The 72,089-nt window shown below is 34.4% G+C and overlaps 3 protein-coding genes, 3 long non-coding RNA genes and 1 pseudogene across 7 annotated transcripts in view; 5 read left to right on the forward strand and 2 right to left on the reverse strand.

Annotated features, from left to right (window-relative positions):
- LOC146936532 (uncharacterized) overlaps positions 1 to 2,851 on the forward strand; it is a 3,380-nt pseudogene extending 529 nt beyond the window's left edge. Inside the window, exons 1-2 of the transcript XR_015029974.1 lie at positions 1 to 1,217; positions 1,633 to 2,851. The exon at positions 1 to 1,217 is cut by the window's left edge and continues 529 nt beyond it. The product of XR_015029974.1 is annotated as an uncharacterized LOC146936532 (transcript). The remainder of the gene's footprint in view (positions 1,218 to 1,632) is intronic.
- A 4,775-nt stretch (positions 2,852 to 7,626) lies between these two features.
- LOC146936533 (uncharacterized) lies at positions 7,627 to 10,222 on the forward strand. Its single transcript, XR_015033194.1, has 3 exons — positions 7,627 to 8,670; positions 9,402 to 9,502; positions 9,898 to 10,222. It is a non-coding gene; the product is annotated as an uncharacterized LOC146936533 (long non-coding RNA).
- A 7,266-nt stretch (positions 10,223 to 17,488) lies between these two features.
- On the forward strand, positions 17,489 to 32,098 carry LOC146936534 (uncharacterized). The gene is made up of 2 exons (XR_015030647.1): positions 17,489 to 24,667; positions 31,860 to 32,098. It is a non-coding gene; the product is annotated as an uncharacterized LOC146936534 (long non-coding RNA).
- Positions 31,757 to 32,333, reverse strand: LOC146936535 (uncharacterized). Its single transcript, XR_015030645.1, has 2 exons — positions 32,183 to 32,333; positions 31,757 to 32,095 (listed from the first exon to the last, which is right to left on the reverse strand). It is a non-coding gene; the product is annotated as an uncharacterized LOC146936535 (long non-coding RNA).
- A 2,896-nt stretch (positions 32,334 to 35,229) lies between these two features.
- On the forward strand, positions 35,230 to 39,796 carry LOC146936536 (uncharacterized). Its single transcript, XM_085749233.1, has 2 exons — positions 35,230 to 38,515; positions 38,565 to 39,796. The coding sequence occupies exons 1-2, from the start codon at positions 35,230 to 35,232 to the stop codon at positions 39,794 to 39,796; spliced, it is 4,518 nt and encodes a 1,505-aa protein (XP_085605359.1).
- Positions 39,797 to 39,918: 122 nt separating this feature from the next.
- LOC146936537 (uncharacterized) lies at positions 39,919 to 40,454 on the forward strand. The gene is made up of 2 exons (XM_085749234.1): positions 39,919 to 40,015; positions 40,135 to 40,454. Exons 1-2 carry the CDS (start codon positions 39,919 to 39,921, stop codon positions 40,452 to 40,454), a joined length of 417 nt encoding a protein of 138 aa, XP_085605360.1.
- Positions 40,455 to 41,689: 1,235 nt separating this feature from the next.
- On the reverse strand, positions 41,690 to 44,036 carry LOC146936538 (uncharacterized). Its single transcript, XM_085751305.1, has 2 exons — positions 42,394 to 44,036; positions 41,690 to 42,301 (listed from the first exon to the last, which is right to left on the reverse strand). Exons 1-2 carry the CDS (start codon positions 43,899 to 43,901, stop codon positions 41,803 to 41,805), a joined length of 2,007 nt encoding a protein of 668 aa, XP_085607431.1. The 5' UTR covers positions 43,902 to 44,036; the 3' UTR covers positions 41,690 to 41,802.
- Between the last annotated feature and the right edge of the window lie 28,053 nt (positions 44,037 to 72,089).

The following is a 72,089-nucleotide window of genomic DNA, read 5'->3' on the forward strand; positions in this document are numbered from 1 at the left end:
AAGCTATAAAAATAGCTGAGGATAAAATTATCACTTTTAATTACTGGGACTATGTCCAAGCTTTTTATTATCAAAATCCCAAGAATAAGCATTCTTGGTTTTTCTCAATAAACCCTCAAATTATTAACAAACCTATACCAAATTGGTTTTGTGATTGGTGGGCAAAATTTGGTCCTGTAACCAATGAAATTCTGCCGACAAATGTGCAGGAATTATATAAAAAATGGTGTGACAATAGTCCTCTTGTAGTAAAAATAAGACCAGATAAATTAATCACAGGTCAAAGTCCAATGTTATTCTTTATCAAATTCCAAATACCATGGATATGGAGATGGTCACTTATAGTGGCTAGAGACAGGCTTAATATTCCTGTCCTTCAGAGAGTATTCTTCTATAAATGGTGGTCTAAAATGAACACTGAAGATGTTCAAACTTTAATAAAAAATGTTGAAAACACTATTAAAGAAGACCAAATCAATGAAGATAAAGAACAAAGTTCTCAACCAAATCTTCTACTTCAAATGAAGAATTACTTTCAAAGAAAATATCCTAGTGAAACTGAGAATCAAATAATGCTCAGAACAATGGAGTACATGAAACAGCAATTCTATTCTACTTTCTCTACAAATCCAAAGGATGATACAATGTCAACATCCTCACAGGGATCATTTGATTCTAATTTGGCCGGAGAATCTCAGCCAGACTATGAACCTACTACCGAAGATATCTTCGATGCCACGATCTACACCGTTGGTTCTAAAGATCAAAAAGACAAAGGACCAATGAAATAATTGAAGAAATAATTTCAAAGATTCCTTCAATAGTCATTAATGTATTGGCCGGCAATACAGTGGCCACTAGCAATTGCTTTTCTTTACTTTTCTTTTGATATTTTGTATTTTTGTGCTTTAGTCTTTGTTGATGTGTCCGATGGGGCCCACAAAACGTACCCGACATCATTAATTGACTCTTTTATTTTATCGTTTGTAATTATTGTTGCTTACCGAATACCGGTTGTAACAGTTTAGTTTTACTGATTCAAATAGTGAATCATTTTCCTCTATATATAGAGGTTTTTTGTGCTTTAGAAAGCACGCTTCTCTTCTGCTTTTTAGTAAGTTTTACGCTCGTTGTACAATACTGAAAAATAAACTTTTGTTTCTTAACTCTGCTCGTGAATTCTCTTCTCTTGCTTCAGCTTTATAATTCCTTCTAAGGTTAGTCAGTCTAATTTCTTATTTTTATCTTATTGCCTTTTGACATAATATATGTCTAGCTAAATTAAAATAAGCTATGGTTTGTTAAACACCATGGGTCTTGTTCTATCTAATCTGTATATTTCCAAAAGATATATATATATATATATATATATATATATATATATATATATATATATATATATATATATCAAGTGAGAGGAGTATTTATGGTGAGAGATTAGAGGAGTTATTAATAGCCATTGGATTTAAATTAACGGTTGGATTAAATTTAGTTACTAGATAGCTACACACACTCTATCCTTCATCTTTGTTAACATACTCTTGTGGCCTTTTTTTTTTTGTCTTCCTTGTACGACTTGTTTTGTGTTCCTTTCAAAATACTTTCCTGTATCGCTTCATCTTGTTTGTTCAGAAATTGACCATTCAACCCAGTTGAAAATGTCCACAACAACCCAAATCCATCAAGAGTTCTGGACCGTAACACTTCAGCACCATTAATACGGCCGGGATATCAAAGGTTGGATCCTACTGTGTTCTACCCGTCGTCAATTTTGCAAAGAGGGAAGAGAAGAGAGGTATGGTAGAAGAGAAAATGTAAAGCCTGAATTGAAGGTCATGGAGATATATCTAAAACAAAGAGAGAAGAAGATAATCTAAATAATATGTATTAATGCCGTGTTATTTAATTATCATCATTTTACAATACAGAGATATAATTACAAGGTTCTTGAAATTTAAAAAAAAAAAAGTTTATTAGGTGGAAAAGAAATAACTCAATGAAAGCTCATGAAAAATTATAGCAGAGCAGCTGTGTACTTGCTTAGGTCTGGCACCAAATGAAGAATCATACGAGCACATAATATTTTTCATCTTTCCCACTGGCGGAACCATGCTGAAAAGCATTTACACAATCCACCCACACACTTTGGTATCTGATAAATCTTCTTGCACAGATCACCTGGACAATCATCATCAGTAACACATGGCCAATACTCTTTCATAAAGAAAGAGAATGAAATTTGTTTGCGTTCAAAGTTTGTTGCAACCGTAAATTGGAAAAGACAAATAATCATCATACTACAAACATATATGACAATTGTAGACATGTTTTCCTCCTTTTTTATTTTTGTAATAAATGTAACTACATTTTTTTTAAAGTGTAACTTTAAAATTTCTAATGCTCATTTTCCTTTTTGTAATAAACTTTATATTTTTTATTATGGATTTGTAAAAAATTATTCTTAATATTATAATTATTACAAAATGTCCCGCAAGTACATCAACAAGTCATGTTTGTCCCTTTAGCATAACAAAAAGATAGGTCACAGAAAATAAATTATTCTTAATATTTTAATTATTACAAAATATCTTTTAAGCACATATGATCTGTTCGAGAACATATCTTACAGGTGACGACGTAGTTGTGGTGCTCCTGCAGCAGAGATATAACACTTATATGAACGATCTGAACGCAACCATTCACCTGTTGACCAAGGTGGGTTAAGGAAGACATTGGATGTCAGGTGAACATAAGATTTTAGTTTGGGAAAGGGTTTTTGTAAGGCCCTAAATTTTTTTATCCAAGACATTATGTCTATTTGTTTCTTATTAGAAAAACTCTATTGTTTTTATTTTATTTTTATTTAACAATAGTCATCCACAATAAATTCCTAACAAAGATTCAAAAAGAATTTCTTAAAACAATCAAATTTGACACCTTCGCTCTCGAGTCACATTAACAACAAATTAATAAACTTCAAAATCTATTTTAATTATAACTCAGGAAAACCTAAATTTCTTCCCCGCATATGTACTTCAAGTAAAAAGATCAAGACATACATCGTATGTTCTTGGTACCTAAAATGTTGGTTGTAAGAGTTAGTCTTCAATACCCATAAAATAAAATCAATAATAAATTACAACATCAAATAAGAATATACAACCATCTTCATGAAATTCTGCTAAACCATTTCTTTTTAGTTTAAAAAATTCATCACTCTAAAATATACTATAAGAACAAACACAAGACCCAAGACTTAATGTTAATGAAGATGCATGCAAATAGACTCTGATCCAGATATCGCCGCAATTGACATAATAGTTTTAATCGCCCTATTTGACATATAATAATGAATCACCACATTTGGCACTTAAAAATCCATTGAATCGCCCCCTTTGGCACCTAGAACACATCTATATGCCATCTAATGCATGTTGTGCACTCTTTCCGTAAATTACAAACTTTTAAGACTCTTAAACCACATAATTTATGAATTTCTTATCATCACTAAAACTTCATAATTAATAAAGTTTAACACAACCTCAAAACTACATACACAACGAAAATCACTTTAACTCAACAACATTTTTCATTTCACACGTCATCAATTATCAAGATTCACATATTCATCAAATCACATAATTTAACAAAATTGCAACATACCACTTCTTATAATTATCAACCACAAAAAAGAAGCATATCAAATTCAACATAATAACAAATCATTTTCATCTAAATCATGGTCAAGACAAGAGCCATTACCTTGGATGCTCTCCTTCCTAGCCTAATACCCTCTAAGGCTTTGTTTGGGAGTTTGGAGGGGAGGGGAAGGAAATGCTTTGGGGGAGAGAAATATAGGGGACAATTGAGAATTCTTTCATAGTTTTTGAAAAAAGTAATTTTTTTTTGAAGAAGAAAAAGTATTTTTTTTTAAAGAGTGATAAATTAATACTTATGATTAATATATATTTAATTTTAAAAATATTATAACAACACATATATTAAATTTGAAAAATTCATATAAACCCTCCCAAACCCCTACTCCAATGCAATTTTTTAGTTCTCCCCAATGAGGAGGGTTTTAGATTTTGAAGAAAAATAAGTCCCCAAAGCCCCTCCTTCCATTGTCCTCTATTTCTTCCACTTACGATCCTTCCTTTTTTCCATGTCTTTCGTTTCCATCCCCTCAAAACTCGTAAAAAAAACATAAATCTATACAAATCATTCTTCGCTTCGCTAACTCAATTCCAATCGACCAAGACAACCAGAAGAAAACATCTTCTCAAATGTGTTGAAGGCTATAAAGGGGTGGATATAATATCGGCATATGACTCTTAGGTGACAATTATAGAAAGAGATAATTGAGAGGGTTTGATTATCCTTTTTCTAAACCATGATACATGGCATGTGCGAGACTAATACTTACTAGATATTTGACCCGTGCTCTACACAAGTTTATTGTAAAGGGATTGACATAAGAATAAGGATATAGCCAACATGATAGGAATGAAATTGGTGCGATGCATTTTTTTAGTATTAAATAAGTGTACAAAAAAAAGGCAAGAGGATAGGAATGAAATTGGTGCGATGCATTTTTTTTAGATGAAATTTGTTAGGTTAAATTACTGATACAACAAATGAGAGCGGAAAAATATTAGGTTAAATTGCTGCAGACCTAAGAAAATTAATAAATAAGGATATAGCCAACATGATAGGAATGAAATTGGTGCGATGCATTTTTTTAGCATTTAATAAGTGTACAAAAAAAAGGCAAGAGGATAGGAATGAAATTGGTGCGATGCATCTATATATAAAAGTTGTCCCAAGCCAATTTTGAAGCCCTAATTTTTCCAAAACCCTAATGGCTACAATTTACTGTTTTAACCCTATTGTTGAAATTTTAACCTCGACCCTAAAATTTTCTCTCTCTCTCTCTCCCTCTCTCTCTCTCTCTCTCTCTCTCTCTCTCTCTCTCTCTCTCTGAGAACTGTATCTTCTTCATCCTCTTCCCATTTTCAAATTTTTCCTCCACAAATCCAAACACTCACTCTCTCCCTACTCACTACAAAGTGCATCTATATATAAAAGTTGTCCCAAGCCAATTTTGAAGCCCTAATTTTTCCAAAACCCTAATGGCTACAATTTACTGTTTTAACCCTATTGTTGAAATTTTAACCTCGACCCTAAAATTTTCTCTCTCTCTCTCTCTCTCTCCCTCTCTATCTCTCTCTCTCTCTCTGAGAACTGTATCTTCTTCATCCTCTTCCCATTTTCAAATTTTTCCTCCACAAGTCCAAACACTCACTCTCTCCCTACTCACTACAAAGTGCATCACGTAAAAATTGAGATGGCATGCGGTGAATATAGACTTCGATCGGTAGCGAAAGAAAACGTGAATCCGGCGGCGGCGGAAGAGGAAAACCGAAACAGACATGGCGACAGAAGAAAGAAGTGAAAATATCTATCTATATATAAAAGTTGTCCCAAGCCAATTTTGAAGCCCTAATTTTTCCAAAACCCTAATGGCTACAATTTACTGTTTTAACCCTATTGTTGAAATTTTAACCTCGACCCTAAAATTTTCTCTCTCTCTCTCTCTCTCTCTCTCTCTCTGAGAACTGTATCTTCTTCATCCTCTTCCCATTTTCAAATTTTTCCTCCACAAATCCAAACACTCACTCTCTCCCTACTCACTACAAAGTGCATCACGTAAAAATTGAGATGGCATGCGGTGAATATAGACTTCGATCGGTAGCGAAAGAAAACGTGAATCCGGCGGCGGCGGAAGAGGAAAACCGAAACAGACATGGCGATGGAAGAAAGAAGCGAAAATATCTATATCTATATCTATATCTATATCTATATATCTATATCTATATCTATAACTATAACTATATCTATATATATATAAGTTGTCCCAAGCCAATTTTGAAGCCCTAATTTTTCCAAAACCCTAATGGCTACAATTTACTGTTTTAACCCTATTGTTGAAATTTTAACCTCGACCCTAAAATTTTCTCTCTCTCTCTCTCTGAGAACTGTATCTTCTTCATCCTCTTCCCATTTTCAAATTTTTCCTCCACAAATCCAAACACTCACTCTCTCCCTACTCACTACAAAGTGCATCACGTAAAAATTGAGATGGCATGCGGTGAATATAGACTTCGATCGGTAGCGAAAGAAAACGTGAATCCGGCGGCGGCGGAAGAGGAAAACCGAAACAGACATGGTGACGGAAGAAAGAAGCGAAAATATCTTCATCTTAATCGATCAGACATGGCAGTGAAGTTAGGGCATACACTTATTGATTAGACACGGTGGTTCTAGACATGGCGGTGTCGTTGCTCCGATAGCAGTTCTGCCAAACGCGGCGGCAATTTGGTAAGGAAACTCTTTTTTCTTCCTTTTCTTTCCTGATTTGTGTATGATTATTGAGTATTGTATTGTAATTCTTCAATTTATTGTATTGTAATTCTTCAATTTAGTTTATGTGATACTGCAACATAACAGTGAGAGGAGATCGCGATGGATTGCGGTGGTACAGAGAGGGAATCGCGGTGTGGAGTTAACGGAGGGAGATAGGTTCTAGCTTGGCCATCCAACAATTTCTCAGCCTCATTAACACATGGTAATCAATCTTTACAGGTTTGATTCCTTCTGCTTCAATCATTTGATCTTTCTTTATTATCCCTTTTCATTACTTCAGTGGATTGATTCATTCTGGAAGCTTCGATTTATCATTATTTATTTTTTCTTAAACGAAAATTGGACATTGATGAGAAAAGCTATCTGAGTATGTTGTTGAAGTATGTAGATGAGAACATAAAATTGCTGAGAAGTTATAGGATTTTATCTTCCATGCTGGACACTGTTTCTGCTACCAAAAGGTTTTGTGATGGTCCTAAGAATTATTCGTATTCATATGATAGAGTCTTAATTTTGTTTTATAAGGTTTCAATTTCTTCCACTACGTTCAAACCATGGTGTGAATTTGAAAAACCTAAACATTTTAATATTTTATTTCTTTTTGTATTTTTTTTGTTGCTTTGTTTTTTTGGCTTATATTGTGATTTGAGTGTTTTGGTTGCAGAGTGCTCAAATTTTGAGTTTTTATAAAGAGGATAGCCTCTGTTTGTAGAATTAAGACTTGAGATCACTCGGACGTAATACCTTTGAAAATGCTGAGGATTGATGATGATGATGAAACACATCTTGGTGATGGTAATCACATTCCTTTCTTCCCTGTGAGTAGAGATTCTTCAAATTCATATGCGATGATAATGATTAATTGTTTGGTACTAATTATTTTTCATTTAGGAATTTGGAATCATGCCTCACACAACCTCTAATATGTCCTTAGTATGTTTATTGTTGTTTCTCCTTTATTATATGTGAATCTATATGATTTAGCAAAGCAATAGCACACCTAGGTTAAAGAGGGATAGCACGCCTACATTGAATGCTTAGAGAAAGCTCATTTGTATACTTTCCCAACTAACTTATTTAATTATTAGAGAAAGCTCATGCTATTTAAATGAGCAAAGCTTGACTTATGTTACTTTGGGTGAATGTGTTTCATACTAACATACATACCTTCTGTTTTGAAACAAATGATCAAGCCTTTCTCTCACGATCATTATGTCGAGTTTGGAAAACTTTCTTATGTTTGCAAAAGACCAAGATTCTCTTGATGCCCTTATCAACTTGAAAGGTTGTTTATTGTCAGATTCTGTTTTGTTTCCATATTCCTATCAAAGCTGCAGCAGTTTTCATACTTCTGTTATTATAGACTACTTTTTTGCGTAAACTTACTTTTCTATCCCGTTGTTATAACATTACCAGTTCAGATGTGTGCAAGACCGTACGAAATGATTTGATGAAACTGACACATACCACTGGAATTCGACATAGGCATTGCAAGTATATTTTAAGCATCAAATCTGATCTTTGTGTTAAATATAGTTGAAACATTATGAATTTTATGAGTTATTCATATATGTTAATAAGACTGGACATCAATAGGTTGCTTAAAGCCATCGAGAAATTTATCAGGATTAGGTTAAGACTACTATTTCTTCTAAAAAGAGAGAGAAACAAATTGTAGCATCTGGTATCTTGGAAAATGATTTGCTGGTTGTATCGTTTTAAGGCTATATTCACTTCTTCTTTTACATGTTTGATTGAATGCATCATTGGATTTTGATTTTACTTTTACAACTTATTTCTTTTTGGGTTACAAAAAGAATTCTTTTGTTCAATGAATTCTTTTCTTTTATTTAGGTTCTGAATTCAACTTTCAGAACTACTATTCGATAGATTGAGAAGAGATAAAATATGGACCTTGAAATTATTTTCTTTATCTGGGTAACTTTTTTTAGATATACCATGTTCTGGATTTTTCCTTTGAAAGAATTGATATGGATCTAAGCAGAGTTTATTGGATGCAGATTCTTCCTACAATGTTTTGTGTTTTATTGTTTCTCTGAAGTCAACAGGGAGAAGTAGCTTTGTAGAATTGATGCAATAACTGATACTTTTTAGCAGAAAATGTCGTAGAGATGCTGGTTGTTGAGTATCTGCATTTGAGTTTATTTTTCTTATGCTCCATCGCTAGCAGAGGCAAAGGAAAAAGAATTGGCAGATGAGTTTTACCTAAAATACTACTCCATAGTAATGTTTTGTTTGCCATAAAATTGCTTATGCACTATGTGTTTTTAACTTATACTTTGGGTGTTGGTTTTTACTTAAATGTTGCTTAAGGTGCACATGTAGTCTGTAGCTTTATTAGAACCCAACAACTTTGAGATAAAGTTTTCATTACATTTCAAGTTACATGCGGTTATTTTTTATACAAAATAATCTGCTTGCAGCCTACCACATACAACTCTTTAGAAAATAATTTGTTGTTATTAGAGATTAAGAGTTAAGGTCAAAATAAGATGGTTCCTCTTAATAATTAATTTGATTCCCACTGATCAAAAAGGATGGTTTTATAATATCTATAAATTTGATATCCCTCTTTCAAAAAAAAAAAAATTTGATATCCAGTGACATGTAAGTACCTAAAATCATAGTACTATTATAATTGCTTTGATTTTTTAAAGAAATTTTGCCTCCTATTATAATATAACCTTGGGAGTGAATTTTTCTATACGGAACCAGTGAGTGGCTAAATAACAAGAATTGTGCAATTATGATATAACCTTGCTCATCCATTATTTTTTATGATGTTTGTTTAATTATATTATTTTGCTAATATTCGACAACTTTCTAAAAAGTTTTGATTAAGAATTTGTTTTTCTTTATTACAGCTTCTCTTATTATTTTAGTGCTTCTTCGTTTTTACCTTTTCTATTTCAGAGGAAATAGAAACCTAATAGTCTCATTTTGCTTTATTTCAGGCTGCATAAGTCAATGACAACATGTTTCAGCCCCATCTGTTAAAGAGGTCTCTGTTCAGCCCCAATTTGAATATATCCTTGCATTAACGAGTGTACATCAGGTAATATACACGTTGGTGATATTCACTGTGATTTCAACATGAAAATGGTGTATGTGCACAAGTACGTTAAATGAATATTCCTCATTATTTTAAGACAGAAAACACAAATGTTTGGGTTTAACTCTAAAATCTAATATTCAAGGGTGTGGCTGTTATTAGTTATTACTGAGTATGACATTTTTTTGGTTGAGAAATGTGTATTTAACCACTCAATGTACGATTCTTGAATTATGGATGAGATTGTTCATTGAATTTGTCTAATTTTTCCATTCTTTTCATCCTTAAGTACTAATCTCTACTGCACGTATTATTCTGATATCAAATACGTTGAGGTAGCTACTGGGTTTTTGTTTTGGAATGCTGATGAATTTCACACTTTTCTGTTTCGGCTCCAGGTATCTTTGAGTTTTTTGGGTGTTGGCTGGCTTTCATGTTGTTTTATGCATGTTGTGCACTACAGGTTTTCCGGCAGTCTGTGCAGCTACCATTTTGATTTGCATGGTTGTAGTTCATGTTCTCTTCATCAATTATTGATGAGGCTGCTTTATGGTCCTGCTGCATATTTGTTTGACATTGGTTTTTTAGTTGACAATATGGTGTTGTTTTTAGGTGTTAGCATGTTTTGGTTTTTGAATTCAAATGATGTTGGATGTGATTTTGTAGTTTTCTGGTAGTTATCATGTGAGTCTGTATTTTTTGTACCTATCAACTATATATGGGTTTGTAACTTTTGCCAATTTTAGGCTCACTGAATTGACAGTGCACAACATTTTTGCAGTCTATTCTTTTTTGTTTGTAAAATAAACTTATTCAAGTTGCTTCAAGTTGAGCCCTAAAGCTTATAGTCAATAAAAGTACACTTGGCCTAGATTACTCACTCAAAATATAAAAGAAAATCTTCATCAGTTAGGATTTGAGATTTCAAACTTGATTTTGAATTATTCGCCCACTTAGACAAGCAGGTGATTTGAAATGCATTTAGTATCACATTGCTTCTCTCATGTCTACTCTAAGTTAGTTCTGCCATTCCGTGACAGATTTTTTCTTGCTGAAAACATGTACACCTTAGACCAATTAATATATATATTAGTATTTGGTCAATTAATTGGCAACTTTATCATCTTACCAGTTTGACAGATACGTTGGGGTTATCCTTTATATTCCAAGTATGTATTAATTAGCAGCTTTCTAATCTAAAGCATGTTAAGACCTACACTCATGTAATCCCTTATATTCCAAGTATGTACTAACTTTCAGACTCATATACGCTCATTTCAAACAATACATACTGATAGGGAAAAGCTTATTTATACTAAACAAATTAACTTACATATGTACAACATGAGTTCTTTTAACATACCTTATACCTTATGATATATCACACCTATATTTTTTAATAAAAAGTGCAAGTAATGTTTTGAACTATATATGGCCCGTGCGGCAGCACGGGTGAAAACTCTAGTTTTTTTAAATAGAATCCTTATTTATTAATTTTGTTACGTCTGCAGCAACTTAACCTAATTTTTTCCCGCTCATTTGCTTTAGTAGGTTTGCAATTATTTAACCTAACAAATTCCATCTAAAAAAATGCATTGCACACCAATTTCATTCCTATCTGCTTGCCTTTTTTTTTTTGAAGAAAATATTTTCTACCATATCCATGATCACCTATGATCCTTCTATTTTATACTTTTTTTTTGTCACGAATTTTACACTTTTTTTTTGGATTTTTTTTTAATTTAATGCCTTTTTTTTACATCCTTATTTATCCTTATTTATTAATTTTGTTACGTCTGCAACAACTGAACCTAATTTTTTCCCGCTCATTTGCTTTATTAGGTTTGCAATTATTTAACCTAACAAATTCCATCTAAAATCAATGCATTGCACACCAATTTCATTCCTATCCGCTTGCCTTTTTTTTTTGAAAAAAATATATATTTTCTACCATATCAATGATCTTACGGGTTAAAGATTATTTATTGGTCTCTATTATAGTCGAGAAAACCCGTGCGACGCACGGGTCAAAAGTCTAGTTTGTTAGGTTAAATTACTGCTAACCTAATACAGCAAATGAGCGGGAAAATATTAGGTTAAATTGCTGCGACTTAACAAAATTAATAAATAAGAATATATTAAAATTAGGTTAGAAAATAATTAAATTTATGAATATATAGAAGTCGTACCAGAAATGTGTGGATGGCGGTTACAACTTAAAGTAATTAGGAGAAGTAATAGTGGTCGTGTGTTTGAATGAGGAAAGAAAATTGATGCAAAGAATTATATGAGATGGCTGGTATAACTTGTGTGGTTAACTAACAAAACCAATTCAATTGAATTCGAGAAGAATGACCTGTGGAATTTAAGTACAGTAGAAACTCTTTAATTTAATACTCGGTAAATTTTTTTTTTAACCAAAAAAAAGAGGAGCAGCAAAGATCTGCTACCACAAAATATTATATAAATAGAGAAAATTACAAAGGAGGGGGACATAAAACCAAAACCTCCTAAGAGGTAACGAATCTGAAGTTGGGTAACCCAAGTCTATCATTAACATAAAAGCTTTGAATGGATTCAGGAACCTCCATCCAAACAGTGAGGCCTTGGATACAAAGACCTATTGAAGCAAGCCTATCTGCATAGTTGTTGCCTTCCCTAAAAATGTGAGTGATAACATAGTTCATTTGGTTAAGGGTAAGAAGACAATTCTTCCACCTGTTTCTTAGCTCGCAAGGAACCAAATTGATATTTTTGGAGGCTAACACCACTAGTTGGGAGTCAGTTTCAATCCAAAGCTTACTCCACCCTCTATGGTGAGCAATCTCTATTGCCCTCATGACTGCAGAGAGTTCAGCAAAGAATGCATTACCTCTTCCCAAGTTTTCTGTGAAGCAAGTTAAGAAGATAGAGTCAGAGTTCCTGAAAATGCCTCCACATGATGAAGTGCTTTGACTGGAAGAGCCATCTGTGTTGCATTTGATCCAGTCAGTGATAGGTGGAGACCAAATGACTTCTTTGATGATAGGGGCTTTGGGAGGTCTAATCTTGATGTTGAACTTCTTCAGGAGAGTAAAGTCTCTGATAGATGAAGTAGAGGTTTTATAAGTGTTGTTTCCAGACAAAGCTACTACAGATATGATGCTATTGACTGCCAGCATCCAATTGGGCTTTTTATCGTTGAATCTACATTGATTCCTACAATAGCATATAGTACTGATGATGTTGATGATAGATGCTTGGACATCAATCTTACTCTGAGGGGACCAACCTCTCTCACAGATGGTCCAAATGTCTGGGATAGACTGGAACTGCAGAGGAGAATCTAAAATAGAAGCTAGACAACACCACAACTTAAAAGCAAACATACATTCAAAAAACAAATGAAAAGTAGTTTCAATGTGTTGACCACATAAGGAGCACATGGAAGGGAAATGTAAACCTCTCTCAGCAAGTTTCTCATCAGTTGGAATCTTATCATGGATAAGTCTCCAAGCTATCATTGATTTTGATGGGGGAATGTCTTTGCACCAGACGTATGCAGACCATTGAACCTTAGTTGCCTTTTGTCTTTTAAAATCATATGACTCTTTCAAACTTAGCTCACCATTTGGATTATGTTTCCAAATTAGTTTGTCTTCACAATCTTCAGCAGGAATTATTACTTTACTATCAAGGTATCTCAAATCAGGATGCACAGACAAGATATCATTAGGGATAAGCCAATGATTGTTGCTGATATAATCTGTCACATAGGCTGGATAAATTATAATATCATGAGGGGCTAAATTCATAGAATCAATTAGAGGTTCACCATACCAGCTGTCCTCCCAAAAAAGAATGTTTCTACCATTACCAATCAACCACCTTGAATTGTCCATCACATTGACATACTCATTTTTTATACCAGTCCAGATAGATGAGTATATGTGATATGTTATGGCTTTGCTACCTCTAATTACTCTAGCTTTGAGAATTCTGGCCCAATCTTCTTGAGAGTGCAAGAGGTCCCAACACAGCTTCAAGTTAAAGGATTCATTGAAGAAAATCAGAGATCTAATCCCTAACCCACCTTCATTCAAAGGTTTACAAACCTTTTTCCAAGCCACAGTCACTAGCTTCCTTTTAGTAATTTCCCCACTCCAAAGAAAGTTCCTCATCCATTTTTCAATGGTTTTCAACAAAGAAACTGGCCATGAATAGAGGGACATAGAGTGTGTAAGCATGCTAAGAATCACTGAATTCAATAGTTGAGCTCTACCTGCAATGGATAATAATGATGCGTTCCATGCTGCCAGCTTTGCTTTCACCCTATCTGCTATAGGTTGGAGATAGGAAACTTTAGGTCTTCCTTTGAAAATAGGGACCCCAAGGTAGTTGAAAGGCAAAGTGCCAACTTCAAATCCTAAAAGATCAATTATGTTTTGCTATCTTCTCTGAGATATACCTCCAGCAAAAATGGTAGACTTTCTGGCACTAATTCCATGCTGCCAGCTTTGCTTTCACCCTATCTGCTATAGGTTGGAGATAGGAAACTTTAGGTCTTCCTTTGAAAATAGGGACCCCAAGGTAGTTGAAAGGCAAAGTGCCAACTTCAAATCCTAAAAGATCAGATATGTTTTGCTATCTTCTCTGAGATATACCTCCAGCAAAAATGGTAGACTTTCTAGCACTAATAATTTGTCCAGCACAGTTAGCATATTTGGTAAAGAGATGTTTCAAAGCCTCCAATCCTTCAAAATTGCCCCTGCAATAAATCATAATATCATCTGCATAAAAGCAATGAGATGGTATTTGAGTATTCCTGGCACCTGAGATGAGCTTTACCTTGCCATTCTCAACAAGTTTGTTGATGCCTCTACTCAAAACTTCTTCAGCTAAACAAAATAAGAGAGGAGACAGGGGGTCCCCTTGTCTAACCCCTCTAGAACAATTAAAGTAACCCTGTTGCACACCATTGACTGAAATAGAGAGAGATGCTGAAGATAAAATTGTAGAAATCCAATGACAAAAAGTGTGATTGAAACCATAACAATTGAGAACTTTCAAGAGAAAACCCCAATCTAATGTGTCAAAAGCCTTAGTGATATCAATCTTCAAAGCTAAGTTACCACCATAAGCCTTTTTATCTAGTAAATTAACAGCTTTAGAGGCAAGACATAAACAATCTTTAATGTTTCTACCTTTGATGAAGCCTTTTTGATTGTTAGACACAATAGAGGGAAGAATGGATGACAATCTGTCTGCAATAATTTTTGATATAACCTTGAATTTGAAATTCGCCATAGCAATTGGTCTATAGTGCTCTACTCTGTCTGCATTTGGATGCTTGGGAATGAGGATCAACGTGTTAGCGTTGAAGTTTGGAAGGATCCAATCAGTTTTGAAAAATTGCAGAGTTGCTTCCATGAAATCATTTTGAATTATATCCCAGTAGGTTTGAAAAAAGAACGCTCCAAACCCATCAGGTCCTAGTGCCCCATCCTTATTAAGATTGAAAACCGCAGCTTTGATCTCTGCTTGAGTAGGAAGCATAGTGAGTAAGTTGTTAGTATTGTCATCAATGAGCTTTGGGATAACTTCCTCCACAAGTAGCTGTTCCTGCAAAAAATTGTTAGTACCAAATAAATTTTTAAAATACTCAACAATATGATCAGAGATTTGTTGTTTGTCACTTATCAAATCCTCACCAACCCTCAAACTACAAATTAATTTAGTCTTGTTTTTGATTTGAGAAAGTCTGTGGAAATAACCAGTGTTTCTATCACCATCCAAATGCCACCTAACTTTGGCTTTTTCTCTCCAGAAGCTTTCCTGTCTTTCTAAGGCTTGGTTCAGGCTTTGTTGTGCAGATTTTTCAAGGTTAATGAGGTTATCAGTAGGGCCAGAGGTTTGGATTTTGTTTTGGATTAGGTTAAGAACAGTCTCAGAATTCTGAACATATTGGTGCACGTTCCCAAAAACTTCTTTGTTCCACACTTTGAGTTTTGATTTCAAGAGCTTCAGTTTTTTTGATAAGATCAGCATGGGGCAGCCAACAACATTAGCTTTCCAGGAAGAATAGATGAGCTCTTTACAGTCACTATGTAGAGACCACATTTGAAGGAATGTGAAAGATGAAGAAAAGCTGGTTTCAGAGGTTTCGAAGTTTAAAAGCAAAGGGTAGTGATCGGATTTGGTTTTTATTAGGGTTGAACAAGAGACTGAAACACACATATCAAGCCAAGCTTGATTACAAACTGATCTATCAAGCCTTCTTTGTATATGTCTTCTTCCTCTTCTGCCATTATTCCAAGTAAAATGAGCTCCCCTAGTAGGTAAATGCAACAATTCAAAAGCATCTGTCCAATTTTGGAAATCTATCATGGGTGGTCTAGCTGGAGAGAAATGACCCTGATGCTCATGAGTTCCTAAAACAGTGTTAATGTCACCAATGAAGTTCCAGGGTAATTGATGTTGGGTTTGCAGATTGTTAAGGGTGGACCATAAATTCTTTCTCTAGATATTGGAGGTTGAAGCATAAATGGCTGCAATGGCAAAAAGTTTATTCTGGTCACAATGAGAAAAAGCAACAGATTGGTCATCAATATGGATAATGGTGGGGTCAAGGTTAATGTTGCAGTAGCACCAAAGGTTGGGTGAAAGGTTAAATCTACTGTTTGAGGCAAACAGTTTAAGATTGAGTCTAGTGAACCAGTTTCAAGGAGTGTTAGCAAAATCCATCCAAGGTTCAGATATAAATACAAAATCAGGTTTGTTATTGATAATAAGGTTTTTTAAAGCCAATCTAGAAGGGGCATTGGCAAAACCCCTTAAATTCCAGTAAAGGCATCTCATTTGAAAGGTTTAGGGTTAGGAACCTTAGACCTGGTTTGATAGATACTTTTTGCAGCCTTCACTTTGTTTTGTTGTTTGGTTTTTTTTGTTTTGAACTATTTGAAAAGGAACAATGTCAGTACCTGGGACCACTTCAGGTTCCTTCTCCAAGTGTTGCAATAAAGTGACTTCTGCATCCTCATCTGCTAGAATGTTAGCCCATGATTCTTTCAGGAATTCAGAGTTTCTCTTGTTTCTTTCTTCTGAACTTTCCGGTTGAAAGACTACCAAATTGTGTGTTGCACTTCTGATTTGAGTATCATCCACAAATTCAGAAAACTGAGAGCTATGATCTTCAGATTCACCATGTTGACTATGTTGTTCGCCTTCTATGTTGATATCTTCATTGTCTTCTAACACATTGAAGGCATTATGGTGAGCCAAATGTTCCAGGCTAGCAGGTTCAGATACATTGTTATTGTGAATTTGGTTCTGTAACTCATCATTTATTTCTTTCTCTAGTTCAGCATCCTGCACATTTTGTTCCACTCTGACATTCATGACCTCTTCTGTTGCTGCACTAGCTTCCTTCATCAAGGTTAGCTGGTGTCTTCTTCCACTGATCTGCTCTGCCATTATTGACCTGCACATAGGTTTTCTCCATTCTTTTTTGCTGTTTCTTTTTATTGGTTGCATCATGTGTTGGAACCCTAATCTCCTCAGGTATCAACCTTTTACAAATATCAACATAATGTCCAACAGACTTACAGTGGGAGCAAAAGTCAGGTATGTTTTCGTATTCAACATCGACATAAAACGCGAAACCTTTTCTCTCCACTAGCAACTTGTGTCTGATTGTTTGAGAGACATCCATGTCAATTAAAACCCTAACGTACTGCCCAAAAGTACGTTCAATTCTAGGTTTAGCCGTAGTTGCATCAGTACAAATAGGTGAACCCAAACTCCCCGCTATTGTAAAAATGATGTTTTTTCGCCAGTATTCCTGTGCTAAACCGTGAAACCTAACCCAAACCTGAGCAGAAGAGTTTTTCTGGTTCCTAGGGTTAAAGTCACTAGACCAAGCAAAGAGTTTAAGGATACCTGGATTCAAGCTCCAAGAAGTGATGGACCTGACCCTGTTTACGTCCTCTAGGGTTGAGAAGACAAATTCATAGTACCCCTTGCCAATAGATATGATACCCCAGTTTGATAGATCTTTCCAGTATGTTGATAACTTGTTCTTCAAGGCTACAACCGTCAAAGGGGTTGCACCCTTAGGCTTGATCACTCTACCCTGTAAATTTAACTTGCATGACTCAATCCCTGCTGTGTATTCATTCTCTGGAATCATGATTGCAAGCTCATCACCCTTAAGGCATGGCTGAGGTAGTTGCGAAGCCGGAATCTCGCAGACATTAGAAACAGCCTGGGCAAAGGTTTTGTTGTTTTTTTGTTGGCTTTTGGTAGCGATTGTTGGTTCATCAGTGAAATTGAGACATTTCCAAGGAATCTGGTATGAAGGCATGGTTGATCGGATTGAAAAAGGGATGACGGTGGTGATAGGAAGGTTACGTTTGAGTGAAGCTAGGTGACGATGAATAGTGAAAAAGACAAAGGATTATCGCCAAACTTTCTCTCTCCTCTCTCTAACATTTTTCCCTTTTTACTAAACTCTCTAAAATGATAAATTTGTCCGGTCCCGACTTGGGCCAATGTAAAAAATTGAAAAACTCGATAAAATAATAAGATAATAATTTTTCGGCAGATCCCTTTATAATTTTCGGTCCCAAGAAAATCATAAATTAATAATTCATAGAAACTGAAAAAAATATATTAAGAATACATTGAACATATTTGTTCCTCTTGATTACATTTACTGTACTTCAAAAGTCATTATTGATTTCCAATGCATATGAACAAAGTAGTTACTAATTTACGTTGAGTCTCAAGGTTCGCTGCAACGTAATTCTAAGAGGCATAGACTAATTTGCCTTTTTGTTTGGTATGTACAGTATAATTACTTAAAAACTCTTTAAATTAATAATTATTAATTTATCGATAAATTAATAACTCTCTAAATTAATAAATTTCTCCGATCCTGACATTATTAATTTATAGAGTTTTAACTGTAGGTGTGTGTGGCTTGTTTTTAGGGACAAAATAACATATGAAGAAGAGAATGTTAATGCTACAATTTTGGTTGTTCCACAGTTGAATCCACGAAGTAGCACATAGTGGGGATGTTATGCACGTTGGAAGACTTTTTTTTTTTTTTTTCTTTCGAAGGACACGTTGGAAGACTTGCTGTGGTTAGTCAACAAATTAAGCTAACAATAAGAAGATTATTTACTTTCTTGACGTTTTGACTAAATGGTCCCACTAACTTCACGTTTTACTCCTTAATATTTCTAAAAGTTTGTTTTCATTTTTCTTGGTTAACATTCTCCTTTTTCTTTTCTATTGTTATTCAATAATCAACTATACTACACAATTTCTATTACTTCTATTAAGATTAAAGTATACTATTTTCATATAACTCATAATTTAATAATTAACCTACCTAGTCATAGTCATAGAGATAAATATGTCGAAGATCATCATTTTATAGCCACATTAAATGGATTACTTAAAATAATTTAAATTAAACAAAACTAAAGGTTCTAACCACCTAATTTAGAATAGAGGGTCTTACAATACTTACTTCCTTAAAATAGTTTCGTCCTCAAAACTAGAAAGTTAAAAATAGTAGGACCGAGTTCCCTCTTTAAATAAAATTATAAGGTAAAATCACTTTCATAAAATGTTAAGTTAAAATATATAACATATGAATAGGAGAAAATATTTTTCTATATTAATTTATTTTTTGGATCTTACAGTTTTTGTCGGTTAAGGATGACAAGTCATCTTACGTTATTTTCAAAATGTTTTTCAGCCACTTTATGAGTCAATAAAGATGAGTTTTAGAGAAGTTTTCCATGGTTAAAGTTGTATTTCTCTTCAAACGAGGATATAGAAACTCTAAAAAAGTTTTCTGACATAATTGATTTTTTAGTTCTAGAAGAACTAATCAGGTACCTGAAACTTATGAAATATTAATAAATTATGTCATGAATGAAATATCTCAATGGAATGAGATGTAACTGAAATAAAGTCAACGTTGACGTGTTTTTGCATATAATATAGCGCTATATGTGGTAAATAATAATGAGGCTCAAAGTATATGAAAGATGTGTTAAAATTTATATGACTCGCTTGATAGAGATATATGAAACTCCCTGAAGAATTTCATTTGCGTAATACATACTATCAAAATTATTGAAAAGATGACATCATTTGTCCATTTTAAGGATTTGGAAATGAATTCGTTATAATCGATTTTATGATAATGGTATAAAATATTATTAGAAATACTGAAGAGATTCTAAAATTTGTTATTATATAAATGTTGATATGGACAAATCTAATTGATTATGTACTAGAATGATTGTGATGTCACTTGATGTGAGTAATTAAAGATCATGTCCTCAAGAAAATTATGAACAACTTAAATTGGCCAAGTGAGGACAATAATGTATTTTTCTTATTATATATATCATGGTATTTTTGTTTTGTCAATATTAGTAAATACATGTATTGCAACAAAGGCAATGATACAAATTGTACCTTAGAAAAAGAACAATATCACCCAATCGTTTGAAAATGATAACACCACATCAAGGAAGTGGAGAATACTCTTGATTAAATATTATGATTTTATACATACTTGCGGTTTTCAAATTTTAAAAGGAGGTTCTTTCAACAACTCAATATGAAGATATCTCAAGAGACGCTAATTTGGAGAAGAGTATGGAGATAGATCATATCTTTCTACACAGTCACCGCCAAGTAAAGATTTTGAGTATATAGTATAAAAGATTATTTAAACTTCTTCGTTGTCTTTATGAGGGTCGGGGGAGACAAAAATGTGTTTTGCACTCTTTTTCCCTTAACCATGGTTTTATCTCACTGGGTTTTCCTGGTAAGGTTTTTAACGAGAGGGAGATTTTGACACAAAAGGATGTTGCACTCTTTTTCCTTCATTGAGATTTTTTCCCATTGAGTTTTTTCTTAATAAGGTTTTAATGAAGCATATCTTGATGGACGTCCAAGGGGGAGTGTTATGAATAATTAACTTTAATGGATGTCCATCCTTAGTCTTCCACCTTCCTATAACTCCCATAAGTGAATGGATGGTTAGTGGTCCTTAATTACTTTGATCATTCACGTGTTCATATTGTATCCTATAAATAGGAGTTACATTTCTATGTAAAGGACACACTTGAGAAACAATACAACGTACTCTTTTGTTCTCTCTTTATCCCTTTCTCTCTACTCTTCTGTGTTGTACAATATTTTGCAATACTTTAGATTAATTTCATAACAAAAGCGACATTTTGTAGTGTTTTCAAATCGAGTCATGTAATTATGTTTCTCCTCTAAACAAGACAATTTCATAGGTGTTTTGGAGTATTTTATTGAAATATTATGTAATTCAGAAAAGCAAGATATCTCATGAAAATTTTGTTAATGATAATAAAAAATTTAGTTTGTGTTATTTGCATGGTTTCGATCACTATTTCTTTTGTAATAGTACTGGTAAAAGTGGTGGTATCGTTGTCTTTTGGTGTAAATCCGCAATTTCTCCAATATAAATTACTCTCGTAATTTTATAACCATATCCATCCAAGATTCTATTATAGGTAACTGGTGACTCACTGAATATTATGGGTATTCTGACTCTAAGAAAAGACGAGAACTTTGGACTTGCTCCCCAATCTAGAAAATTTATGTAATGATTCTTGGTACATTATAGACGATTTCAATTGTCATTTATCTCCAGAGGACAAGAGAGAAGACTCGGATAGTCCCCTGACAGGGCCGCAAGTGCACGGCTATGTCGGTTTTAGTATAAAAAGTATCGTATCCACAGAGACCAATTTAACAACTACCGAAGTTCGTTGTTACTGTGTTTATCTAAGGCGAAATCAAAATATTTTGGAATTTGCACGGAATAAAATAGGTTTTAATTAATTTATGGACAAGTAGAGACCAAAACGAAGGTTTCCGTCGACTTCCGTCACTCACGTAAATTATTGCGCTAATTAAATGGCAACGAGAGAATTAAAACTGCTTGTAGAATTTATCGAACAAGAGACAATGTTTGTTTTCGCAACACGTTGTCGGAATTTCTAGACACGTAATAACCTACTTTCGTAGCGTATAATCACAGGCCTAAAAATTCTTTTTTCTAAATTCAATAAACTCTTAATTAAAAGAAAAGAAATGCTTTCGCTTTAACCTTTTCTATTAAAATTTGATATTTTTCTAAGTCGGATATCGTTTTCGCTCTTTCGATGCGTAAACGATATCTCGGTATCTCTACTTTCGTAGTAGATTTTTAACAATTACAAAACAGAATTTTTCAAAACAATTGTTTAAATTCTCGTTACACTAAAAGACGCGCGTAATTTACATGAGTTCTGTCGGTACGACGGAGCCTCGTTTTGGACTCAAATGAGACTACTCGCGCATAATTATATTAAACATACAAACTGTTAATTGATTCATGTTAAAAGGAAATGAATTACCTATTAAAATCTGGCCACTTTAATTGAGTATAAATTCCCTCGAACAATTTGTCGTAGACTGCTGTGTAAGGAACTGTACTGCAAAACCTTAAACAAGCATCGACATGATAATAAAAACAAGAATATGACCAGACATGGCAAACACGCAGCAGCAGCAACCGAACTCAATCAGCAATAAAATAATGGAACACAGAAGCAAACACCTAACTAATAATATAACTAGAGCAATAAAATCAGAATTCTTATCAATGGAATTTAAAACTAAATACCTACGCAGCACTATGATGCACTCACGGTACCGCTACAACAATTCTTTTATTGGGATTAAGTCACATGCACAAGAGTAAATAATTGGGATGGAATGGGTACGTAGCAGCAAAATAAAATAAGGATTGAGATCAAATAATAGGAATTGGAATCAAATAACTCAGCAGTAGCGATGGAACATTAATAAGAATTGAAATCCAATATATGATAAAGAAACAAGGCAGCAATGGAATTAAATAAATAAGTGCAGCAACATGAAAGCAATTCAAATTGAAATACTTAGCAAAAAGGATTTGTAAAACGACACCGAATTCAATTGGGATAAAAGGGAATGATAAAGAAAACTAGGAACTTGTGACTAAGAAAATATACTTCAGAATTTCTGTAAAAATACGGTAGCCAAAAGGTTTCTAAACTGTAAAAGCTAGAGCTGAATCGTAAACTAAAGGTAAACAATGTGATGCTAAAAACGTCCCTCCTTTCTTCTCATCAGCTGAGCCTCTTTTATATCCTCCAATCTGCAACTGGATTCCTCATACTTGTACCCAAAGATGTGGGAATGGATTGGGATAAAATCTCAATTTTTTAGGAAGCTTTTGTTGCTGAACGCGTGACCATTCTGTCTTGCTGATCTCAATTGGGTGTGACATCATCATGACCATTACTAGCCCAAGTTGCTCTTTTCACCTCCTTCTTGATTCTTTTACTTTTGACAACATCGGTACCTGAAACACAACGAAATACTAGCCAGAAGACATGCAAAACACAATAAACGACCCCAAAATAAATAAAAATTAAACTATTTAGACAATGTATTTTGTTTGTTATCAAACTCCCCCACACTTGAACCATTGCTTGTCCTCAAGCAAAAAGCAAGGGACGACCACAACATAATTCAGAAGAACAGAATGAACTAGAAATCAATTGCATTTTTTTTTCTTTCAAGGCTTTGTTCTCATGATGCACTTATCACAACCAAAACACTTTTCAAAGATCACATCAACCCTACAACAGTTTCAAGTGAGTGTGTGTGTGGAGTCCAGCTTTTTATTGTGCCTGTGTAAGAGGTATTATTAGGAAAACAGGTTCTAACTTCAACAGTAAATCAACCGAGAAAAGTCCTTTCTTCATTTCATATAAGAGAGATGGGAATTTAGTTAGAATTAAATTAACAATTTAAGCACAAGGGGTTGCAGATTGCTTAGGGGCTATCTATCCTCATAGGAAGTCTTCATGGAGAGGGTGTCCTTTCCTCCTAGATTCAAAATCACCCTAAGTAGTGCAGCAAAATTTTTATCATCTCCGCGTAGGAAGTCTTTATGGAGAGGGTGTCCTTTCCCCCTAGCTTTGATGAATTTATTTCCTCTTTTGAGGGATTTGGAACTTAAGCTCAATTTAGGGAGTCACCGCCACATTTAGGAAGTCAGAGAGAGAGTGTCCTTTCCTCCACATGTTGGTGCCATTCTCCCGCCCCATTTTAGTTTAACAATTTATAACAATAAAGCACATTATTTCCCACACAAATTATACTACTTTTACTCTGAAGACTTTTAAGGGTCTAAGTTACCATTAAAGTTAGAACGTGCTCCTTAAAATACCTACTCATACACTTACTCAAAGACTGCAACTTTGTGCTTTTCTCAAAAAGAGAATTTTCACATTGAAACATGATATGAGTTTAGTGAAACTTAAAAAGGGAAAGGGTGTTTACATGCATAAAGTCATCATCGAACTCAGCCTTAAATTTATTTTTATTATTTTTTTTTTATTTTTGAAATTTTATTAATTCATAAAACGGGAGAATTAGACAACAAAGCAAAAACTACACATTTTTTTGACTCGATAATTAAGACTTAGACTGTTAAGGTGGGAAATTCCTCCCCCACACTTAAAACTCGATAATTATGATCTTTGCAACCTTCCCCTCGTTGGATATCAATATACTTGGTTTAATAGTATTTGTAGAAGTTCTTTTAAAGAGGCTCGCCTTTATAATGGTTTTTGCACATGTCTGATCACACACTCCTTCTTCAACTCGAGCCATTACTAAGGAGTTATCCTTATTGCATTTTCTGTTTCAATTATTCTTGGTTACTCTAACTTGATCTTGCTCACGTTGTAAAGAATAGTTTGAGTTACTATCCTCAAATAATATTGTTTCCAAGTTAATCCACTTGGGTTGGTCTGGTGGTATTGCCTTGGGATTTGAGTTACTTCCATGGCTTTTGATAATGCTAATTGAAACTATCTACAAATTGTTAACAAACCTATTTTTAAACTTAACTATTAAAGCTATTATGATAAGAGGTATGGTAGAAGAGAAAATGTAATACAAAGAGAAAAGAAGATAACCTAAATAATATGTATTGCTGTCTTATTTAATTATCATCATTTTACAAAACAAAGATATAATTACAAGGTTCTTGAAATTTAAAAAAAAAAAAAAAAAGTTTATTAGGTGGAAACGAAATAACTCAATGAAAGCTCATGAAAAATTCTAGCAGAGCAGCTGTGTACTTGCTTAGGTCATTTACACAATCCATCCACACACTTTGGTATCTGATCAACCTTCTTGCACAGATCATTTGAACAATCATCATCACTAACACATGGCCAATACTCTGTAGTAAAGAAATAGAATGAAATTTGTTTGCGTTCAAAGTTTGTTGCAACCGTAAATTGGAAAAGATAAATAATCATACTACAAATAAAATTGACAATTGTAGACATGTTTCCCTCTTGTTTTTTTTTTTGTTTGTAATAAATGTAACTTTATATTTTTTTTTTAAAGTGTAACTTAAATTTCTAATGCTCATTCTCCGCTTAAATAGTTATTTTTTCTTATGGAGTTGTAAAAAATTCTTCTTAATATTATAATTATTACAAAATGGCCCATAAGTACATCAATGTGTCATGTTTGTCCCTTTAGCATAACAAAAAGATAGGTCACGAAAAAAATTACTTAATATTTTTAATTAGTCAACAACATTACTTTAAAAATTCTGTGACAGAGCAGATGTGTTCACAGAGTTATTGAGGCATATAGATAAATGCAAAAATGTCAAATCTATTTTTTACTTCTAAACTTAACAAAAATGTCGGGAAAAAATTATTTTATAAGGCCAACAATATATTTAATTATTTTTATTTTTATGTATTAGAAAAAAAAAAGTTAAAGTTAATCGTCGAATCTATTTGCCATATGTTAAATTTCGCGACCCTAGACAATTATTTCTCATTTTGTCTCTGCCGCCTATTGATACATCCTTTACGATTGGGGATAACTTTGGTTATGTTGCTAAGATTACTACGTGGTATGAGATAATTTGGGGCTGTTGGTTCAATAATGAGAGATCATGTGTTAGAGTTTGATGCATATTGTTCAATTTGGAGTATTGATTTTGGCTTGCTCATCTATAACCATTTCATTGATGGTCTGCTAGTAGATTCATAGCAGATTGTCAATAAGGTTCGTTTCGAGCTCACCGCCTAATATATATGTTACATATGTATGTTTTGAATTTGACTAGCTAGTTTTTATTCTTCCAAGGGTTTTCACTATGGTGTGTTGCTCTACATCCCGTTAGTAGAGCTCATTCTTTTTCAACCTTATGAATTTTGGTGTATTTTTGTTTTTTTTTCATCTAGCGGTAGTGGCACATGATTGATTCCCTCTCATACCCTTCAAAACAAATGACCTCTTTTTAGAAGAAACTAGTTACAAACCCGTGCTTTGCACGGGTTGAAGAACGTATTTTGTAAAAAAAAAATTCAAAGGAAAAATGAGCAAATTAAGGAATATATATTGCACAAACATTAGAAATATTTATCAAAATATTTATCGAAACTTTACCAGGTCTTGATTCATGAAAAGAGCATATATTTTGTTCATGAGATCAGGAAAACAACATAATAATTAAGATTAAACTAATTGGAACCAATGAAGGAACTAATGATGTGCAAATTACGATTACATTCGCATGACACAAAATGAACCAAAGAAACAACATTTCCAAGTTAAGATAGTTTTGGATTAGAGTTAAGGGTAAGTCCAAAGTATTATACATTCAAGTACCATACAGGCTAGAGTATAGGAGTTCATGAAGAAAATGTGGCCTTAATGTATCGATAAATCTAGCAAATACACTCTTAAATTAACAAATTTGTTTGACACATTAAGGCCACATTTTCTTCTTTATTTCTGTTTCTCAAGATGAAAAATGAGATTAGATAAAAGGAGATATGACTACTACCTTCTAGATAAGCCAAGAACTCCAAGCTTGATTTGTAATTTTTCAAGAACTCTAGTCTTCCAAGAGAAAATGCATCTGATTTTCCCTTCTGAATAGCAAAGAGAACCTCTCTAAGGATTGAATTGGCAAAGAAGTCAAAGACGTGTAAACCTGAATTTTCTGCACCAAATACCAAACTTTAGATATGTAAATATAATGGTTTGATATGTAAGCATGATATATGTTAGCACAACCACAGGCATGGCCATAAATGACCCAGCTAACAGTACATGTATGTGAAAGGTGGTTTAATAAGTTCTAACTTTTATAGACCAAAAAGGACTAAGGATTGCCTCGGCAAGTACTGACATGGTCCAAGAAACCAATGCAGTATGACAGATTAAGGCTCATATGGATCCTAAATCTAAAGTAGTAAGAAAAAGTTAGATGAGGTACCAGCTGAAGAAATATCCAACAAAAATTTGCATTCTTTATAAATGCGCTTAAAGGGACTTTACCAAATCCACAGGAATCAAGTATCATAAACCATTTATCAAGCTTTTCATGTATTTTCTTTCTTTCAGCTCCTGAATGTAATTTGCTGAATTTTTGTGTTTTTCTGAACGTAACGCAAGACCGCAGCCCGACCACTAAATGACAGATTTTGTAATTCTAGGAAACAGCAAAAATTAAAGTTTCTCACAATTAAATCCATTTAATCATATTTGACATCTTTGTAAGAAAAGTATAAATCTCACATTCTTCGAACAGATTCGGAAACAATTTACCTTAATCGCACATCCTTCCTCGATAACACTATCAGTGATATCAGCATCAAGCATCTTCGACAGAGGCAAATATCGCGGTTGAGTGTAAACTGGAGATGAACGATCATAGAAACTGAAATTAATATCCATTGACACCATGACTAACCATCATATAAGTAAGCTTACACCTATGAATTTTTCACACCGATGTCTTCCTGAGATTTAAGCTATGAAAGTTCCGTAGCAAGATTATACAGGTCAATTCAATAGGATGCACATATTTATCAAACTCACATTCTCCACCACAATCCATATATAGTTTCAATCCAATTTTTTCAAACTCACATTCTTCATCACAATCCATATATTGTTTCAATCTAATGAATTTAGTGGTACACATCATATTTATTGCTTTAAGTCTCTAAAACGACAACATGGTAGCTTAAAAAATCTTAACATACATCATGCTAAGATTTACAAATGAAGATATTTGACAGATAAAAATGCAACAAATGATGCTTGTTAATAGAAACTTGAAACTTACCAAATACAAAAATATTAGAAAGCTAAGCTAAGACCATGATGAAATTCAATGCACACAAAGAACAAAGTTGATGCACATGCCAAAAACAATATATTAATTTAAAGAAGATTAAAAGAAATCCAAAATAGAGAATTTAAAGAAAAAGTTCAACTTACCCAATCTAGAAGATATATAAAATTCTTCTCTTTTGTGCTATTTCCCTTTCCGTCATCACCTGCTCATTTGTTTGCTCTTCCTGCAAAGACAAAATATGAAATTACTTATCAAAGCAAAACAAACATTGAGGTGGAATAAGTTATGATATCGCATCGTATAATCATCAACAAACATGTTAACATTTCGAATCACATGAACTTAATATTCTCTATCCTAAACAGCCAAGCCAAGACAAAATATTCCCTATAATTTATTTTTTTATAAGTAAGCTCTAATATTTTAGGTTGAATGTAGAACTTTAAATAGGCAAACTGAAACAGTGTCGAAAAATGAACCCCTCAAGCCATAAAAATCAGTAAACTCAAGTCATGCATGGTCTCAGAACCATGAAAAAAGGAAGAAAATGACCTCTTATGAAGAAGAAAGTCAAAACAGTGTTTCCAGCTGAACTTAGATACCGTTTGGCCAAGGTTTTTTACGACTTGAAAGTTACTTCGAAACAAAGTTAAAATAAAGGCCTTTACGAAAGAAGTTAAAGTTGTTTGGTTTCTTTGTTTTTTTTAGTTTTAAAGCTATTTTTAAGTTAAATGTTGTTTGGCAAAATATTGTACAAACTGTGAATTTTTTTATTTTTTATGGTGTCCGGTGTTCGAACCCCGGACTTGGCATGTATTTATAAATTGTTCCTATCAACTGAGTTAAGCTCACGAGGACAAAACTTTGAATTTAGGGTTAATAGGTCTTTACCCCCTGTAATATAGGCGACTTTTGGTTTTGGCCCCTGTAAAAAAAAAAAAAATTAGATTTCGTCCTTGTAAAATGAAGATTCTTCAGGTTTGCCCCCTGACCCAATGAGTCAGCAGAATCTCCTACGTGACACGCTGCGTCACCTGTTTCTGATGAAGTGGCGCGTTGACTGTATAATTTTTTTTATTTTTTATTTTTTAATTGGGGGTACACGTGGCATTTTTTTTTAAAAAAATTATGGAAATTAATAAAAATATTTAAAAAAAAATTCAGAAAATATTAAAAAATTCAGGAAAAATGAAAAATTAATAAAAAATGTGAAAAAAATATTTAAAAAATCTGGAAAATTGAAAAATTAATAAAAAAATTGAAAAAAATATTAAAAAATTCTGGAAAATTGAAAAATTAATAAAAATGAAAAAATACGGAAAAAATTTAAAAATTATGAAAAAATTAATAAAAATAAAAAATGATTAAAAAAATAAAATAATCTAATAAAATGAAAAATAATGAAAAAATTCTGGAAAATATTTAAAAAAAATTCGAAATTTTCGAAAAAAACTAAAAAGATTAATAATTTTTAAAAAAATGAAATTTTTGAAATTTTCATTAGTATTTTTCGAAATTTCAAAATTTTGATTAGTATATATGCAAAGCTTAGGTTTTTTCAATGTATTTTTTCCCTTATTCTCGGTTTATAAATACACAAAAATTCCCGGAAAAAATACTAATGAAAATTTTGAAATTTCGAAAAATACACAAAAAACCTAAGCTCGGTTTATAAATATACATATTTTTTCTCTTATTCTCAGTTTATAAATACACAAAAATTCCCGGTTTATAAATACACAAAATTCCCGAAATTTTTTTGAAAATAAATACACTGAAAAAACCTAAGCTCGACAAATATACTAATGAAAATTTCAAAATTTCGAGAAATACTAATGAAAATTTCAAATATTTCTTTTTTTAAAAATGATTAATCTTCTTAATTTTTTTCGAAAATTTCAAAAAAAAATGTAAATATTTTCCTGAATTTTTATTAAAATTTTTCATTCAAATTTTGAAAATTTCATTTTTCCAGAATTTTAATTTTTTTCAGAAAATTTCGAAATTTTATTTTTTTAGAATTTTTTAATCATTTTTTATTTTTATTAATTTTTCCAGAATTTTTAAATTTTTTCCGTATTTTTTTAATTTTTTTCATTTTTATTAATTTTTCAATTTTTCAAAATTTTTTAATATTTTTTTCAATTTTTTTATTAATTTTTCATTTTTCCATAATTTGTTAATATTTCCAGAATTTTTTTTCAATTTTTTATTAATTTCCAGAATTTTTAATATTTTTTTTAAAAAAAAATGCCACGTGTACCCCCAATTAAAAAATAAAAAATAAAAATAATTATACAGTCAACGCGCCACGTCATCATAAAAAGGTGACAGGGGCAAACCTGAAGAATCTTCATTTTACGAGGACGGAATCTAAATTTATTTTTTTTTTTACAGGGGGCAAAACCAAAAGTCGCATATATTACAGGGGGTAAAGACCTATTAACCCTTGAATTTATTATGAACTAACATAATAAATAAAAAAATGTTTAAAATATTTTTTGAAGGCTAAAAATGTTAAAAAATAAAAGATATATTTTTTTTGCAAATACTATATGTACTCAATAACGTTATTTTGTATAACATGAATACAAATTTGTATCATCATATAAATGACTTGTGAAATATTTGAAAAGGAGAAACAATTTAAGGAGTCTGAAATAATAACATAAATAATATTTCGTTATAAGAATATCATATTTTTGGTGTCTTTGAAAAAGATACGAATTTATATTATATGATATTATATTTGTTACATTGTTGGTGTCATGGAAACAGATATGTTTAGTTTTTTTGAATAAGAATAAGATATGCATAGTTTGTTACAATATAAAGGTGCAATATATATATATATATATATAAGTATAATTTTTTAGGTATCTATACCTTTTTTGAAGAAAAGACATCTACAATTTTACTTTTAATTAAAATCAAAATTTTATAAAAATAATCATATGCATTATGCAATGCCAAAAAAAAATTATACGCATTAGCGTAACAAAAAAACAGACACACATAAAATATTACTCTAAACGCTAATGTGTGTATATATTTGCGAGGAAGAAATAAAATAAAATTATTTGGTATTCCTTTGAAAAAAGATAATAAAATTAAATGGAACTTCCTTAAAAAATTAAATGGAACGGTTCAATAGAATAAAATAGAATAAAGTTAAATGGAAGGAAAAAAACATATTGAAATATAATATTAGAAATATAAAAGAAAAGGTTCTCAGCATGAGTTGAAAAAAGGTGCTTGTGAAATAAATTGTCGAGAATTAGTTTTTTAAAGTAACATTCAACAACTTTTGGCCAAAGCTCATTCCATTCAATTTTATGCATTCAAAAAAAAGTATTTTTTTTTAGTAAGTACTTAATTGATACTGTGTTTGACCTAACTTCTCCTTAAAAATGTAGAGAAGTTGGAAAAAAAAGTCGGGTCAAACGATACCTTAATCTTCCACAACGGCAATGTAGAAGCAACTGAATTTGGGAGAAAAAAATTTGAAAAATTGTTAAAAATATAAAAATTGGAAAATAGTTAAAAGTTATTAAAATATAAAAATTAGAAAATAATTAAAAAAATTCATGAGGGGCAAAATTGGAAATTCATGGCATGGTGAGGTGGCAACAATCAAAACCCATGAATTATGGAATTACCAAATTGCCCCTCATAGGGGCAAAAATGTAAAAACATGATACATTTATTTTAATAGATAGTAAGTAGAAAAAATGGGTTCAATTAGAGCACTTATTACATCATTTTTAAAACACCAAATAGAAATAGCACAATACCGCGCAATTACAGGTCTAAGTCTAATATATTTTGAAGTGTGAGAAAATTCACAAACGTAACTGTATTATGACATATACACATACGGGGCTGCTAACTTAACTATTAAAGCTATTATGATAAGAGGTATGGTAGAAGAGAAAATGTAAAGCCTGAATTGAAAGTCATGGAGATATATCTTATGCAAAGAGAAAAGAAGATAATCTAAATAATATGTATTAATGTTGTGTTATTTAATTATCACATTTTACAATACAAAGATATAATTACAAGGTTCTTGAAATTAAAAAAAAAGTTTATTAGGTGGAAACAAAATAACTCAATGAAAGCTCATGAAAATTCTAGCAGAGCAGTTGTGTACTTGCTTAGGTCTGATACCAAATGAAGACTCATACGAGGACATAATATTTTTCATCTTTCCTACTGGCCGAACCTTACTGGAAAGCATTTACACAATCCACCCACACACTTTGGTATCTCATCAACCTTCTTGCACAGATCACTTGGACAATCATCATCAATAACACATGGCCAATACTCTTTCATAAAGAAAGAGAATGAAATTTGTTTGCGCTCAAAGTTTGTTGCAATCGTATATTGGAAAAGATAATAATCATAATACAAACATAATTGACAATTGTAGACATGTTTCCCTCCTTTTTTATTTTTGTAATAAATGTAACTTGATAATTTTTTTTAAAGAGTAACTTTATAATTTCTAATGCTCATTCTCCGCTTAAATAGTTATTTTTTCTTAGTTGTAAAAAATTCTTCTTAATATTATAATTATTACAAAATGGCCCTTAAGTACACAATGTGTCATGTTTGTCCCTTTAGCATAACCAAAAGATAGGTCACGAAAAAAAATTATTCTTAATATTTTAATTATTACAAAATATCTTTTAAGTATATATATATATATATATATATATATATATATATATATATATATATGAGCAATGCTAGCATCAGTCGAATTAACAGTCGCGGTTAGACACTCTCGTTAGGATTCGGCCACGTCACAGTTTTCATTAAACTCAATTACTTGTTCACAGGTTCCCCAAGTTTATTTCTTTTTTATTTTTAATAATTTATTATGTGCAAAAAAGAAGGATCTGGACAACCATCACACTGCCATCTCAGAAGGAAGATCTGCACCGAGACATCAACGAAGATTTCCCATAAACAAATCTGCAAAAAAGAAGGTTCCTTCCTTAATTATGAATCCATCAACCAAGATTTCACTGTGATGCTATTTAAGGTTCCCCAAGTTTTCATAGTTTTTTTTTTTTTTTAAGAAGCCCCAAGTTTTCATAGTTATCTACAAATCTACCATCATAGAAGGAAGGATCTGCAAACAAAGCAGGATCTGGACCGTCATCCCACTCACATCACAACAACCTTCAAGTTTCAACACCTAAATCAACTAAACATCAACCAAAAAGCAAATCTTTTCCCAAATTTCTTAAATGCCCAAGTCAAATTATTCCCATAAACAATCAATCCCTGATAAATTCATTCTCTTATGTTGATAACTATGAATCCAATTTCTCAATTTGTAATGACAAATTACCATCTCCTCCTAACGTTACCATCTCACTCTTCAATATGAAGAAACAATAGAGAGCTTGTAATTGGGGCATTTGAGATGGCAAATTCAATGAGATAGGTACACATAAGAGAATTATTGAAAACAAAAAGCCCCTTAAGATGAGGTTCTTCTTTGTGTTGTTATGGATCTTCTTCTTCGGCCCTTTTTCTTCTTTTAGCAGCAACATGTTGGATCAGGGGTGTAGTTGAGAGTCATTTTTTAGAAGAAAAAAAAAAGGTAATTAAAAAAAATGTAAATGTAGTAATTTCCTTAACCTGTTCTACCGGTTGCAGGTTTAAGAGAATAAAATATTAGCATTGCTCATATATATATATATAGGGTCTTGTTAACCAGTGCCCCCGGGGCACTGGTTAAGGAACCCAAAAGAGGAAATTTTAAATAAAAAAACATATTTTTTTCAGCTTTTAATGCACTGATTACACATCTCTCAATGCAAATCCTACTATATTTAACCCTTAACCAGTGCCCCGGGGGCACTGGTTAACATTTTCCATATATATATATATATATATATATATATATATATATATATATATATGGGATTTGCTAGAACACACCCACTAGTTTTTATGTGGGAGTGTTTTAGCAAAGCTACACCTTAGGGTGTATTTAACCACTTTTTAGTTATTTACTTGCTAAAATACTCCTTCTAATAAATAAGTGGGTGTATCCTAGCAAATGCCTGTAGGATTTGCTAGAACACACCCACTTGTTTTTATTAGAAGGTGTGTTATAGCAGCATACACCTTAAGGTGTATTTATTAACTTTTTAGTTATAATTTGCTAAAACACTCCCACATAAAAACTAGTGGGTGTGTTATATCAAACCCCTATATATATATATATATATATATATATATATATATATATATATATATATATATATATATATATATATATATATATAGGGGTTTGATATAACACACAAGATATGTCTAAGAACATATCTTACGAGTGACGTGGTTGTGGTGCTCCTGCAGCAGAGGTACCATGCTTATATGGATGATGTGAATGCAACCATTCCCCCATGAACCAGTGTGGGTTAAGGAAGATGTTGGATGTCTGGTGAACTGAAGAGATCGGTTTGGGGAAGGGTTTTTGTGCAGTTAGTGATGATAGATCATCTTACGTTATTTTCAACATGTTTTTCAGTTACTTTATACGTCAATAAAGATAAGTTTTAAAGAAGTTTCCCATGGTTAAAGTGACATTTTGTAATGTTTTCAAATTGAGTCATGTAATTATGTTTCTCCTCTAAACAAGACAATTTCATAGGTGTTTTTGAGTATTGTATTGAAATATCACGTAATTTAGCAAAGTAAGACACCTCATGAAAATTTTATGAATGATAATTGTAACTCCCTAACCTCAACTAGTATTTTCTAATTGGACCGTCGTAACTTTCTTGGGAGACTTGCTGAACCTCAGGAAAGTCCAGTCCCATGACATCATCATTTCGCCTTGTTCCAAGACTCGTGCTTGGGGGGCTGTGGACCGTCATAATATTCCTAAAGGCTAAAGATCCCTTCATAAAGACCTGGGCGCCCTCCGTAAGGGCCTAGGCGCACTCTAGAAGGAAAACCCCTTCATAAAGACCTGGGCGCCCTCCGTAAGGGTCTGGGCGCCCCCCAGAAGGGCCACAGGCCCAGGCGCGTCTTCCATAAGGACGCCGCCTCACTCAGTCTCTAGAACCCTCCAAAATCATCAAAAGTACGCCAATACCCCTGTTGCTTGGAAACCAAGCAACCAAAGCCCAAACCCATAAACAGGCTATAAATAACACTCTTGAGAGCAGTCTCAGGGCATCAAATCATCAGTCTAAAACCCTAATACACGATTCTTAGCCCTAGAATCCTTACCGTACTTTTCTGCAAGTACAGTTGGCGCCGTCTGTGGGGAAGGTAAAACTAGCCTCGACCACGTTTCTAAATCGCGAATCGTGATTTGGAAAACCTGAAACCAGACCTCCGAATCGTAAGACCACCTTACGACTTGGAAACCCCTTTCCCTTTACAAACCTAAATCGCACCTCACGTACGATTTAGAGAAAAGCCTTTCATCATGGCGACAGCCGAAGAATTAGAATCCATGCGAACTCAACTCGCACAATTGCAAGATCGCAACGACGCCTTACAGGCTTCGATGGAGAACATACAACAGAAACAACTGGAGGAAAAAGAGGAATCACACCACGGCGAGATGGACGATCCAGAGCCGCAACCTCTGTCCGCCGAGATCTGGGGAGCGCCGGTTCCAGAGAACTTCAAACCACCCCATCTCTCCGTCTTCGACGGGAAAAGCGACCCTATGGAGCACGTCACGGCTTTCAACACTCGCATGTCCGTAGTCGGAGCCCCTGACTCCCTCAAGTGCAAACTACTGGCGGGGACTTTTTCTGAGGCCGCCTTACGATGGTACATGAACCTCCCTCGTTTCTCTGTCATCAGCTACCCGGACATGACAAGGAAACTCATCCAACAATTCTCTGCCAGTCGCCATCGCAAAGTACCCGCAACCAGCCTTTTCAATGTTCGCCAAGGACACAATGAGTCCCTGCGAGACTATCTAGCGAGATTCAACGATACGACCATAAAAGTCATCAATCCCAACCAAGAAGTATTTGTAGGCGCCTTCCAGAACGGTTTGAAGGCAGGACAGTTCAATGAATCACTCGCTCAAAAGCCCGCTGATTCCATGGAGGAAATAATCGCAAGGGCAGATTGTTACATAAAGGGCGAGGAGAGCAACGCTGAGAAGAGGGCGAGAGACGCCAAGGAACGAACGTCCAATTCAGAACGGCGACCTTATCAGCCATCATCTGGTAGGGATCGCATTCCTTACCGAAGACCAAATTACAGGCCCTACCCGCGTCCGGAGGAATTCACCCCTCTCAACACGAAACCGGAGCGCATTCTGAAGGAAGTCTATGAAGCCAAATTGATCCCAGACCCGCCTCCGCCACGATACGAGGTCATGGGAAAGGACAAAAACAAATGGTGCAAGTACCACCGAATACGGGGACATGACACTGACTCATGCATACACCTACGACAAGAAATAGAGAAGCTGATACAGAATGGAAAATTAAGAGGATACGCTCAGGACAGGAAGGGCGAAAGCGAACACAAGATGGAAAGGAAAAAAGATGAAGGGAGCGAAGGGAAGAGACACACGCTCAACACCATTTCGGGCGGTTTCTCCGGTGGCGAAGAGTCCAATTCATCACGAAAGAAATACGTCAGGCAGGTGATGTTGTGTCAAGAATATGAAACCCCAAACTCTGGGCGTGAACCTGACATCTCTTTCACTGCCAGAGATTTCCAAGACGTCATACCGCACGACGACGACCCCATGGTCGTTACTTTACAAATATTCAAGTGGGATGTGAAGAGAGTATTGATTGACCCAGGAAGTTCGGCAGACATCCTATACTACGATACATTCGATCGAATGGGTTTGGACCCGAAACTGCTACAACCTTTCAAGGGAACCCTGGCGGGTTTTACAGGCGAACAGGTACACGTAAGAGGTTACATCACACTCAAAACAACGTTCGGGAGCGGCTCTCATTCAAAAACCATCCGAGTAAGGTACCTCGTCGTGAACTCGCCAAGCTCTTACAACATTATCATTGGTCGCCCAGCCTTCAACCTTTTGGGAGGTTTCCTATCTACAAAGTTCTTGGTCATGAAGTATCCCCTGGATAACGGAAAGATCGGGACCATTCGAGGCGACCAGAAAACCGCCAGAGAATGCTACCACAATAGCCTGAGATTACAAAAGGCAAGGAAGAAGTCTAGTAATGAAGAAACTCACGAGGTCAACATGATAGACCTCGATCCTAGAGAAGACTTCCAGCAAGAGCGCCTCGAGTCCATCGAAGACTTGAAGGAAGTATCCATTGGTCCAGAAGCACATCAGACAACTAAGATCGGCATGTCTCTGAACCGGAAGGAAGAGATCGCCCTCGTCGATTTACTACGGAGAAACCTGGATCTCTTTGCCTGGCACCCATCTGAAATGCCAGGAATGGACCCCGACATCGCCTGTCACCATCTGTCAGTCAAGCCTGGAGTGAAACCGGTAGTGCAACGGAAAAGGAAGATGGGCGAGGAAAGAAGGAAAGCCGTGGACGACGAAGTGCGGAAATTAGTAGACGCCCGCTTCATCAGCGAAATAAAGTACCCAACATGGCTGGCCAATACCGTCCTGGTAAAGAAGGCGAACGGGAAGTGGAGGATGTGCGTGGATTATACGGATCTGAACTCAGCATGCCCAAAAGATCCTTACCCGCTCCCAAACATTGACCATCTGATTGACAGTGCCTCAGGCTACAACACCTTGAGCTTCATGGACGCCTACTCTGGTTACAACCAGATACGAATGGACCCTTTAGACGCCCCCAAAACGGCCTTCATGACTAACACCAAGAACTACCATTATGAAGTCATGTCCTTCGGCCTAAAAAACGCTGGAGCCACTTTCCAAAGGTCTATGGACACCGCTTTCACACACCAGATTGGACGTAACCTGGAAGTATACATCGACGATCTGGTAGCAAAAACAAAAGAAGGAGGGAGCCACACAGAAGATTTGGAAGAAATCTTAGGGCAAGTAAGGAAGTATCGGATACGATTAAACCCATCAAAGTGTTCTTTCGGAGTGCAGGCTGGGAAATTCCTAGGTTTTCTCTTAACTAGGCGAGGTATCGAAGCAAATCCAGATAAGTGTCAGGCGATCATCAACATGAGAAGCCCGTCCAACATAAAGGAAGTCCAACAGTTGACAGGAAGGCTGGCTGCCCTGTCCCGCTTCTTATCCTGCGCCGGCGACAAAGCTTTCTCCTTCTTCGCTTCAATTAGAAGGAAGGAAAAATTTGAATGGACACCAGAGTGCGAGGATGCCTTTCAACAAGCAAAAAAGTTTTTATCTAGCCCGCCAATCCTTCAGAGACCAAACCCAAACTCCATCCTCTTTCTATACTTGGCGATCTCCGCAAATGCTATGAGTACGGTGTTGGTCGAGGATTCAGAAGAAGGAGAAAGGCCGATCTACTTCGTCAGCGGAGTGTTCAAAGGCGCCGAGCTGCGCTACCAGAAGTTAGAGCGCCTGGCTCTGGCCGTAGTCGTTACAGCAAGGAAACTGCGTCCGTATTTCCAAAGCCACAGAATAGTCGTAAAAACAGACTATCCCATCAGACAAGTGCTTGGGAAACCGGACCTTGCAGGAAGGATGGTCGCCTGGTCCGTAGAACTATCAGAGTACGACATCCAGTTCAAGAGGAAGCATAAAGTCCCAAGTCCTGGCAGATTTCGTGGTAGAACTCACCTCCCCGTCCCCAGAGGAGGTCCCATTTGTATGGCTTTTATCTGTTGACGGCTCCTCCAACTTGAAAGGAAGTGGCGCGGGCGTTATCCTGGAAGGTCCCGACGATATTGTCATAGAACAATCCCTCCGGTTTGAATTCAAAGCAAGCAACAATCAGGCAGAATACGAAGCTCTAATCGCCGGCATGACTTTGGCGCAGGAAATGGGGGCTGAAAATTTACGAGCAAAAAGTGACTCTCAGCTCATAACAAGCCAAATTACGGGCGAGTACCAGACGAAGGACCCTCAACTCACCAAATATCTGGGAAAGGTACGAGCCCTAGCCAAAATGTTAGTTTTCTTTGAAGCTATCTACGTGCCCCGAGAACAGAACTCCAGAGCGGATATACTAGCAAAGCTCGCCAGCACCAAACGTCCGGGCAACAACAGAACCGTCATTCAAGAAGTAATCTCAGCGCCCAATACCAGCGTTGAAACAGTTCTCCACATCGCCGAAGAAGGTGTAGGCTGGATGGAGCCGCTACTCAGGTACCTAACCGGCTCCTTTACACCCAAGAACAAAGACGAAGAGCAGGTAGTCAGAAAAAGGGCTTCAAAGTTCACTATCATCTCAGGCAAACTCTACAAGCGTGGTCGAACGAGCCCCCTACTGCGTTGTCTAGCGGAGAGCGAGACCCACCTAGTGCTTCTTGAAGTTCATGAAGGCGTGTGCGGCAGCCACATAGGAGGGCGAGCTCTAGCTGCAAAGCTCCTCCGCGCAGGATATTACTGGCCCACTATGCTCCAAGACAGCTCAGACTTCGTCCGAAAGTGTGACAAATGCCAAAGATTCTCTGATAAAAAGCACGCCCCAGCAGTAGAACTTACTTCTGTATACTCCCCTTGGCCTTTCCATAAATGGGCGGTTGACATCGTAGGACCTTTTCCTCTCGCCCCAGGACAACTGAAGTTCCTCATAGTAGGAGTCGATTACTTTACTAAGTGGATTGAAGCAGAAGCCGTCGCCAAAATAACAGCTGAGAGAGTCAAAAAAATTTACTGGAAGAAAATCATCTGCCGTTTCGGTCTACCCAAATTCATAGTGTCTGATAATGGGACCCAATTCGCAAGCTCATCCGTGGTAGAATTCTGCAAACACCTGGGAATACAGACAAAGTTCGTCTCAGTAATACACCCGCAAGCTAATGGGCAGGCCGAGTCAGCCAACAAGGTCATCCTCAATGGCATCAAGAAGAAGCTGGAGGCCGCCAAGAGTCTCTGGGCAGAACAACTCCACGAGGTAAGGACATGGTCAATTTAATTTCTATTCTCAATTCAAATTCTCCACATTTCCAATACAATGTGTCACACGTATGAACGTCGCCTTGGTCAAAATAAGCACAGGTACTATGGTCTTACCACACTACACCACACTCTTCGACAATGGAGATGCCATTTACGATGGTTTACGGCACAGACGCCATGCTCCCAGTAGAAATTGATACCCCCACTTGGCGGAGAGATACCTTTTCTGAAGAAGGTATCAAGTCTTATATTTATGCATCTAACTTGTTGTTTCGCAGGCAGACAGATTTCCTTTTTACAGTTTCACCTCTTACAACTCCACCGTATGAATTCATGAGTTATTTCTTTGAAAAGCTAATGAGACAAGTCTCGCTGTTAGCATGGACGTGATCGACGAGGTGAGAGAGCAAGCTCACATAAGAGAATTCGCCGCCAAACAGAGAGCAGCCCGCCGCTACAACTCAAAGATGGCGCACAGAGAAATGAAAGAAGGCGATCTCGTGCTAAAGCAAGTGGTCGCCCCTACAAGAATAGGAAAATTGTTCCCCAATTGGGAAGGCCCGTATCGAGTTCGAGAAAAATGTTCCCATGGAGCTTACAAGTTGGAAGAACTGAGCGGAGAAGCTATCCCCCGTACTTGGAATATAGCTAATCTGCGCCACTATTACAGTTGATTTTTCGCTTTTCCTTTCTTTTTTCGTAGTTTGTCATCTTTGAATAAGGCTGGCTTAAAAGACCACCATTATGACTTATGATTCCTTTGAATAAATTGAATAAACAGAGGGTTAGGGTAGCACTCTTTTCCCCTGCAAGGGCAGGGGTTTTTAACGAGGCGCCCTCTCCTTTTTTCAAAGTTACTAGCTCCTACTATTGCATGAAATATTATTGTCAAAAATTTTATACGCAGGATCGCCAGTACCGTCAACCCTGGAAGGGCTCTGACGTAGATGATTAACTTCAACCCTGTAAGGGCTCTGATGCTCGCCCAAAACGCCAACCCTGTAAGGGCTCTGGCGGGGTTCGACTGAAAGTTCCGTCAACCCTGGAAGGGCTCTGACGTAGATGATTAACTTCAACCCTGTAAGGGCTCTGATGCTCGCCCAAAACGCCAACCCTGTAAGGGCTCTGGCGGGGTTCGACTAAAAGTTCCGTCAACCCTGGAAGGGCTCTGACGTAGATGATTAACTTCAACCCTGTAAGGGCTCTGATGCTCGCCCAAAACGCCAACCCTGTAAGGGCTCTGGCGGGGTTCGACTGAAAGTTCCGTCAACCCTGGAAGGGCTCTGACGTAGATGATTAACTTCAACCCTGTAAGGGCTCTGATGCTCGCCCAAAACGCCAACCCTGTAAGGGCTCTGGCGGGGTTCGACTAAAAGTTTCGTCAACCCTGGAAGGGCTCTGACGTAGATGATTAACTTCAACCCTGTAAGGGCTCTGATGCTCGCCCAAAACGCCAACCCTTTAAGGGCTCTGGCGGGGTTCGACTGAAAGTTCCGTCAACCCTGGAAGGGCTCTGACGTAGATGATTAACTTCAACCCTGTAAGGGCTCTGATGCTCGCCCAATACGCCAACCCTGTAAGGGCTCTGGCGGAGTTCGACTAAAAGTTCCGTCAACCCTGGAAGGGCTCTGACGTAGATAATTGACTTCAAACCCTGTAAGAGCTCTGATGGTCGCCCCAAAATAAAGGCTCGCATAATTTTGATCAATGTAACGTGAACCTTAGAAAGGCCCTAATTAAATTTGACAATCACAAAGCCTCGTAAAAGCTAAAGCGCATCGTCATCCAGAGGAAATTCACGCAACATAAAGACGATAAAATAAAAACAAACGGCAGGCTCATACAAGTGCGATAATATGATCAAAATGCATCAAAATTTAAAAACTACGAAGTTCCCATACGAAATCCAAAAAAACAAGCGTTAAATGTAGTACGTCACCATGACTTAAGTTACAAAACCATATGATCAATGTAGTACGTCACCATGACTTAAGTTACAAAACCATAAGATTCGACATAAAATCATTCATCGTCGACGAGCTCGCCGTCGACAATCACCTTAAATGGATCAAGATCTTCCAATTTGGCGTCAGGGTTGAAAAAGTGCGCTTGCTCCTTAGCACGCCTGAAGCCATCTTCAAAGTAGATCGCCAAAGCTCGCCTACCTTCGTCCACCGCCGCTTCCGACTTCTCCAAGGCGGACTTGGCCTCATCCCTCGCCGCCTCTGCAGCCTCTTTGGCCATCTTCATCTCTTCCAGAGCATCCTCAGCAGCCTTCTTGTCCTTCAGCGCCTCCTTCAGGCGGCCATCTAGCCCGCTAGATTTATGTTTCCACTTCTCGACGTCCTCAGCAGCATCTTTATATTTCTTCTCCACCAGATCCTGCTTAACCTCCAGACAATGGGTCAGCAACAGAGTCCTCAAAGCAGCAGTACCAATATCAGCCACCAGGTCACTGCACTTAGCTTTCACCCCGGCCTCGACATCGACCTTCGCAAAAGGTACTTGTTCTTTCATGTACCTGCAAGACGCCGCGTCACAATGTCATCATAAGTCACCTCTCGTTTGAAACAAATAAAAACAATCAACTAGAAAGCAGCCAAAAAGGCTTACCGGCGAATGTCAAATTCCGAGTGCCAGAAGGACTCCATGACCTCATCATTCAGCGACGTCCCACCGACCTCTTTCCCAGACGGAGGGCGACCTCCAGCACCCTTAGCGCCTCGCGTGGTCCTGGACTTTTTTGACAAGGGAGATTCAATGGCAACAGGGTTGTGCGCCCCACCAGCACCCTCCGAATCGTCCACCTCTATAACCCCAGCTTCGCCCTTTCCAGAAGGCTCTTTACGTTTCAGCTTCCGCAAAGAGACGCCAGCTGAACCACTGGACCCATAACCATCAGGATTCTTGTTCCTCTCAAGCTCGGCGAGGTACTTCTTCATCTCCGCTCCAGTCAGGGGCAACATCTCCTCTGAAAATAAAACCAAATTCATCCAGTCAGTAAGACACATATGATAACCCACAAGCGAAACCCAACATAAGTAATCAAGAAAACACTCACGTAAATAAGCATTCAGACGAACCAAGTCGCCCTCCCTATTTAGCAGCTCGTGAATATTGGTTAAAGGGGCTTCCTCCAAGAAATCCACAAGTGCACGCTCGTAGGGCGACATGGCGTCACGAGCATAACCTTTCACAGCCAAAGGAGCACTAGTCCACCTAAGAGGAAACTTGGGTACTCCATTCACCAGCACGGAAGATGTAGAACATTCCGGTGCACCCTGTACCCTAACAAATGTGTCTCGCCATTCTTTCTTAAAATTGCAGGCATAAGTAGGAAACAGCCTTTTTCCAGAATGGGCCGAAATAGAGATCCACGTGCCCTTGTTGACATCTTTGGTCCCATAGAAGTGGAAGAACACCCCAACCGAGGGCTCGAGACCCAGGGCTTTGCACAGAACCTCGAAGGCGCGGATAAACGCCCAACTGTTAGGGCGTATTTGAGTAGGCGCCATATTGAGGAGCCTCAAGACATCCATCTCGAAGGGCGTGAAAGGGATTTTCACGCCAAACTCCTCCAAAACCGCAGTATAGACGAAGTAGGATTCGTCGCCCTCGCCCATCATCGCTTGGTCACAGGCACGCTCATCAGGGTCACAGGACAATAAAACTACGTCCTCCTCTCGCCCAGTGGCAGAGATATCAAACTTGCTCCTAAAGTAGTCAAGAGCAGAAACATCGACGTACAATGATTCTTCCAGCCGCACTTCCTCGGCGAATAGGGCCATTTCTGCGGACCTAGAAGCGTTTTCGTCTCCAACCAACCCTAAGGGAGCCTGAAACGGACGAATCTCCTGGCACTCGTCCTCCTTGTGATTCGTCCCTGAAGTGGCAGACAAGAACACACAGTCACTATCACTACCCGAATTAGCGCTAGATTCGCTAGACAAATCACTAAACAACTCCTCTCCAAGTAAACCGTCATAATAAGTGTCCCAATTTATCATCCCATCAGGACCGGTGGCATGTTTCAAGCATTCCTTCCTCAAACGATTTTTCTCAACTGGATCAATGGGTTGAACCAATCTCCCTTTCTCATCGCACTCCCTAATCAACACCATACCTAATTTCTATTTCAAACTCTCACGAAGCGTAACAGTAAAGAAAAATGTGAGAGAGGTTAAGGGGTTGAGAAATACATGCGAAGGAAAAATAGAAAGATCTGCTGAAGCCGCTTAAGCCGGAAGGGAAGGAGCTTGAATACAGCAACGACGGAAGCGGAGAAATAAAAATGAATGCAAAGGCCAAACACGTCCTTTAAAAAGGAAAGGTCGCCTCGGGAAGCGTGTCCGAAACGATTGAGTGGGGCAACGTCATTTGATCTCGACACGTGGCGATCATCGGGGACGAAGAGAATACGAAACGTTCAGAAGGCGAGCTATTGATGTCAAGATCGCCACGCGAAAGAGCCTCGCCGAAACTCCAAGCAAGCCCCTACGCGTAAATCTGCGAGCGCCCACAACGGGCGGCCGCCCAAAGCTAACATCAGACGTCATCATCACTTCGCCTTGTTCCAAGACTCGTGCTTGGGGGGCTGTGGACCGTCGTAACTTTCTTGGGAGACTTGCTGAACCTCAGGAAAGTCCAGTCCCATGACATCATCACTTCGCCTTGTTCCAAGACTCGTGCTTGGGGGGCTGTGGACCGTCATAATATTCCTAAAGGCTAAAGATCCCTTCATAAAGACCTGGGCGCCCTCCGTAAGGGCCTAGGCGCACTCTAGAAGGAAAACCCCTTCATAAAGACCTGGGCGCCCTCCGTAAGGGTCTGGGCGCCCCCCAGAAGGGCCACAGGCCCAGGCGCGTCTTCCATAAGGACGCCGCCTCACTCAGTCTCTAGAACCCTCCAAAATCATCAAAAGTACGCCAATACCCCTGTTGCTTGGAAACCAAGCAACCAAAGCCCAAACCCATAAACAGGCTATAAATAACACTCTTGAGAGCAGTCTCAGGGCATCAAATCATCAGTCTAAAACCCTAATACACGATTCTTAGCCCTAGAATCCTTACCGTACTTTTCTGCAAGTACAGTGACATTTTGTAATGTTTTCAAATTGAGTCATGTAATTATGTTTCTCCTCTAAACAAGACAATTTCATAGGTGTTTTTGAGTATTGTATTGAAATATCACGTAATTTAGCAAAGTAAGACACCTCATGAAAATTTTATGAATGATAATTGTAACTCCCTAACCTCAACTAGTATTTTCTAAATTAAAAATAAAATTAATATTTAAACATACGAGGGTGTCACAAATTCTCATCGTTCAAAAGCACTTCATTTTAATATATAATAGTGCAGTGAAAATAAGTTCAAAACTTTGTCACATCTTCTTAACAATAAAACTGAATTTCAACATGAATTCCAAAATAAAATCTTCATTTTAAAATATAATAGTGCAGTGAAAATAAGTTCAAAACATTGTCACATCATCTTAACAATAAAACTGAATTCCAACATGAATTCCAAAATAAAATCTTAAAAAGAAAAAAATAAAGCTCAATCCCCAGTGTTACAGAATCATACCATTGACACAAAATGACCCCCAACGACAATTAAAGTTGAAAAGAACGGCTCCACACCATCCTCCAAGACTCACAACTTCTTAGAATCTTCGTCCCGAGTATATGTACAACATAAGGGTACATACATCCAACAAAAGAAAGTATTAGAGCCCTAATCTAGACTCCAAAAGCAAGGAAAAGAGGAGGCATCAAGCTACTCCTCGATACTCACGTTGTCTCAAGCGTCTTGGACCTGCACATCTACACCATTTTACAATGGCGAGACGGTTAACCAAACAAACACTGGAGGATAAGTTTACATTCAACACTAAGAAACTACAAATTCAAGTATATTATAATAGGATTTCAAATATCCCATATACATACTTTCATAAATCAACAAAATTAATCAATATAAGAGCTTCTTACATCATCCTCCATTTATCTGTTAGCCTGTAATTTCGACAGGCTCAATTAATTCAGTAAATGAGTTGACTTTCGTTCTTTTAGGAATTAAAGTCATTATCTTCAGCATGGACATTTTTACATGCTCTAGAACTTAGTGTTTGAAAGAGTTCAATAAGTTTTGAAGTTCGAAAAAAGGTGATTCAGAGAGATGTTTGGTCGAAGCCAAGAAGTTTCCGTCGAAGGGAAGGAATTTGAATTTAAAAAGCAGCAGTTTTCTTATTGAAGACGTGGGGGTCAGGCAGTTTTCGATGGAAGAAGTGTAGTTCGTGGCAGTTAGCTTTTTGCAGTTATTTTCACTATGTATAAATAGTAGTTTTCATGTGAAAAATAGGTCCCAAATCACTTATAGAATTATAGCACTTGAAGTACCACCATCTAGATAAAAGAGTCATACAAAATGTATGTAACCTGATTTGTCGAACCACTTTTACATAATTGCAATGCAATTTACTTTTTCTTTAAGTTTATGTGTTTTCAACTTTTAAGTCTTTTACTTGCATTTCCTTTACTTTTCTCTGTCCAAAGACAGTTGTTTTCATACCCAACTTCGTCTTTTTCATAAAGCAACCTATGAATATGATGAACGTTCACACATTTTCTGGAAAAGGATTGCACAAAATGTCCTAGGATTTCTGGTTTGATCCTGCTTGTAATAATCAAAACTAGTCTTCTTGTTGACCGAAAACACCGATAAACATTATTATAATCATCAAATTACACCAACATCTTCATTTAGAAAATATAACCATATACTCTTCTCCGTTTATATCCACATAAAACACATATTCCACATAATGCATATAATTCATCTAATGCATATAATTCACATAATTCACATCAATCTCATCTTAACTTAACAAAAATCACCTTCAAAACATTACAACTTCAATTAGACATGTTACCACATAAATACACTATCACATCTCTTCTCATCAAATAACATATCATCGCCTTTTATGTCTTTAATTACTCATGTTCATCACAAATATAAATTATACACATATACTCATATCTAATTATCACAAAAAAAATACAATTAATCATTTCAAAAGAATAGACATGAAAGTCATCATCATAATAGGAATCACCAAGTCAAGAACATATGATTCACACATTATCATCATCACCAAAATAATTATCACCAAATGAAGTCACCAAGATGTTCTTACAACATTCTCATTTAATCACCATCACCACAATATGATATGAATTGTATTCTCACCTTCTTGTTGTTAATTGTGTTTTGGTGTGTGTACCTGTGGGGTACATATAATCAGGACAAGGAGCTCTAGATGCGAGACGCTTAAAAGGTTGTGACATGAGTTCTTTTCTGTCATTATTTTCATTAGTAATAGTTATGTAGTTGAATACGTGATCTGATTTGTAACACCAAGGTTGGGGGTTTATCATTCTATTTATGTTTCTAAAATTCAAAGTTCCGGATACTTTGTTTAATTTACTTTAAAGACGAGAACTCAATATATTTTATTTTGATGGATTAAATATTTCCGCTGCTGAATTACAATTAAGGTTATATTGTTATGAATAATTCATTTAAAGTGTTGCAAGTTATTGAACAACATAGAAAAGTAGAGAGAAAAGGATGAATAGAGAACAAGGGAGTATATTGTATTGCTTCTCAAGTGTCTTTACATCAAAACATAAGTCCTATTTATAGGATACAAATATGCAAGTGAATGTTCACATGCAATCAAGAGCACTAACAATTCTTTCCACTAATGGGAGTTATAGAACTTGGAAGATCAAGAATGTGGAGTTATAGAACTTGGAAGATCAAGAATGTGGACATCCACTAATATTCATAACACTCCCCCTTGGATGTCCATCAGGATATGCCTCATTAAAACCTTACTAGAGAAAAACCCAATGGGAAAAAATTCTAGTGAAGGAAAAAGAGTACAACATCCTTTTGTGTCATAATCTGCCTCGTTAAAAACCTTACCAGGAAAACCCAGTGGGATAAAACCATGGTTAAGGGAAAAAGAGTGTAGAACACATTTTTGTCTCCCCCTCATAAAGATAACGAAGGAGTTTAAATAATCTTTTATAGCAGATACTCAAAATCTTGGCGGTGACTGTGTAGAAAGATATGATTTATCTCCATACTCTTCTCCAAATTAGCGGCTCTTGAGATATCTTCATATTGAGTTATTTGAAAGAATTTCCTTTTAGAATACCGCAAGTTTCTTGTATGTATAAAATCATAGTCTTTAATAAAGAACATTCTCCACTTTCTAACATTTTCAAATGATCAGATAATACTGTTGTTTCTTTAAGATACAAATTATATGCTTGACTTTGATGCAGTATCTGACCAATTCAAATTGTTCATAATTTTCTTGACGACATCATTTTTACTAACATCAAGTGACATCATAATCATTCTATTACATAATCAACTAGATTTGTTCATATCAACCTTTATATAACAAATTTTAGAATCTCATCAGGAGTTCTAATAATATTTATACGATTATCATAAAATTGATTATAAGAAATTCATTTCCATATCCTTAAAATGGACAAATGATGTCATTTTTTCAATAACTTTTATAGTGTCTATTACGCAAATGAAATCCTTCAGGGAGTTTCATATATCACTATCAAGTGAGCCATACAAATATATTGTAGCACATCTTTCATATAATTTGAGCCTTTCATGTGCTACTGAATTTAATCAAGTCTGAAAAAGTTCTTGAATTCACTTCAGGTGAATATGTGCCTAAAGAATATATGTCCCTTAAAAATAAATGATAGACAACTTTACCAATCACTTCAGGTGAACATACCAAACTCTATATATATGTATTTTACCATTCTAATTCTCTTTTCGCGCGAAAAATAATACATATCTAATTAACTTCATATCTTCGAGTGTGTGGACTACAGGTCCAAAAAATTAAGCTTTACAAAGCGAGTTTGATTTCACTAGAATTACCTCTTTCCATCTGTACATATTTTCTTTTTCTATAATCTTTAATAGACTTGAATTCATGATCCTCATTATTACTTATCACATATAGCTCTATATTATATCCATAAACACGTCGACGTTGACTTTACTTCGGTTCCATCTCATTTCATTGAGATCTTTCATTCATGACATAATTTATTAATATTTCATAAGTTTCTGGTACCTGATTAGTTCTTCTGGAACAAATAAATCAATTATGTTAGAAAACACTTTCAGTTTCTATATCCTCGTTTGGGTTATCATTCCTTTAAGCTCCTTTTCTTATTCGAGGATTTTTATATTTGGAACCGATTGATCTACGATGCTTCAGGCACAGTTGAGACTCATTTGCATATTAGATTATCCGACAAGGACATCTATTTCATTTGGAGCATTAGCAGCTGATATTTGATTTATTTACCTTTGCAAATGAGTTATACCTTGAGGATCAAGATGATACAATAATATTTCCTTTCAAATAATTTATTGAACTTCAGGTTCACATTTTCAGCTGCTTATTATCTCCCCCTAATATTGGGAAAACTAATCCATCAATTGATAATCAGCCTACTAAGTTGTAAATAAGTTGGCTCAATACAGTAATGATAGATGGAGATTCATATCAAATATTTTTTCCCAATATTCTTTCGAGATTTATCGTAGTGCATTATATTGGAGCAATTGTGATATACACAACACATCCAAACATCCACTTAGATGAGAAATATTAGGTTGTTAACCTAAAACCAATGATGAATTAAGGGGAGAACTTATATATAGTATTGTGTTGGCTTGATGCGAATCAATATCTCAACAACTTGTTGATTCCCAAAATTGAGTTTATAAAACATGGTCTCATAACCAAAATAGAGTTTATAAGGTATCGTCTGATAAGTATCAATTATACAATTAACTTTAGACGTCTAAAGAATGGATCTTCAAGTCCATTTTTATGAGCATATGCTACCGGTTATTCAATATCAATTGACAAATGATACTTATCAAATGCTTTCTGAAGGGATCTTAAAATAAACTCTTAGTCAAATTTGTTGACATAATAATCTCACAAACTTCTGGTTGTGGATATACATGTGATCATTTAGTTATAATATCCAAGTGATTCACATGATCATTGTATTAATTTAAATATCACCTTATATAAGTGAGAGACTCATTCTTATTATCAACTTTCAATGGGAACTAATAACACAATAGTTACTAGATTGAAGAATCTTCTGGCTTTTCAACATATATCCTTTTTTTTCCAACTAATTTATGCATCATAATAGTCCGGGATAACCCAACCGGTCTTGCCAACGATAAATTTAATACAATTTGTAAACTTCTGGTTTACAATAATATGTGCTTCCATTGCACTAAAAATATAATACGTAAACTTCTTGTTTACAATAATATGTGCTTCCATTGCACTAATATAAGTGCAGTATAAATCAACCTTTTTTTTTTCAATATGATATCCTTGAAACGTAATAAATTTCTATGAAATTAGTTACATAAAATGCTCTATTGGATATCATATAATGCATCTCAATACGTAATTCTATTATTCCATATAACAATATATTTGCTCTTCTAGAGCCTTCTATAATTTTTATAGTGTCAAATATAATACTAAAATTAATTTCACAAAAGACAATATATTTGCTCTTCTGGAGCCTTCAGTAATTATAGCATCATTTGTAGTATTTCACAAAACACATCTTTCGATCACAAACAAAATCCAACAAGATATACATAAAATTATTGTGATCCTTAGTGAGGTCAAGTTCTAGGAGCAATACTTGCTTGAGACCTCAAAATAGCATAGACATACTTTTTAGAAGGAATTAGTACTACAAAATTCATATATAGTTCTCTTGTCAACTAACAAGGTTCTCAATTCAAAATAATATTATTCTTAAACTTAATATTTTTAATAGAAATAATAACATCACATTCACAACCACAATAATTAAAATTTCATTGGAAAAGCAATTATATAGAGCATTCTACCAAAAAAAAAAAATAACAATACATGGAGCACAAATTATAAATATCAAGTATGTAAAGATATGACATTACCTTTAATTTCTATGTCTTGATCATTTCATCATTGATTGTACTCTTACGTTCAATCGCAAATGTGATTTATCGGCCAAAATTTCTTTGATATTGTTTTCGTGATTTTGCTACTTCAGGAACAAGAGGCATAAATAATTTTTCTTTTCTTAGAATTTATACTAAGATCAAATATATCTTATCTATTTGAATTGTGGTCAAGAACTGCCATCTATGAACAATAAGCAAGTAAAATCAAAAAAAAAATTCAATCCTTCAAGGATGATTTAATATTAAATCTCAGTTCTTCAGGAACTATATTTCAAATCTTTATAACAATAATCAAGAAAATTCTTTATTTGAGCGAGAACTATATTAATTCTTCGAGAACTATATTACATTCTCAACATGTAACTCTTCAATACTTTCCTTTTAAAAATTATACAAAGATAAAATAGAGTTGCTATCCTTTGAGGATGCTTGATATTTAAATATTTGGTTCTTCAAGAACTATATACATCTCAAAGGGCATAAATGATTTTTCTTTAATTTCTTTTGTATAACTTATACTAAGATCAAATAGATCTTATATATTTCAATCGTGAACAAAGATCTAGTTCTTCGAGAACTCATCCACAAACCTCTATCGACAATGACAAAGGAGAATCACAATATTTTTATTGTGCAATTTTGCACGAACGCTTGATGTTAAATCAGTTCTTCTAGAACCATATTATCCTATCTCTCAAATCTTTATAAAGTCGAGAAAATTCATTGTTTGAGTGATCCTTCAAACATTCTTTAATATTACAAGAAAATTAGTTCTTCAAGAACTATATTACATGTGATCTTCATATTGATCAAGAAAAATTCTTTCCTTGCACAATCCTTCAGGGATACTTAATATTAAATTATTAGTTCTTCAAGAATTACACCGCCAATATTCATAAAGAATGGTTAAGACAAATTCATTATTTGAGCAAACCTTCGAGGATGCTTTAATATTTAAAATAATTAGTTCTTCAGGAACTATATTACACATGATTTATATAATAATCATGAACAATTCATTCTTTACGCAATCCTTCAGGGATGCTTCATATTAAATTATTTCAAAATTTGACAAGAATAAACAAAGAAATATATGATAACCATACAAGTCATAGAAACTTTCTCAACAAAAATTATATGCAAAAATATAAGCATAGATCAATCAAATTAACCATAATTATGAATAAGAAAAAATTGGCCAAACAAATACAATCAAGTTAAACTTGAAAAATAATTTCACATATGATTCTAGACTAATTAAGAAATTGTTATAAAATATATAATTGTGATAGAGATGCACACAACAATCAAAACCATCAACCAATAAGTAGATATACAACAAACAATATTATAGTACGAAATTTCCACATACTAAACCAATATTATAGAGGTTTAAAGGATTCAATCAAACTGTTTAGCATGAGTATAGTATGAACGAAGAATGAAAATTTTCTTACATTGTACCAATATGGATCAAGAAAAATATCATCCACTAAAACCAAATATCATTTGATGAGCAACCTCAGCAAAGAATCATAAAAGAAAGTAACGAGAATACCTTATAAATTTTAAGAAGTTTTAATCTCATGCATTCTTAAACAGTTAAACTTTATATGTTCTACCATTAAGTCATAGATGTAAGCCAACAATTGAAAAGCTAATTAATTGAAGAATGAATGTGAGTCACACATCTACCACTACGTTATAAAACTTTAAGAATCATAAGAATGAATGAGATCAAAACATCTTAACCTGTATATTTTCAATATGCTTGGACGCCCTTTTTTTTCCTTCTTCTTTACTTTCTTTCTCAGTTTAATACTATGCAACAATTCATTACTATTGACATTTACTTAGATCGATTATATTTTCTTATTTCAATACCACATTTTATCTATCACTAAAAGCAACCAAACGTAATCATAAGAAGGAGAAGAAATCAAACTTACAAAACCATCATACATTTAAATTGCTTATTTAGCTTCTTCAACATCTTTCATTATAAAAATTGTGAATCCATTGCTCTTGTTTATGACTGGATCATGATCAACCTATGTAATTCAATCAAACAAACACAAAAATAAAAACAACGAAAAAGAACAAGATATCATGATCATATGAATTAGATTAATTAGTTCAAAGATAATAATAAGAAGAAAATTTATAGGAATATAGCCTCCAAGATAATTAAGAAAATTTATAGGAATATAGCCTCCAAGATGATTAAGCCATTTCTCTGGTAGAGTTTCGTGCTGATAACGTGTTATGAATAATTCATTTAAAGTGTTGCAAGTTATTGAACAACATAGAAAAGTAGAGAGAAAAGGATGAATAGAGAACAAGGGAGTATATTGTATTGCTTCTCAAGTGTCTTTACATCAAAACATAAGTCCTATTTATAGGATACAAATAAGCAAGTGAATGTTCACATGCAATCAAGAGCACTAACAATTCTTTCCACTAGTGGGAGTTATAGAACTTGGAAGATCAAGAATGTGGAGTTATAGAACTTGGATGATCAAGAATGTGGACATCCACTAATATTCATAACATATATGAAGTTTTTGAATTATGATGACCATTTTATGAAATGGAATGATGATGAGTATGTGTAACACCTAATTTATTATTTATATTCTTCTATTTTAATTTAAAGTCGAGGTCTTAGGGTGTTACAGTTTTTGTTCCCGGTTGTGTGCCAGTGTTTTTTGTAAACAAAAGTGCTAGTTTTAAAAGATTACGTTCTAGATCAAACTACAAATCCTATGACATGTTGTGTAATGTTTTTTTTTCTTCAGAAAGTGTTTGAATGTTCGTCATATTCTTAAGTTTGAATATGAACAAGAAGAAGATTAATGTTTGATTCGACAGAATCAAATACGGTTTTAATGATTTGAAAATAAATTTGACTTTGAAAATGAAAACAAAGAATTTTAAAAGAAATTAAATAGCATTGTATTAATAAAGATGGTTCATCAAATCAAACATACATTGTCTTGTTACTCTTTTATCTCTGTAAGTTGGATAGTTCGAGCATGAAGAATTCTGTATAATATTTGTGACACTTCTTTCCTATGAAAAACTACTATATAACGGTCTTAAACTAAATGTCTTCGACAGACTTGGACTGCTTTCCACGTGTCTTGGACCTTTGATTTGGCCTCTTCAAATAGGTTTTGAATTCCTTACAGCCGAATTTAAAAGACTTGGAACTACTCACATATTGAATCTAGTCAAATGCAATTGTTCCTTAGCTTGTATATGAAGAATTGCTTATTCAACTACAACTTTTCCTGTCGAAAATAATCAATTGAAAATACATGCTAACACCAGTATAGCTTTCAAAACTAAGATCAAAATCCATTGAACATTGCATTAGAACCGAATTAAGAATTGCAATGTTTAAATTTGACTTAGGATCTACGTGTGAGGATATATATTTAAAGTTATATTGGAATGTCATATTACCCATGTTCCATGACTCTTAAATGTACACGTGTTTGAATATCTATAATTGGAACTAACTTTTAAGAGTAAGATTCAAGTTTATTTAAATTAAGAGTAACAAATAATAAATTTTTGTTCAAAGTGTTTTAAAATTTGTGAATCGATGAAATCCAATTTTTTTAGTGATATAGTAATATCCATAGTAATTTAATTCAGAGGTACTCTTGATGTAAACTTAATCCCTAGTCTTCTTTAAACTTTAAAATAATCAACGTTATTAGTTGAAAATTTCTACAAATATATTCACCAAACTTTGCATTGTTATTATTAGTTGAAAATTTCTACAAATATATTCTTAGAACTTAGAAGAGTCCAAGTCAATTTTAAATAATAAACGTTGGTTCGTATGGCCGTTGAGTTCTTCAAAGAAAAAGCAAACATAATCAATCATTCTAATTGTTTCTTTAACAAAAGTGAACAGCACATTAACACAAACGTATACAAACATCTAACGGCCAACCTATTCATATGATATGTCGGCATAATTGTTTCTCTGTCCATGTTATTTGTGGGCCCCACGCATTTCTCCAAAAAATTCACCTCTATAAATTCTCATATCACCCATTCAACATACATAACTTGCATAACTTTACCTCCTTTACCTCAGAATCAAATTCACAAATTTCCATTGTTTTCATTTTCAATTTTAAAATTCCTATATTCCATAATTTTGCAATGGCATCATCAGCTACTACAATGAAATTCTTTTCCTTCTTTTTCGTCGCCATGTTGGCTGCCTCTATCGCCTCGGCTCAAGACCTCAGCCCCTCATTGTCTCCGGCACCAGGTCCTGATGCCGGAGCAGCTGGATCTGTTACAAATTCAGCTGCTATCATCGGAGTTTCAATTGTATTGTCAATGCTCGCCATCTTCAAGCACTAAGAAATGATGATTCCACTTATTTTCTTGTGGATTTCATGGAAGTAGGCTTGTAGTATTCTGCTTCATAATGATGTTTTGCGGTGTAGTGATGATTGTTAGGAGTTCATCTATGTATACTTGTAAGTGTGAGAGATTCTTACGGTATTTATGTTTATATTTCATTATTTATTGTAGGTGTTAAAGAAAAAAAAAAGGACTTTACGATCCTTGCCGAGTTAATATTTTTGTGTGTAATAATAATATATAAACGATGATATTTTTGCATTTTTCTAGTTAATATTTTTAAAATCTTATTATTTTAGGTTGTCTTTTATCTTTCGTTTTTATTTTTTGACAATAAATAACTATCTCATTTCATTAACAATAATAGGTTCAATACAATCAGGCATCTTAGTAAACAAATAGAAACTAGATAACGGTCTTTTATCTTTCATGATTGTTTATGTTTGGACATTTTTTTTATGTTGTATTTATGTTTATATTCATGTTTGGACATGAATATGAAACATATTAAACAAGTTGTTTATTAAAGAAATATTTAATATATATTTTTTGTCTTTTATATTTAATTGTATTTTAATTTTAAGAGAACCAAAATTTAAGATAGAAATAAAATATTAAACCCTTCAAGAAAACATATTAAAAGCTAAAGATTTACGAGAAAATAATATATATTTTTTATTTACAAGACATGTTAGGACTATTGAATAAAAAGTAAGCTTATGACAAATTACATACTTAGATTTGAAATTTATTTTTTGACAAGACAAACTTAGACCCAACCTATTTATACACTTACCAATAAAATTGAAGATCAATTTCATGTTTCTTTAAAGCTGGTCTAATTTTCCCATGTAAGTTAAAAAAATTCTATAAGTTAAAACTATTTAATCTTTCACTTTCAAATTTTAATTATGATAGAGTTATCTATATTTTCATTTTATTTAAATCATCTTACGGGCCAACTGGATTTTGTCTTAATAAATAAACTATGTTAAAAAGCCCTATATCAGATTAGAAATGACATAAACTAGTGTTTATAAGTTGAGACAGTTTTCACTTTACAAGCTTGTTTTGTGGAGTTATGTTAAACTCAACCACAAGTTCTAAGAAACATGGTCTTATTTTGACTGGTATAGCATTGCAATACTTCGTGTATATAATTATAGGTTAGGATTTAGCCCCTCTATTTTTTTTGGTGTCAATTTTTAGAAGTTTTTGTGAGAAATATGAGATAATAAATAGCTGGAGGTGTTATTGAAGAAAGATAAATTATTTCATAAAAAATAATAAAATTTTGCTGTAAAAAATGTAACAAATTTATTAATCTTCTTGATATGTGTAACGAAGATGAATACATCAATTAAAATGAAACCGAGGTTGTAAATAACTATCCCACACAGAACATCAAAACTTAGGTTTTAATCACAACATGTTTAACTTAAGGAAAATGCTAACCAGTTCCTTTGTAACACTCGTTAAGGAAGCAAATATGGTAAAATAAAACTATAATTGACACACACACAATCACCACATCGGTCATTGTTGGACCGAGACTGAAGAAGGTAGATTTTAGAAGAAAAAAAATTAAATACTAAAATTTGATTTAAAATTTCCATTGAATGTGAAATTTTATCAACAACACGAAATCAGAACTCGTTTAACATGCATCGAATCGACCTTTTTCACCTTAAAATTAAGACTTGCATCTTTGTGCGCTTATTTTTTCTTTTGTATTTAAAAAAGGATAGAAATTAAGATATAGATATTTGTGAGAGAGAATGTGAGAAAAGAGAAAGAATTTAAATATAATATAACTTAAATCATCATATCATATAAAAAGAAAGAGAAAATATTCTGCATTTTAAATTGTGCGAAAACTCCCCCCAAATAGCATTCAATAGTAAACAATTAGCGACATAGATAAAATAATATTATCTATTTTTCTCCTCTTTCTTCCCTAGTTTGAAGAAATTGCAAAAATTTGCAGGTCAGCTAATTTTTTTTTTATCATTTCTAAACAAAACAAAAGAAACTTCTTTAATCTCCTTCCAACTTCTCTCACAACCCCACCCTCTTTACTATACTCCCTTTGGAATGAAATATAAACAAAAAATGTAGTTAAAAATGAAATAAGTGAACTAATTTTTTAACAATATATATCAACTTTTCAACTACTCTTTTTATTGGTTATTATGAATAACAGAAATAGAATGATATTTTCGAATGAATGAGGGAGTACAATCAGTATTTATAAGTAATTGATGCTATACAATACAAATGGTAGGCTAGCATGAGCAGATTATTGCTATAACTAAGCTAAATTGAGATGCTTGGTGTCTAAGTTATCTAAGTCACAATTGTTATACAATAGCCCCCCACAAGTTAGGAAGTGGTAGATATCCAGAAATCACAATTTGGATAACAAGATGTTGAAAGACCGAGGAAGCAAATACTTGATGAAGAAATCAGCAAGTTGATCTTGAGAAGAAACTGGAAGAAGCTTCAAGATATCAGCCTGTAGCTTTTCTCTAACTATATGGCAGTCAATTTCCAAGTGCTTGATCCTCTCATTGAAAACTGGATTTCCAGCAATGTGGAGAGCACTCTGATTATCACTAAATAAGACAGGAAGCTTGGAACATTGAATGTGTAGATCATGGAGTAGATAGAGAAGCCACTGAAGTTCACATGTTGTTGAAGCTAAAGCCCTGTATTCTGCTTCAGAAGAGGATCTGGAAACAGTGGTTTGTTTCTTGGTCCTCTATGAAATCAATGACTTGCCTAAGAAGAAACACTGGCCAGAAATTGAGCGCCTAATGTCAACACACCCTTCCTACTCAGCATCACTAAAGCCTTGTAGAAGAAGAGAAGAGTCTCTAGGGAAGTAAAGACCTTTACCAGGATACCCCTTGAGGTATCTGAGAACCCTTAAAGCTGCATTATGATGAGTCTGAGTTGGTTTAGAAAGAAATTGACTTAATTGTTGTGTAATATAAGTGATGTCAGGTCTGATTGTTTTGAGGTATAAAAGTCTTCCAACTAATCTCCTATAAGATGGATTGTCTTCATAAATTGGGGAAGAATCATGATGAAGCTTGATGGATGGATCGGAAGGAGTAGAGACAGGATTGGATACTTCCTGAATTAGAAAGCAAATTAAGACAGTATTTTCTCTTAGACAATGAGATGCCATGTTTGGAGTAAGCAACTTCAAGACCAAGGAAGTACTTCAATTTACCTAAAGAAACAAGTTGATCCATCTTTTCTTGAGACAAACCAGTACTACCAAAAGAATTACTTGCATTTAAAGCTTCACTAGATGCAGCATTAGCATGTGAAATCTTCTTGTTCACATTAGGATAGCCATGCTTTTGATAACAAAAGTCAATTGTGTGATTGTGTCTATTGCAGAAAGTGCAAAAACTTGATGAAAGTTTAATGAATGAACCTCTACCACGCCCTTGAGGTTTCTTTGCATCATATGCATTAACAAGTACATTATCCTCAACAAGAGAAGGAATTGAGGGAAAAGAAGTATTGCTACTTTCTTCTTGCAAAACCAAAGAGAAAACTTTGTTCAAGGTAGGTAATGGATCCATCAATAAGACTTGAGTTTTCACAAAAGAAAATTACTCACTGAGGCCGGTCAAAAACTATCTGATTTGGTTCTCACTTCTATAGGTCTTAGTTACCCTAAGAGCATCACATCTACATTTATGTGGACAAGTACAGTTTGGGAGAGGGCGATGGGAATGTAATTCTTCCCACATAGCTTTCATTTCAATAAAATATTCCAACATAGATTTGGTACCTTGCCTAAGATTTTTAATGGGAGAACGCAAATTTGCAATTCTAATGCGATCAATCTTAGAAAAATGTTCTTTCAAATCTTCCCAAACAACAAAAGCATTATAATGAAACACTATAGTTTGAGCAATTGAATCAGAAACAGAGGTAATAATCCAAGAATGTATCAAATGATTGCATGTTTCCCAAGCAATACGGTCGAGATCATCTTGATCAAGCACAAGTAAAGTTCCACTAATGAAGGGAAACTTGTTCTTAGCTCCCAAAGCACGTTGCATTGATATACTCAATGCAAGATAATTGGACTCATTAACTTAGGAGACACAATCACCGAATTAGGTCCTTTACTAGGATGAGCAGAAAGCAGAATCAGTATCAGGTTGTTGTTATTGATTTGAATTACAAACCATGATGCCAGAAATCAGAGGAAGAAGATGAAGATCTTCGAACAAATCGTAAAGCTTGCGAAAGAAGAAACAGAAGAATCTCAATGCAAAATTGAGAAAAAAAAACAAGAAGAATCACAATGAATCTTCAAGAAAACAAGGAAAACGAAAACCAGAAAAAGCTTGATGAACAAGCATCAATGGAGGAAGCGAAGAAAATGGAATGTAACTAACTCTCTCGTGAAGGAGAGAGAGAGGAGAGAGAGAGAGAGAGAGAGAGAGAGAGAGAGAGAACTGATATTATATTATGAATAACAGAGATAGAATGATATTTTTAAGTGAATGAGGGAGTACAATCAATATTTATAGGTAACTGATGCTATACAATATAAATGTTAGGCTAACATTGGCAGATTATAGCTATAACTAAACTAAACTAACATAGTTACTTGGTGTCGAAGCTATCTAAATCACTATTATATTTTTTTTTTTGACAAATCTAAATCACTAATTTTTGGTTAAGTAGCCTAGTGGCTAGAGCTCACACAATTTAATTGTGAAAAAGTGAGGTGTCCGGGGTTCGAACCCCGACCCCTACATATAAAATGCAATATCCCTACCAGCTTAACTAAACTCACGGGGATAAGTCTAAATCACTATTGTTATGTAATACTTGTATTTCATTTCGGACGAAATATTTCTCCTTAACTAATCTCACCACAAAGTATCTATGAGAGCCACAATACATACATATATATATATATATATATAAGGGATCCATTGACTCCAAGAGTAAGTCTAAACACTTACTCCAAATCATGACCTTTCATTTTAATAATAATAATTAATGGCTGTGATTAATTCATAATAATTGTTAAGGTGGGTGTTTTCCTTTTTCAAGTGCACATTTACACCACAACAATCGTTCTTTGTTTCTTCTTCTTCTTCTTCTCTCTCAATTTTCATAATCATTCCTTTTCTTCTCAATTTTCATAATTGTTCCTTTTCTTCTTCCCTCTCAATTTGCAAAAGCCTCCATTCTTCTATTTTAGAGTTCATAATCGTTCATATTTTTCTCAATTTGCAAAAGCCTCCATACTTCTATTGAGGGGTTTTTTTACAATGAAAATTCTGTGTTTTTTTTTACTCCAAAAATCTAGTTAGGGTTTATATGATACACAACCTTTGAGTTTAAGTATAAATGGAAAGGCATTGGAAAAAAAAGGATGCATCGAACCCTGATGATTAGAAAAGCTTATATCAAAAAATTAATGGAATGACATTGGAAAAAAAAGAATGCATCGAACCCTAATTAGATAAGAAATTGGCATCACAAGTAAAATATAAAATAAAGCTTACTTAGGAAGTCGATTACCTCTATATTAAAAAGAAATGCATTTGCTTAACAATGGATGTAGTAGGTGAAGGTTATAAAGCACATGGACAATTGACGTTAACTGATAGATGTGAATATTGTTGTATTTTGGAAGATAGATGTGTGCTAATGTGGAGAGAGGAAAACACCCAACCTTAACAATTATTATGAATTAATCACATCCATTAATTATTATTAAAATGAAGGGTCATGATTTGGAGTAAGTGTTTAGACTTACTCTTGGAGTCAATGGATCCCTTCTCATATATATATATATATATATATATATATATATATATATATATATATGGGTTTTGCTACAAGCCACCCTTTGGTGGTGTCTTTTAGCAAGTCACACCTCAAGGTGTGATTTTCACTTTTTAGTTATAACTTTGCTAAAAGACACCTTCATAAAAGTAAGTTGGTGTCTTTTCGCAAATGCTCATAGAGTAACTTGCTAAAAGACACCTTCACAAAAGGTGTCTTGTAGCAAAACCCATATATATATATATATATATATATATATATATATATGGGGTTTGCTAGAACACACCCACTAATTTTTATGTGGGAGTGTTTTAGCAAAGCTACACCTTAGGGTGTAATTAACCACTTTTTAGTTATTTACTTGCTAAAACACTCCCACATAAAAACTAGTGGGTGTGTTCTAGCAAATGCTTATAGGATTTGCTAGAACACACCCACTTGCTATTGTTAGAAGGTGTGTTATAGCAACATACACCTTAGGGTGTATTTAACCACTTTTTAGTTATTTACTTGCTAAAACACTCCCACATAAAAACTAGTGGGTGTGTTCTAGCAAACCCCTATATATATATATATATATATATATATATATGGGTTATGTTACAAGACACCTTCATAAAAAGTAGTGTGGTGTCTTTTATCAAGTCACACCTCAAGGTGTGATTTTCACTTTTTTAGTTATAACTTTGATAAAAGACACCTTCATAAAAAGTAGTTGGTGTCTTTTAACAAATGCTCATAGAGTAACTTGATAAAAGACACCTTCACAAAAGGTGTCTTCTATCATAACCCTATATATATATTATTTTGCATCAAACCAAAAACAAAAATCTAAAAAGACGAAAGGTGCATGTTGTGCAATCTAAAACCAAGATCATTCACCGAAAATAACTCACGTTAAGTGGTTGCCAATTGCCATTATTGACGCTTTTGTCAAATCATTTTCCTCCATGTGCGATTACTGTTTTTGAAGCACCTCCACATGCATTTACGTTAATTTCAGCTAGAGTCATCCCAATCAAATGGTATGTCCAACTACCTCTAATGAAATCTTTGGCTACGTCACATTAAATCCTAACTCTCCTAGGCTAAAATAAAAAATAAAAAAAATTCAAAACAGCCTTCATATTGAAGACATCTCATAGCTAGGGACGGATTCTACGAGAAAGCTTCAAAAGGAAATTACACGTAAGAAGAGTCCAGGTCAATTTTTAAAACATAAACATATGTGTCCTTACGGTGGTTGAATTCTTCAAAGAAAAAGCAACATTAACAAAACATATCACAAATCTAATGGGTTGTTTAGCGAAATGAACAGCACACAAACGTACATAAACATCTAACAATCGACTCATTCATATGATACTTACAACGTTTGCATAATTGTCTCTCAAGCTCCAGCTTATCTGTGGGTCCCACGCGTTTCTCCAATCATATAAATACTCCCCCCCACTAATACAACATACATAACTTGCACAACTACTACTTTGCTTCACAATTTGTCACAATTTTCATTTTCAACATCCTCTATTTCACAGTTTACCAATGGCATCATCAACTTCTACAATGAAGTTCTTCTTCTTTTTTGTTGTTGTCTTCGTGGCCGTTGTGGCCACGGCGCAAGACCTCAGTCCCTCATCGGCTCCGGCACCAGGTCCTGATGTCGGGGCTTCTGCATCTGTTACGAGTTCAGTTGCTATGATCGGAGCTTCGATTGTGTTGTCAATGCTCGCCATCTTGAAGAATTGAAAACATCATGAACCCACTAATTTTCTTGTGGATTTCGTGGAAACAACGAAAAAGAACACAACTCAAAGATAGTAGTCGTTGTTGTTGATTATTATGAGTTGATCTATATATACTTTTTTTTAGAGGTGATCTATGTATACTTGAGAACGAGAGAATATTTCTAGAGTATTTATTTTCATATTTCATTATTCATTGTAGGTGTTAGGTAAAAATAAAATGGATTTTATCATCCTTGTAGAAAAATTATTATTAGCATCTCAGTGTTATAGCTTATTCGTTTTTGTGTGTAATATATAAACAATGATTTTCGCAACTTATTAGTTTTCCCAAATCTTATTCCTTGCTTTTCTAGTTACTGGTATTTTAATATTTTTTTTTATATAATAACAAAGAACTGACCGACAAGGTCATGAAATGTCTTAGGTCTCATTGAACACTAACATAGATATTTACAGATCATCTAATAGAGAGTTTCTTACAATGACAACAAAAGATGAATACACATATTTGCAGAATATGAATCAATTACAACCTAATCCAACTTCATTGACAAGTTACTCGTATTTTTAGAATAAATGGGTATTCTTTTTAATTTTTCACCCTGCTAGAAAAATTAAGAATGGAGAAGGGAAAATCTGTCTCTAAAACGAGCAATCCGTCTCTAAACATATCTGGGACGCAATCACATGCTGAAATAAGTCCGTGGTTATTTTCACCGTCGTTAAGCCTTCAGAGATGGAATTTAAATTTCCATCTCCAATGAGAGACGGAATAAATCCGTCTCCAAATAGTAATATATGTTGCTCATGGTTAAAAGAAAGATGGGCTAAATCCGACGTTGTTGGAGACGGAAACCACTGTATCTAACAAACATAATTTCATCTCTAAACTTTGTTGTGAAATTTATAAATAATTCGTCTTAAATTATTAATATTATGTCTCTACATAGAAGGATAGAAGTTTCGTCTCAAAATATTATTGTTTATCTAACTCTTCATAATGTCGCAATTATATTTTGATAAACATCAAATTTGCAAAAGTGACATAAAATTACACTCATATAACACCACCACATGATATTAAAATATAAAGTTGTCCAATATTTGTAAAATGATCATAATATGTTTGATATACCAAAAAATAGATAAATAAAAGTAACCAAACTAAAATTCAACATCAATCCATCCCAGTGTCACAAATATAAAGCTGTCAAACTATAAAAAGATCATGAAATGTTTGATCTAACAAAAAAACAACATTAATAAAAGGGACCAAGCTAAAGTTCACCCATCTCTTCGTTACCAATATCACCTTATCCTTCTGGTTGAATCGAAGAGTTCATATTAGGCATAATATTTCCAAACATTCGCTTCAAATGCTCCATCTTCCGTATTATCATTTCTTGTTCAAAAAGTATTTCCTCTCAAGTTCAACAGTTAATGTTTCAATCTTACCCTTCGTAGGAGCAACATTTTTTGATGATACTACATCGACAGAAATCATAGACGATTATTTCGAAGATTCTTTAACAACAATAGCTTGAGATCCAAGCCTCCATAGCAGCAACCTTTTGCTAAATGTTTGTTTTATTTCTTTTTTACCAAAAAAATGTTTCTTTTTTCCTTTACAAATGGTCTTTTGTTTTCTTTCTGATTAACAAAATTTTTCTTAATAATTATATACAATAAATCATTAGTCCCTAAAATTTACTATATAATGAGAGTCTAATTTATATACTTTGTTATTGGACAACACATATATCACTTTAACATTTGTTCTCTATCTCATAATAGTTGTCATCTTATAATATCAATGCAATATTTATTGATTTTTCCACTAATATACTCTTATTTATTAAATTTCACTCCATTTAATTAATCCATTGACTTTAATTAATAAGAGTGATTTCTTTTTGTGATGGCCGAAGTTTGAACCTCAAACCTTGCATATATTATGCATTGTCCCTACAATGAGTTAAACTCACGATGACAATTAATAAGAGTGTCTTGGTAAATGATACACTATTCCAATCACTATTATAAACAAAAATCAATTTTTATAAAATGTTATTATGACTTATAATAATGATCAGAGGATGTACTAACTTCACTATTAAAATTAACATAACCGATCGTTTTCTTAAAAATCGTACACAACCACATAGACAATTAAAAGGTACAGGGAGTGCGGATAGGGATACTTTCTTGTGCCTTTTTATTAAAATGTTTTTTTAATAAATTTTTATAAGAGTCATCTTTCTCACACTTTTTGGGTTGGGTCTATTCATTTACATTTTTTTTAAACTAACAAATGATTGGATGAGGGTCTTTAGGTCTACATATATAATAAACTTTTTTATGTTCAAATATTTTAGAAGTCGGACTCTCTAGAGTTGTGTGGTCCTGGTCCACACAAGTGGTCTTTGGTCACACAAAGAGAAAAAAGAGAAGAGAGAGAAGAGAGAAGAGAGAGAAAATGGAGAAGAGAGAAGAGAAGAGAGAGAAGGAAAAAATTTGTGTGTGTGACCAAAACCAAAATTCTTGGTCCTGGTCCACACAAGTGTTTCTCCTCTCTAGAGTTGTTTGCATTCATAACGACAGTCTTGCTTTCGGCTACAATATCAATTACAAGTAAATTACACTATCAATTAGAGGGCGAGGGCGAGACGAATTCTGACACTACAACACACAATGATGAGGCAAAAAGGAACGTAGAGACGAGACAATGCAAAAATTGCAAATTTTTAATGCAGAATGAGAGTAGTGCAAATCTAGTCACACCGGATAAAAGATGACTTGACAATGTGTTTATAAGTGGGGACAATCCTCACATCAAAAGCCGGTTTTGTGGGGTTGTGTTAGGCTCAACAACCACCATTTCTAAGATGGTATCAGAACCTCTTCAAGATCTATGGGGCAACCTGCTATCAGGTTTCTGCTAAACAATTCATCGGCATATTTCTAAGATGTCTAAACAATCCATCGACATGTTATGCTGAACACAGAGTTTCTTATATGAACGAGCATACTTCACTAATAAAAATTTCAACAAATCACATGAATATGTTAAACTCAATTTCATTATATCTTTGGCTACGTCACATTAAATCCTAACTTTCGTAGGCTAAAAAAAATAAATCAAAACAGCCTTCATATTGAAGACAACACATAGCTAGGGACGGATTCTACTAGAAAGCTTCAAAAGGAAATTACACGTACGATAACACCGTGTGTGTCTAACAAAAAATTATTCAAAGAGTAAGAAGAGTCCAAGTCAATTTTTAAAACATAAACATGTGTCCTTGTGGAAGTTGAACTCTTAAAGGAAAAGCAATTAAAAAAAAAAATGACTCAATCATTCTAATGGGTTGTTTAACAAAATGAACAGCACACAAACGTACATAAACATCTAACAATCGACTCATTCATATGAATATGATACTTACAAATTGTCTCTCAAACTCCAGCTGTCCACGTTATCTGTGGGTCCCACGCGTTTCTCCAATCTTATAAATACTCCCCCCCCCCCCCCCCCACTAATACAACATACATAACTTGCACAACTACTACTTTGCTTCACAATTTGTCACAATTTTCATTTTCAACATCCTCTATTTCACAGTTTACCAATGGCATCATCAACTTCTACAATGAAGTTCTTCTTCTTTTTTGTTGTTGTCTTCGTGGCCGTTGTGGCCACGGCGCAAGACCTCAGTCCCTCATCGGCTCCGGCACCAGGTCCTGATGTCGGGGCTTCTGCATCTGTTACGAGTTCAGTTGCTATGATCGGAGCTTCGATTGTGTTGTCAATGCTCGCCATCTTGAAGAATTGAAAACATCATGAACCCACTAATTTTCTTGTGGATTTCGTGGAAACAACGAAAAAGAACACAACTCAAAGATAGTAGTCGTTGTTGTTGATTATTATGAGTTGATCTATATATACTTTTTTTTAGAGGTGATCTATGTATACTTGAGAGCGAGAGAATATTTCTAGAGTATTTATTTTCATATTTCATTATTCATTGTAGGGGTTAGGTAAAAATAAAATGGATTTTATCATCCTTGTAGAAAAATTATTATTAGCATCTTAGTGTTATAGCTTATTCGTTTTTGTGTGTAATATATAAACAATGATTTTCGCAACTTATTAGTTTTCCCAAATCTTATTCCTTGCTTTTCTAGTTACTGGTATTTTAATATTTTTTTATATAATAACAAAGAACTGACCGACAAGGTCATGAAATGTCCTAGGTCTCATTGAACACTAACATAGATATTTACAGATCATCTAATAGAGATTTCATACAATGACAACGAAAGTTGAATACGGTACATATTTGCGGAATATGAATCGATTACAACCTGATCCAACTTCATTGACAAGTTACTCGTATTTTTAGAATAAAAAAGTATTCTTTTTAATTTTTCACACTGCTAGAAAAATTAAGATTGGAGAAGGGAAAATCTGTCTCTAAAACAGGCAATCTGTCTCTAAACATATCTGGGACGAAATCACATGCCAAACTAGGTCTGTGGTTATTTTCACCGTTGTTAAGCCTTCAGAGATGGAATTTAAATTTCCATCTCCAACGAGAAACGGAATAAATCCGTCTCCAAATAGTAATATATGTCGCTCATGGGAGTAATTACACTCTCCTCCCCTCTTATGTTAAAATATACATTCCCCTTCCCTTTTATTCAAAACATATAAGAAAACTTTTCACTCCCCTCCCTAAGAGAAGCTTGAATTACATTCCCCTCCCCTCTTATGTTAAAATCTACACTTTACTCCCTCAATGTTTTTTTTTTATTTCTAATAATCTAGCAAAAAATAATAATCTAACACACTTCGAAAAAAATTGTATTACGGGTCTATTTTAATATAATAAAAAATTGAATACATTTTTTCACTATTTTTTATCCACAATTACATTAACATGTAGTTTTAATCCATATTATAAAATATGAAACAACCCAAGATAAAATTAAAATATGTGAAAAATTACTAAAGACAATAAAGCATGGTTATTTAAAAGTTAATTTTATAACCTAAATTATAAAATCAATAGCAAAATATTTAAATTTAATTATCGTTGACATTTAAATTATAAAGAAATAAATTAATTTTTATAAATGGTGGTTTAAAATTAATATATATCATAAAAATATTTATTTATGTTAAAATAGATTAAAGTGTAATGCATATTTAATTATCAAGGGAAGGGGTTGTAATTCAAGCATCTTATAAGGGACGGAGTATACATTTTATTTTTCAAGGGAGGGAAGTGTATATTTTAACATAAAAGGGAAGGGGAGTGTAATTCAAACATCTTTCAAGGGAGAGGAGTGTAATTTACTCATAAAAAAAAGATGGGCTAAATCCGACGTTGTTGGAGACAGAAACCACTGTATCTAACAAACATAATTCCATCTCTAAACTTTGTTGTGAAATTTATAAATAATTCTTCTTAAATTATTAATATTATGTCTCTTCATAGAATGATAGAAGTTTCGTCTCTAAAAATATTATTGTTTATCTAACTCTTCATAATGTCACAATTATATTTTGATAAACATCAAATTTACAAAAGTGACATAAAAGTACACTCATATAACACCACCACATGCATGATATTAAAATATAAAGTTGTCCAATATATGTAAAAAAAAAATCATAATATATTTGATATACCAAAATATAGATAAATAAAAGTAAGCAAACTAAAGTTCAACATCAATCCATCTCAGTGTCACCAATATAAAGCTATCCAAACTATAAAAAAAAAAGATCATGAAATGTTTGATCTAACAAGAAAACAACATTAATAAAAGGGACCAAGCTAAAGTTCACCCATCTCGTCATTACCAATGTCACCTTATCCTTCCACTTGAATCGAAGAGTTCATATTAGGCATAATATTTCTAAACGCTCGCTTCAAATGCTCCATATTTTGTATTATCATTTCTTGTTCAAAATTTTTCCTCTCAAGTTCAGCAGTTAATGTTTCAATCTTAACCTTCGTAGGAGCAACTTTTTCTGACGAAACTACATCGATTGAAATCAGAGGCGAGATTACGAAGATTCTCTGACAACAATAGCTTGAGATCCAAGCCTCCATGGCAGCAACCTTTTGCTAAATGTTTGTTTTGTTTCTTTTTTACCTAAAAAATGTTTCTTTTTTCCTTTATAAATGGTCTTTTGTTTTCTTTCTGACTAACAAATTGTTTCTTAATAATTATATACAATAAATCATTAGACCCTAAAATTTACTATATAATGAGAATATAATTTATATACTTTGTTATTGGACAACACATATATGACTTTAATATTTATTTTCTGTCTCATAATAATTGTCACCTTATAATATCAATGCAACATTTATTGATTTTTCCACTAATATACTTATTTGTTGAATTTTACTCCATTTAATTAATCCACTGACTTCAAGATAACAATTCTACCATCAATAAAAATAGGCTTAAATATGCATTTGGCCCTGTAAATATACCCAGTTTTGGTTTAAGTCCTTGCAAAAAAATAAAATAAAAACATCCTTGCAAAATTTTCTGTTTTTTAAAAAGGTTTCATGTAACATCCCGCCTGTCAGCTAATGGAATATTACCAGTCGAACGTGTCAGATGAATATGTTCATGGTTAGCGAGTATGACGGAGAAAGTTTATCAATGACATCAGTCAGGTATGGGTTTAAGTATCAGTATCAAGTCGGAAGCGATAAAGTCGCAAGAGCTATAAAAGGCCACAAGGGCCAATTTCCATTCATTTTCACTTTTCTTTCTCTCTCTAGGTTTTGAGAGAAAGAGTTCTCTCCTCCTTCTCTCTACCATGCGCCCTTCCCTTCTCCTTTTGATCATCAAAACTTCCTCCTAATCATGATCAAGCATGGATTATGGTAGCTTAGCAAGCAAGAAACACATGAAGGAAAGGATTAAAGCATGGTTTGGTGGAAAGGTTGAGAATCAAGGATGAAGTATAAGCTAGGGTTTGATGCTTGATGCTTGAGGAATTACAAGAAACATGTTAAGGTGAGTTCTATAGATAGTTTCCCACCCTTGGGTTGTGTTAATTCATGTTAGAATTTATGAAATTAAGATATGGAGGGTTTCGAACCCTAATTCCCTTTTGCCAAATCTTGTTGATTATGAGTTAGAATGCCATGAAATATGTTTATAAATGTTTCTATATGTTGCTGGATGTTTATGGTGCATTGCAGAATCAATTTGGATGAGTTTAGGGTCAAAAATTGCAAATTTCACACCACATACCCGAAGAAAGTGGCTATTAGCGAAATATTTCGCTAATAACGAAATTCTTCAGACTGTTACCCAGAAAAAGTCGCTATTAGCAAGATCCTCTGACTTAGCCAACTTGCTTTTGGCTTGTTGGCTCAACATAGGGTCGGGGGTGCGTTCTGAAGCTTTTCTTTCATCGTTTTACAACTTTATAACCCCTAAACAACATCTAAGCAATGCACATAACATCAAATAATTCTTGAAATGAAAAATCATGGCAACCTTAGCTTGTATGGCAAGGATGGCACAAGAGAGTTTAAGCCGATTTACTCGGGTAGCAATGAATTAAGAAAGGGAATGAATGTAGAGCCTCGACATAGTTGTCGAGAACTAGAAAGATAGCATGAATCCCTAAGTATGACAAGTATAGGAATATGAATGCATATGTAAGTAAGACGCGAAGTGTATTCTCTTCGCATACAATTAAGTAAGAGTATGCACGCATGATAAGTCGTGGATTGATAAGTTAATCTCTCCACAACGATTAAGTATGAACATGTATGATTAAGTATGTAGTTTACCGCTAATCGGATCGATTCCGGATCCGAGGTAAAAGAGAAAGCTTGTATAGGTTTAACCTTACATGAATGATTAAGACTATGACTTTATGAATGATGTAGGTGCCATGTCTCTTGTGATCCCGCTAGGTTGGATCCCAAGGGGTTCTCTTCATGGGAATGGGATAAGCTCCGCAAGGGGGGCCCGCATGTCATTGAGTAAGCAAGTTGTAGGTGTCGTGTCTTTTGTATTCCTTCCAAGGTTGGATACATGAGGTTCTCCAAGGGGAACGGGATAAGCCGTAAGGGACCCGCACGACACTGAGGGAGGTATGGGATTGTGCTTGGGGATACTCCACCCCGGGGCTCTCCGTAAAATGAATCAAGATAATGAATGTTTGTTCAACGCTAACATAATGAATGTATAAACGATTATGACTATGAATGATAAGATATGAATATGTTATGATATGATGTTAGCTATGAGCAAGTCGTGGATTAGAGCATGTTATGAATGTTATAACGATGACGATCTTAGGTTTCCCTAATCGTCCGGTTTAGGACCGTGTCATGAATATGTTATGTTTAGGCCTCAGATGCATTTAGCGATTCTTGGCATAACGGTATTAGGTTCCCTTTAACCGCCATGACATGTATGATGTTAGTAAAGACCTATGACAAGTAAGATGAACCTATGACGGATCTAGCATGCACGACCGTCTAGGTAGGCATGACCACACACGTATAATCAACCGTCAGGTTGTATTGTAGACGCATGGTGACCGTAGATTTTCCCCGAGGTTACCTATAGCCTAGGATTAGGTAGAACTCACTGATACATTATGTCTCATCCCAATCCTTATTTGTTTCAGATAAACAGGTTGGATTGCAAGCTAGTAGCCGGATGGATATTGCAGCAGATGCTCATTCGTACCCGCTGCAGGAGGATATGAATTATTCAAGGATGTATTTACTATGCATTAGATGAGATGTATTGTATTGTTATGTACGAACGCGTATTGTTGTATATATTATTCGTTCGAAGTAATTATTGTGGTAAATTTTAATGTATCCAGTACTAAAGATAACGCGTTGAGTTGGCATGTTTCAGCCCACGCGGAAGTTGCTGACTGTGCAACTTTTGCCATGTGCCGCTCACGTGGCAGTCCACGTGATTAAAAATAAAAATTCTGAAAATTATTTTATGAAAATAAAAAAATCTGAAAATAAATTTAAAAATAATAAAAAAATTCCGAGAAAAATCTGAAAATACCTTTCCGAAAAAAACTGTTAAAATTAAAAAATTTTACAAAAAAGTGAAAATTAAATTTTCAAAAAAATTATTTTTTTAATTAGAAAATTATATATTAAATTTTTTTCAAAAATAGTGACAATTATATTTCAAA

This window comes from Medicago sativa, chromosome 3 (genome assembly GCF_051527215.1).
Source record: "Medicago sativa cultivar Bolivia chromosome 3, Bolivia_mono, whole genome shotgun sequence".
Lineage (NCBI taxonomy): Eukaryota > Viridiplantae > Streptophyta > Magnoliopsida > Fabales > Fabaceae > Medicago > Medicago sativa.

Coding starts and splice junctions, on each gene's coding strand:
- LOC146936536 (XM_085749233.1), top strand. CDS start 35,230: ATGGCGACAGCCGAAGAATTAGAATCCATGCGAACTCAACTCGCACAA. Junction 38,516..38,564: donor CCTCCCCGTCCCCAGAGGAG/GTCCCATTTGTA, acceptor CCAACTTGAAAG/GAAGTGGCGCGGGCGTTATC.
- LOC146936537 (XM_085749234.1), top strand. CDS start 39,919: ATGGAGATGCCATTTACGATGGTTTACGGCACAGACGCCATGCTCCCA. Junction 40,016..40,134: donor AGATACCTTTTCTGAAGAAG/GTATCAAGTCTT, acceptor TTCTTTGAAAAG/CTAATGAGACAAGTCTCGCT.
- LOC146936538 (XM_085751305.1), bottom strand. CDS start 43,901: ATGGTGTTGATTAGGGAGTGCGATGAGAAAGGGAGATTGGTTCAACCC. Junction 42,302..42,393: donor TCGGAATTTGACATTCGCCG/GTAAGCCTTTTT, acceptor GGCGTCTTGCAG/GTACATGAAAGAACAAGTAC.